The sequence below is a fragment of the Gossypium raimondii genome, chromosome 2 (assembly GCF_025698545.1).
Source record: "Gossypium raimondii isolate GPD5lz chromosome 2, ASM2569854v1, whole genome shotgun sequence".
Taxonomy (NCBI): Eukaryota; Viridiplantae; Streptophyta; class Magnoliopsida; order Malvales; family Malvaceae; genus Gossypium; species Gossypium raimondii.
This window is the reverse complement of record NC_068566.1, coordinates 26,537,041-26,607,239: the sequence shown is the minus strand read 5'-3', so window position 1 is coordinate 26,607,239 and position 70,199 is coordinate 26,537,041. Positions and strand designations below refer to the sequence as shown.

Below are 70,199 nucleotides of genomic sequence, written 5' to 3'. Positions count from 1 at the left end.
CCATATACATACTTATCATACTTCAAATAGCAATTCATATACATTTAAAATGTGTAATATCATCTTGTAGATATCATCCAATACATCATATCTATTTCTATATAATTTCAAACCACATGTAGAGCACACTCTTTTTTTATATATATTTTGGGTAGCAATCTTTAAACATTTATACCTTGTAACATCACCGTATACATACGATACAATAACATAGCAATTTCACATTCAATCAAAATCATGTATCTATACATATTATTCTTTTGTTACATATTTACGATTTAGTCCTTTTGATGCCAAAAGACAATATTTATAAAACAATTCAAACCAAAAAGCAAAATAATATAATACAAACATAGATTGAATTCATAAAATAAGTTTCATATTAACTTACACGACAAAATTAGCAATTAACAAAACGTCGAGGACAAATATACTAATTTACCTTTTCTACGATTATCTACAGTTAGGTCCAAATCCCAATCTATACTAATAATTCATTTCAATTATCAATCCCAAATACTTAATATCGATCTATTATATGCTTATAAAATTTTAATTCAATTTTGAATGTTTCCTAAAGTTTTGTATTTTATTCAATTTAATCCCTAAAACTAAAAAGACTATAACTTTCACAATTGAACTTCATTTTTCAATCGATTTCAATTTTCATCCTTCTACAACACTCTAATATCTATAATTATATAAATTTCATAATAATTTTAAAATATTTACACTTTAGTCCTTATGTTAAAAAACTAGCATTTAAACTTTATAAACTATTCCTTTTTCATTTCTAAGCTCGAAATCTAAGAAATTAACATCAAAAGCTTCAAGAATTCATTGATGGAAGCATTTAAAAACTCTAACAGTTTTGAAAAATAACATACATGTTAGCTAAATCAAGTGACAACAATCTCAAAAATATAAAATTTACTAGAAACGAATTCCCGAAACCTTACCATGCAAGGTTGATTGTTGAAGCTCCAAAAATGGAGTTTTTGTTTCTTTTTCTTGCGATTTTCGCTGGTGGAAGATGATAAAAGATGATGATGTTTTAATTTTATTTGTTTTTATCATTTTAACATATCTTAATAATTACTTAATAAAAATTTTAATAACCATTATTAGCAAAAGACACCATCAACCATCCATCTATCTTTATAATGGCTTATTTATCATTTAAATAATTTGTTTAATGATATTTATCCCTTTTAACAAATAAAATCAATAGTGATTAGCTTTTACAATTTTTACGAATTAGGCTTTTTACCTTATTTAGTCACTAATTTGAAAAATTATCTATCTAAATTTCAATTCACTTATACAGTAACTCTGTAAATATTTTTACAAGCTTGATTTACGAAAACGAAGTCCTAATACATCATTTTTCAATACCGTTGACTTTAGGATCGTTATACTTGTCCCTTAACTAATATCCAATTAACGAGTAAATATTAATTAATAATATTTAAGGAATCATCAGAAAACGAAATTCCAGAATCACCATTTTCGACACCACCGAAAATCGAATTGTTACATCTTATTTCACTTTTTTCACAAACTCAAATACCATAAATCACATTAAAATTTAATATATGTCATTGCAATGTTAAAATTGCATTACCCTCTATCGATAAAAATAAAAAAGTTACAATTTAGTCCCTATATTTTCAATTCTTTTCCAGTTGTTGCCAAAAGTGAGTTTTTTTACACCAAAACATATTCAAATTTATTCTCATACCAAATAATCAATAATAATTCACCTTTCTCATTTAGTCAAATTTGCACTTTTATCCTCTAAATTTTGAGAATTTTCAGTTTAATCTTTTTCCATATTTCCACATCCAAAATTTTTTTATTGGTTTCCATCTTTAATATCGATTTTACTTTCATAGAAATTCTCCAACTATCTCATTTTTTAAATTTTCTCAAAATTTCACTAATTTTAGTCCCATAATAGTGCCAAATGCCTTATCGAAAATTTTGAGGAATTACAGAAGAGGACTCGAAGATATACGATCTAGGTACAAGAATCACCCCAAAAGGTGGTCACAGGGTATTGAAAAGTCTAGTTGAAGTTATCTTTATAAAACCCAATGATTAATCTTAAGCTTTCTTTAGAAAATTGCGGTGCTCTATGAAAATGACTATATCTCTGAATACATACCAAGAACTTAGGTTATTCAAAAATTATTTCAATGATAATTTGAAGCTTTACGATTTAAGCACCATAATCACTCAAAAATTTGGTTAAAGCACTTAGTAGAAGTTATGATTCAGACCACAAAATTAGGTGATTCAAAAACCATTTTAAAGATAACTTGAAGCCTTACTATTAGGAACCATAATCATTTTGTAATTTTTTATAGTTAGATGACCAAAATAAAAACTTATTAATAATTGGGTGACTAACACTATATTTGAGGGATAGTGACTTAACGGTTAACAGAGGTGTAATTTAAGTCATCAATTTCAAATAGTTGAGTGACCAAATTATAACTTTTTATAATTGATTAATTGAATGACCAAATTACAAATCTACGAATAATTAAGTGAACATCAGTGTATTTTACCCAAAAAAATTTTATCTTTTAAGCAAAAATAAAGGGGATATAAAAGGAGTTCTAAAAGGACTTGCACAAAATCTGTCCCCTCATTTCTTAAAAAACCCACAATTCACTGCTGCTCTATGAATGCCAGTAACGCTGAAAGAAACTAACGAAACCCAGCTTAAGAATAAAGATAATCTATTGTTTTCTGGTCCAGTTTGAGAGAAAAGGGTCTTTGTTGTTTTAGGGTTTCTTTTAGATGGACGAGAATTTGCTTGATAATATCATAAGGAGGCTGCTAGGGACGAAGAATGGGAGGAGTACAAAGCAAGTTCAGTTGACGGAGGCTGAGATAAAGCAGCTTTGTGCTGCCTCCAAAGAGTGCTTTCTTAGTCAGCCTAATCTTCTCGAGCTTGAAGCCCCTATCAAGATTTGTGGTAAAAACTAACAATTTAAAGGCCTTATTTTCCTCCTTCTGTCATGTAAACCTGGCTGATGTAAATTTACACAATTGATTGTTGCTTTATTTTGGGGTATTTTGGTTACTTTCTTTTTACGTTCGTTTGGTTTATTTTAGTCATTGAATGTGTCAATCTTGAATATCTATGGATGTAAGAATTTGCTAATTTATACCCAAAATTTGTTGCTCCTGATTGTTATAGAATTATTGAGATGAAATTGTTAATTATAAAAGATGCTTTTTGATTAAAAAGCAAAGAGTTAGGAAGATTGTGAAGAGCAGTCAAAGTGGACTAAAGGGTTTTGGGGTTAGACTGTCAAGTGAATTGTCATTGGCATTTGATAATGCGTTATTGGGGGATAAAGGATCCTAGATGCATGATTGGTTTGTCAGCAGGTAAGTCTTTGCAGTCCTAGAAGATTATGCCAATTCTTTATTTGGTAGCACCGGCTTTTCCAATGTAATTTTGGCTGTTATTTATGTACAGATTTTGAGTAAAATGTAATCTGATATCTTAGTAATACAACTCTAGGTCGTTGTTAGGGAAGCAGTAGTATCATTGATAGGTGAATTTTGTGTAAAGATATATTTACTGCACGCACTACTTGGCTAAACTGTTGTAGCTAGTTGTATGTAACATGCATTATGCATATGCCATAATGAGATGATACTTTAGCCTTTCTAAAGTTTTGGGCGTATTAGTTATTATTTAGTGTGCTTATGATCTTGATTTTTGTTATTGTGCTTTGATAGATGCAGTCCGGTGGACATGGGACAACTTTTCTATGACAAGGGTCTCAATTTGGAAAGTTGTTGGCATTTTGTGCTATTCGGAAGTTAAATAAATTATATTCCCCTACGTGGTGGAAAATAATAAAAGCATTTATCAAGGGAAAGTGAGAACTTTCATACTATGAGAAACATTTTCTAACAAGACTACTGCTATCGTATGAAGGTTCTGCATTTGCTAGCATTATGTTAACCCTTAGATGTGGGGCATGGAGCACAGAATGTTTTCGTGTCTGGCTGAACTTAAAATAAGATTTTAGAGCTGCATTCTGTTTGTATATTTGTTCCTTTCCGTAAAGATGGACTTGGTCCCTTTTTTCCTATTCTTTTTACTTCAACACTTAGTATTTTTTGTTTGTATGTGTTTGGGGGGTGGGATGTGTAATAATTTTGCTTCCATCTGTACATCATATGTCAAAAGGGTTCATCGGAGTTTGTGATGGTTTTAGTGGGCCTTAAAGTGTCATTAGAGTTTTGCAGAAGCTGTTGTGCCTTGAACGATAGCTCTGTGTGTTTTTTTCTCATTTTGGTTTGTATATAGGATCACATGCTCAATAATTTCAAGGTCTTTTATTTCAGTCAGTTAGGTCTGCTTGGTAATTCTAGGGGCTTGGACTTCTCTAATTTGAATTTATCTTTCATTCACTACCGCATTAACTTGATCTTCATCAAACGAGCTTGGTGTGCATTTTTTTTTTCCCATATAAATAATATAATTTTAATTTCTGTAGGTTTTTTAAGTTTTAACAAATTGGGAATGTAATAATTCTGCGTTTACTTTCATACTATTTTGGCAGGAGATGTTCACGGTCAATTTTCTGATCTTCTACGCTTGTTTGAGTACGGAGGATATCCGCCTACAGCAAACTATTTATTCCTAGGTGACTATGTTGATCGTGGCAAGCAGAGCATTGAAACAATTTGCCTTCTCCTAGCATACAAAATCAAATACAAAGAGAATTTTTTTCTCCTTAGAGGCAACCATGAATGTGCATCAATTAACCGTATATATGGTTTCTATGATGAGTGCAAAAGAAGGTTTAATGTTCGTGTCTGGAAGTTGTTTACAGAATGCTTTAATTGCCTCCCTGTTGCTGCTCTAATTGATGAGAAGATCCTTTGCATGCATGGTGGATTATCTCCTGACTTGAAAACATTGGATCAGATCCGTAGCATTTCTCGCCCTGTTGATGTGCCAGATCAGGGCCTTCTCTGTGACCTTCTTTGGGCTGATCCTGATAAAGATCTTGATGGCTGGGGAGAGAATGATAGGGGAGTTTCATATACATTTGGGGCTGACATAGTTTCTGAATTCCTTAAGAAACATGACCTTGATCTCATTTGCCGAGCTCACCAGGTATTGTTATCCGTATTGACCTTAACTTCGTTTTGTTTTGTTTTATTTATTTATTTTGCTAAATTTGCATGACTTGATGGTATATTAGGAACTCGTGGGAAACTTGTGAAAAATGAAGAGTTTAGGGTTCCTGGAACCTTCGTGTTACTGCCAGTATAACAATGTGGGCAGACTGACTAAATTCTAGTAATTAATGTTTGTATTCTTTATTGTCTTTTAAATTTTATGTTTTTATGCTTCGTTTAGGTTGTAGAAGATGGCTATGAGTTCTTTGCAAAGCGACAGTTGGTGACCATATTCTCTGCTCCAAACTACTGCGGGGAATTCGATAATGCAGGTGCTATGATGAGTGTGGATGATAGTTTAACATGTTCGTTTCAGATTCTTAAATCTTTAGAGAAGAAAGGAAAGGGTGGATTTGGCAACAACACATTCAGACCAGGAACCCCACCTCACAAGGTAGGAAACTATTAGTCATCATGAATTGATAAATTGAATCACCAAGGAATATATGTATAAAGGTAAGCAATTCCGTCCTATAATATTTATCGATAATCAGGTATAAAGCTTGAGTCACCAGATAAATGTATAACTGCGTCCTACTGTTTCTGGTCAATGGATCAGTTATTACCAAATGGACATAGGACCCATGTAGAAATATGCCACAGAGAGAGAGAGAGGTTCAACCATTTACTATCAAAATTTCCTTTGACATTGATTCCTGCTTTGTCAACGACTCAGCGCCTTTCTGAACAGCCCCTTCCCTGGTTTCACTTCTTTTTTACTTAGTGATGGAAGTGCAGCTTTAGTTAGATTGTCCATTTTCAGCTGTTTTTATCAGAGTGTTTCGTTTTATTTTTCTGGCACTAAACCAATTTGTGCCCTTTTTTTATCTTCTTTCAGGGTGGGAAGCGCTGAGTAAGACCGTAAAGTTCAATGTTGGATGACCAATAGACCAATAGGGTCGTTCTTGTATCTACTTAATGATGGTGTTTTGTTGAATGAAACTGTGATGGCTGGCTGGACTATTGTTGGATGCAAAAGGAAGGAAATTGGAAGGTAAAGTTGCTGGAATGACATAGGAGAAGAGCTATGGAGCTCGGTTACCAGCCGGAACTTGGTTTTTCTTATCATATGTAAAACCGGATTCTAATTCCAGTATGTTGATTTTTAATTCTTGTAGGTAACGAAATATCATTTCGTATCGTAACTGTTTTCAGCTTCTGTTGTGGTTGGGGTAGTACCCTTCCAAGTCAAATGGAAAGAAAAAAAATTATGAACTTGGTGGCTATGGCTCTCGGCCGTTTTATGCTTTAACATTGAGATTTTGGTAACCTATGAACAAAAGCCTGAAGTAGTTTCAGGCACTTCAGCGGCTTTAAAATCAGAACCATCCATGATACAATGCAATGCGCTTTCACAAAGGCAAAATTTATGAGAGTTTGATAACATCGTAAATCTTAAATACTGATAGCTTGGATAAAATAGGGAACCAAGATTTACAATTGGCTCTTACTTTCGATGTTATGTGGGTTGTATTTGGAACTTTGTTTAAATAAATTATTAAAAATTACATAAAAATAAAAATAATTAAAAAGGTCCTATTCAATTGTTGGTTTATATCGGTTTATTGGTTCAACTTTAATTGGACCGGTCCTGTCCTGGTAAAACTTAAAAAAGAAATCCTGAAAAATATATAATTAGATCAACCTTTTTCTTTTCATTTTGCTAACTAAGTAAGTAGAAGATTCTCAAAACTCTGGCAAAATTATGAAGTACTGATGAATAGAGAGAGAGTGGTAGTGGTACCAGTAAAAAGTTCATTCGAAAAGATTCATGCCCAGAACAAAGAAATAAGCAAAAATGTATATAGTGGTATCTGGGTCCAAAATATAGACACTTGCGCATCGAATTTGTAATAAAAACGCAGCCTTCAACACATTTGAAGGCAGAGCTACTACATAGGCCATGAAGTGCCGATCCGTGGCGTGTATATGGTCAGGCACGCCTCCGGTCCACCGTGTCACAGCCACAGCCGCTCTCAACCACCCTCCGACTCTCTACACCGGCGGATCCGATGGCTCCATCCTCTGGTGGAACCTCTCCAATTCAGATTCCCACTCGGTAACCAACTAACTTTACTCGATTCAATTTAGGAAAACAATATAACTAAAAGATTCGGGTTCTCTTCTTCTTATTAAGAATAATTAGCTTATTATATTTGTGTTATGCAATTGAATGACCAGAGAGCTTCAATTTGATATTATATATGCATTTGCTCGGTAGCAAATCTGGGTTTTGCTAGGGTATAGTTTAGATTGTTGAATTTAGACTGATGGTCGAAATTTGTATCATATTCAGGAAATTCGACCAATTGCTATGTTGTGCGGTCATGCTGCACCAATAGCTGATCTCGCCATTTGCTGTCCCATTGTAGTATCTGGAGAACAAAGCATGGACTATTCAAGTAATGTTGCTTTCAACTCTAGCTTTGATAATGGGGGTGCCTTACTAAGTGCTTGTACTGACAGTATGTTGTGCGTCTGGAGCAGAAGTAGTGGCCACTGCAGGCGTAGAAGAAAACTGCCACCTTGGGTGGGCAGCCCATCGATTATTCGTACATTGCCTTGGAATCCAAGATATGCTTGTGTAGGCTGTTGCTTTATTGATGCTGCACATTTAACTGACCACCAGTTGATGGAATCTGCCGAAGGGGGTGAGATTTCAATGGATAAAGAATCTCAGAACAGGAAGCCTCCTAAGTGTACTGTTGTTATTGTTGATACGTATACTCTTACTATTGTACAAACCGTTTTTCATGGGAATTTGTCCATTGGGCCTTTGAAGTTTATGGATGTTGTTTCTTCAGTTGATGATGGAGAAATACATTGTTCACTCTTGGCTGACTCCTTTGGTAAGCTACAATTGGTTCCTTTGTCAAAGGACTTTCATCAAGGTAGTGAGGGTGAGACTAGGTTGCAGAAATCTTCTAAGCAAGAAATAGAGGCATGGGAAGATGGCCTTGTTGAGGCTGGACAAGTAGTGTCAATTGCAACGTGTAGGACTACTGTTGCTACTGTTTTAAAAGATCGATCTATATTTAGGCTGTTGGACGGTGCCATTACAATAGGAGTGATTCTTTTCATGAACAATGTCCTTTGTGTTGAAGATGATCATGGTCAGTCACATGTTGTAGGGGCTATGTTTCTTGAAAGTAAAAATTATGGGAATGCACAAATTACTGGTGTAACCCATGAATCTGAAATATTTTTAGTGTGGAATAATAGAGGATCTGCAGTTTTGTATGCAATATCATATTTAGATAACACATTCAATTATGAGCCTCTTTGTGAAATCCCTGCCACGTCATTTCCCCTGGGTGCAAGGTTGTCTTTTTCTTTTGTCCACTTGAGCCAAATACTTCTTCGGGTTGAATCAGTTTGCTTCACTATTGAAGACTCATTTCAATGGAAACCACGTGTTACAATCTGGTCACTTCAGCAGAGATGTGATCGTGGCAAACTCTTTGATGAATGCAAAATGCTTGGACAAGGCATTTCGTTTCTTGGCTGGACTCCGACTGCTGGTTTAGATCGTAAAAGCGAATCTTTGGGTGGATTCAATACCAAATTAACATCTATTCAGAGCTCTGTTTCCGTCTCAGAAACTGTCGATAGCATACATGTAGATGATAGTTGTTATTCTGTCCCTAAGGGACAAACTGTATCTTCTTCCATGGTTATTTCTGAAAATCTTTATGCTCCTTCTGCGATTGTATATGGCTTCTCTAGTGGTCAAATCCAAGTTGTGTGGTTCAATTTGTTTAGGGGGCTTGATTCTCCAGCTGGAAGTCCACGCCTTGAGGTAGACTCTCATATATCCAAACAAAACTTTGCTGGGCATACGGGTGCTATACTATGTCTGGCAGCACATCGGATGATGGGTGCTGCAAAAGGATGGAGTTTTAGTCAGGTTTTAGTTTCTGGAAGCATGGATTGCACTATTCGTATATGGGATCTTGATTCTGGTAATCTTGTTACAGTCATGCACCAACATGTTGGTCCTGTGCGCCAAATCATTCTACCCCCTGCTCGAACTGAACGCCCTTGGAGTGATTGCTTTCTCTCTGTCGGAGAGGACTCTTGTGTTGCTCTTACTTCACTTGAGACATTAAGGGTGGAGAGAATGTTTCCTGGACATCCTGACTATCCTGCAAAACTTGTTTGGGATGGTGCAAGAGGTTATATTGCATGTCTCTGCCGGCACCATTCCAGAGTTTCTGATGCCATTGATGTTCTATACATATGGGATGTGAAGACCGGCTCCAGAGAAAGGGTCCTTCGTGGGACTGCTTCACATTCGATGTTTGATCATTTCTGCAAAGAAATTAGCGTGACTTCCATTTCTGGTTCATCACTGAGTGGAAATACCTCAGTTTCATCATTACTTCTTCCAATACATGAGGATGGGAACTTATCTCAGCACAGGTTAAATAGTTCAGAAAGTGGGGTTTCTTTGTCAAAAATGACTGGGTCTAGTACTTTGCTAGCAAATAATAGTAAACTGAATTCTGGAAAGGCACCATTTGATTCTCGAACTAGAAAGCAACCCATTAAATGCTTTTGCCCATATCCTGGAATTGCTACCCTGAGTTTTGATCTTGCAGCATTGATTGATCCTTGTCAGAAGCGCAAGCGTATATCAAAGAATGGTGATGGGCGAGAGAATAGCTATATAAAGGAACATTTGAGTGAGGCATTTAGTCCCCGTCATTTAAATTCGGATGATGGCTTTAATACTGATCAGAGTTCGACAGATGCCATAGAAGAGCATGACTGGATCAAGTCACTTGAAGAATATCTTGTTCGATTTAGTTTGTCCTTTTTGCATTTATGGGATGTGGATTGTGGTCTAGATGACTTATTAATAGCTGACATAAAGCTGAAAAGACCAAATGGTTTTATAGTATCTTCTGGCTTGCAAGGTGATAAAGGGTCTTTGACACTGACATTTCCTGGTTTTACATCAAGTCTTGAGGTATTTTGAAGGAATTGTGTTGAAATTGACACTTCTTATCTATTTGACTTATTTCGACCGCTCCTAAGTTGTTAATCAACATTTCAGCTTTGGAAATCATCGTCAGAGTTTTGTGCTATGAGGTCACTGACAATGGTTTCTCTTGCCCAACACATGATTAGCTTGTCCCATCCAAGTTCATCTGCCAGCAGGTATCATACTTGTTCTTCCAAAAGTAGCACACAGAATGAACCTGCTTTTATTATTTATTGGCATATAGACTAATCTCCATTTACTTTGCCCTGTTAGGTGACCTGTAACAAAAAAGCCTTTTTTATTTCCCTTTTTTCTTTTCCTTTGTTTAATCAATGTAAAGCTGTTAACAGAAATAAAGTAACATATGAAACTCAAGCCTTACCAGATATTTGATGTTATGATTCGGAGTTATTATAGTTGTGGATGGAAATGTGATCTTTTCAACGTTGGTTTCTGTGTTGTCGACTCTGACCATACTTAAGGGCATGTTGCTGGAAATAGATTCTCCCTTTTTTTAGTTCAGGATACATTCTGTTTAAGTGATTACTTATCCTGTGCTTACATCTTCTGTGAAATGATAATCATTTTATGTTCACAAGATCTTCGAAAATTATGTTGAACTGAAGATTGGTTTCACCTCTCTCTTTATTTTGGTCAATCTTGAAGGTGGGACTGCTGACTATAGGGTTAGTCTTCAATGACATGCATGTCTGGCTTCTGGTTATTTGCATGATGTTTTACGTGTCCGTTGCATTAATGCTGATATATTTCATTAGTATTTGCTTTCCTCTAATAGATTAACAGTGAAACAAATTGATTGAGCACTTATTTTTTCCAGCTTGTAAAATATTTTCCCCTATGTATATTATTTGTTATTAACAGCCATTTGCATTTATTGGCAGTACTTGAGTATTTTGCCTTTATTGTGTCTATTCTTTGCAGTGCCTTGGCTGCATTCTATACTAGGAATTTCGCTGACAAATATCCAGACATAAAGCCTCCTTTACTCCAGGTCCCATCTCATGCTGATAATTTGGTGTTTTGATAATGGATTTATATTTGATGCATCATTGCATTTTATACATTATCAGTGAACAATATGTTGCCATGTTGAAAGTGCAAAAATTCAAAAATTTTATTCCTAAAATGTAAAAATATCAATAAATTTTAATTTTTAGAGTAAACAATATGTTCCTTCTCACTAATCACAAATTAACTTTCTCTACCAGTATATTTTATTTCTTCTCCAGAACCAGCCTCACGCCAGTCTTTGTTTCTGGTACAATAACTTATTCTTTCAAGCACACTCAAGCAAGACGCAGCCTAGAAACTAATAATTTATCCATACAAACAAATAACAAATTCTTCAACTCATCCTTTCCCGGGCAAAAAGAAAAAGAAAATCATGAAATCAAAACCAATTGGTTGGGTAGAAGATTTTGGGTTTTTTATTTGATGACTTGGAGAGTGGAAATTTGGGATTGGATTAGAGTGTCATAGTATTTGACAGATATTAGGAAAAAATAAATAAGAAAAAGCTAGAAAGAGAGGGAAAAGATGGTGTGATTACTGAGTAATCTTACAAATTGGTCTACCCGATTAGAGGGGCTTCTAACTTCTAATTTTCTCATTAATGATGTGGCAACCTACTGTTCACTGATGTTGGTGCATCAAGTATAAATCCAATAATAATTGTCAAAACTTTCATTGTTTATCCACCTTTTACTTTTATTTTCTGAGCTTTTAATAATTATGGTGAGTGCCTTTAATTCTTTCCTTGAGAGCAGAAGGTTGTTGGTTATGTTGGTGATATTGTTGATCTGGTTTTTAGTTCATTCATTGGTTTGCTGTCTTAGGCAACACTGTGTTTATTCAGTCTGTTTTAATTTTCTTCACAGCTTTTGGTGAGTTTTTGGCAAGATGAAAGTGAACATGTACGTATGGCAGCACGGTCTTTATTTCATTGTGCTGCATCACGAGCTATTCCAGCCCCACTCTGTAGTCAACAAGCAACTAAGCATGCAAAACTTCTGAGATCTCTGACTGGAATTGAAGAAAGCGAAAATGAAATTTCAAGAAAAGAAGAAACTATAGTTGGGCTGAGTTCTGAATGTTTGTTGGAAACAGAGGGGACTTCTCAGGTTGAGAAAGCTAAACTGCTTGGATGGCTAGAATCTTATGAAATCCAAGACTGGATTTCTTGTGTTGGGGGAACAAGTCAAGATGCTATGACATCTCACATCATTGTTGCTGCAGCATTGGTAATATGGTACCCTAGCCTTGTGAAGCCAAGTCTTGCCACACTGGTTGTTCAACCATTGGTGAAGTTGGTTATGGCAATGAATGAAAAATATAGCTCCACTGCTGCAGAGCTACTTGCAGAAGGAATGGAGAGTACATGGAAGGCATGCATTGGCACTGAGATACCACGTTTGATTAGTGACATATTCTTTCAAATTGAGTGTGTAAGTGGTCCTTCAGCCAACTCAGCTGGTGAAAATCCAGCTGTACCAGTATCGATCCGTGAGACATTAGTTGGGACCCTTCTTCCAAGTCTAGCAGTGGCTGATATTCTTGGGTTTTTAACTGTAATAGAAAGCCAAATTTGGTCTACTGCATCTGATTCACCTGTCCACCTAGTATCTCTCGCAACTCTCATTAGGGTTGTGCGTAGTTCCCCAAGAAGTTTGGTTCAGTACCTTGATAAGGTTAGCATAACCTGCTCCAAGTGAGCAACAGTCCATATTCTAGTAACTTCGCTTTAATTTGAGTAAAATAGATCAAGTCATAGATACAGGAAAAAAAATTTAATAATCAGTTTTGTGATATTTATTCTAGGTTGACATATTATCTTAAATTTGAATGATAATGTACTTTTTAATTCTTTACTGCACAAGGTATTTCGATGGAAATTTGGTTATTTCTTCCATTTGCTTTTATCTCTTTGTTTGCACATGTTGCTTTTTTCGGATATGTTTAATTTTCTTCATGGGCTGTCAACATACATTTCCTTCTCACGGAAATCTGAATCACTTCAGGTTTTCCTTATTACATTTATGCAAATAAAAAATTCACCATACTCAGGTCTTAAGAATCATAGTTACTTTCTTAGGTAGTAAATTAGACTTTGCAGAACTATTATTCTGTTTCAAATGTTATCATGAATTATTCTGATATTGGACAGATTCACAGGTGATTAACTTCATCCTACAAACTATGGACCCTGGCAACTCTGTCATGCGCAAAACTTGCCATCCACGTTCAATGACAACATTAAGGGAAGTTATACGTGTGTTTCCAATGGTAGCCATGAATGAAAGCTCCACTAAGTTGGCTTTTGGTGATGCTATTGGGGAGATTAACGGGGCTAGCATTCGGGTGTATGACATGCAAAGGTAACAAGATCAAAAATAGATTTTGAATTAAGAAGGCTGTAATTAAGGTAAAAAATTATTATATGGTAACTTTCATCCATTTGACATGAAATATGAATAAATCCTCTACAACAGGGTTTCATTCTACCTAGTTTATTGTGACTTGTAAGAAGAAACTTGCATTGGAGTGAAGCTTAATGTGAAAATGGGATGGTCATTTATTTCTATAATAATTAGCTGAATATTAAGGTTGTTGCTGGATATCTCTATCTAGATTGTTGCTAGCAGTAACAGAGCACTGATGACTGGATATCCCTTATCTAAATATGTATCCATGATGATTGGTAGTGTGAATGTCGGTTTTGCATTACTCATATCATGAAATCTTATTGCTTTTCTCAATAGTCAATACAGTCTGATTTTCTTTCTGTTAGCTTGTCCAGTTAAGTTTCAGGTATCTTCTAATTTAAAACTGAATTAATCCAAAACCCGTGCCCTGAATTTCCCTCTGGTAAAACAAAGAGTAATGATTTTTGAGTTACCCTGATTTATTCATTGGGAAATTCCTGTTAGTTCACATCGAATAACAAAGTTTAATACATAAACATCTCCCCCACTTTTTCTCATGTATCAGAATCTAATGGTGCTTTTGGGGGATTTTATCTTTCATTATAGGCAAGAAGGGGATCCAAAAACATCTGTTTATTTCTCCTTCTAAATGGAAAATTATTAGTGAGGAATTCTATCTGTAGCATCCCAGAGGTTACGTGGCAATGATATCTTGTTATTCGTGATTCTTTTCAGGAGATTATGTGACAATAATATTCTGTACTTCATTTTTCGTTTTGTTGGTTAACTGTTATTGTATTGCTATCTTTCCAGTTTCTTCACTGCTACATGTTTTTGAAGCCCCGGTAGTTTTCATATTTGTTCTACTAGAAATGAAGTAGGTTTTGTTTCTCTATGTAGTGCGACAAAAATCAAAGTTTTGGATGCAAGTGGACCTCCTGGACTTCCAAGTTTGCTTTTACGAGCACCCGAAATGTCAGTGACTACAGTAATATCAGCTCTGAGCTTTTCACCAGATGGAGAGGTATATCTAATGAGTCTATTTGCCCTAATGCCAGAAATTACAGTTCTTGTACTAGTTACTAATGCTGTTGTTGTATCTTGGTATTTTCTTAAAAGTTAAAATATTGCTGAAATGATATTTCGTAGTCAGACAGCTTCTTTTTCTCAATTGTTATCATTTTACAGTGGGTTTGAACTCTAGTATGATGATGTGTTTCCGTTTACAATCATTTACATATCCCTACCATTTGCAGGGGTTGGTAGCTTTCTCTGAACATGGGCTGATGATCCGATGGTGGTCCTTGGGATCCGTGTGGTGGGAGAAACTGAGCCGGAACCTTAATCCTGTCCAGTGTACCAAAGTTATATTTGTTCCTCCGGGAGAGGGATTCTCACCTAAAACTTCGAGATCTAGCATAATGGGAAGCGTATTGGGACATGATACCGAAGCCCATTCACAGGTAATCATCTCTTCCTATGAGTAAAAGAATGGATCATTACTGGTTTCACCTCCGTGTCTGTACTTTTGTGAAAGGTGAAACTGATAACTGATCACGTTATAGGCTACAACACCATTGCATGTATTGTTTACAGTTAATACTCTAGTGATTGCTTTGCTCCTTCCATAATTGAACACCATTTGCTGTTTCTTTTTCTGCAGGAAGCTGCTGCTTGCTATTCAGATAAATTAAAACTCTTGATTCATAACCTTGATCTTTCTTACCGTCTCCAATGGGTCGGCGAACGTAAAGTACTGCTGACTAGGCATGGCCTTGAGATAGGCAGCTTTCCATTATAATAATGCCGGCAACTGCACGAACTAGTTTCCTTTTAAAAGTCGAACTTGGACTAAAACATTGACATCGGATGCAATCTATTTATTTGTGTCTAGCAGGATCGATATATCTTCGGATTGATTAGGTCCATGCGCATTCTTCTTCGGGGAGCCGTTGAATGCATTACTGGTTAGTACAATCAATTTTGGTTAGAAAAGGATGCATGATTTATCGATTACACAGGCTGCTGAATTGCTGAGAATTTATTTACGTGATGGTTTCGAGGATTTTGCTATTTAAATTAGACGTGGATTTAGATAATAATATTGAAATAGTAAACATATAATAAATAATTGGGTTCTAGATTATCATATTTTTATTCAAAACATTCTTGTAAATATCTCATATCCTCTATTTAGGATCGTAATGCTTGATTTTCATGTTTGAATTTTAAGTTTAATTATTTGTGTTTGATATTTACCAATATTAATTAAAAATTTTGATTAAGCTCACAGCTATTCAAACATTAGAATACTAAATTTTGGTTTGCGTGATAGGTTAAGCTGTGCGGCCTTAATTTATTAATGATTGAATTTGAGTTTTTACGAATCATTTTGAGCAAAAATGTCTTGATTAAACTTATATCGACTGTAATCACTACACTTCCCTCTGCTTTTTTGTTTGTTTTTTTAAATGGTTTCTTATTTACTTTTATGCAATTCAGCTGAGGGAAAAACAAAACAATTTTTTTCCATTTTTGAAGTACAAAAAATATCTTTTTTCTATATGTTGAGGGGAAAAGGAGGGAAGTAGAGGTTGTGATTCATATGGTGACATGCGGAGAGTCGTAAGCAAGGGATGGCGGCAAACTAAGTCCGGTTCTTGTGTAAGATATGGAGAAGGGAGTTGTAGTCAAGAAGAATATCCTCTAGCTAGGCTAGAATGTGATATTTATAGGTGTGGGTGGTCTCTCTTAACTTGGGAGTCTTGACACGTGCACGGTGTGAATCCATCATGATCGGCCATTGGGGAGCCATTTTAGCTTTTAGATGTGCGTTGATGAGATAGAAATAGACCAGGCGAGGTTCATGTGTGACCCATGCAAAGGAGGGCTCAACACTTGTCCTTGGCAAGGTGGTTTTAGAAGATCTAGGCGTCCTGTATATGCGTTATTAGATTCCTAACTTTGGCGAGATACCACCTTTGGTGAATTGAGATAACAAGGTGAGGTTATGGTGTCGAACTTCTTTAGCTCAAAGGATGGGTCACACGTGTTGTAGACTGTGATGGAGAGTGTTATGTACAAATGTAGATCTCGTGTGAATTTAATTTGAATTAAAAAAGAGGTGTCTCTAATTAATTAGAAAACCACATTTAATGGTGATTAGGTGTTGGAACAACACTTCACTATTGTTGTCCAAGTGACAAGCATTGATTAGCTTGAAACTTCCTTGGCATGTTTTTCTTAGCCTCGCCATTCTAACTACACCTTCCCGCCTTGCTCTTGCCAAAGGCGGTACCTCTCCGTAGTCAAGAATTCAAGAGTGTATATGTAAGACACCTGGAAACTTTTAAGGCTACCTTATCAAGAACAAGTGTTAAGCCCTCCTTTACACAGGTCACACATGAACCTCGTTTAGTCTATTTTTATCTCATCATCACCCACTTAGAAGCTATAGCGTCTCCCGAGTGGCCGACCGTAATAGAACTTGTGTTATACACATGTCAAGGCCGCAAGTTAAGGTTACACCTATAAATATCACACTCCAACTTGGAGTGAGGATCTTCTTATTCTCCCTACAAATCCCTTACTCAAGAATCAGACCTAGCTTACCACCATTCCTTGGTTACAATGCTTTGCAACCACCATGTGCACCGCCACCTCAACTTCCTTCATTTTCCCCTCAACACTTTATATTAAAGAAAAAACTCTCAAAATTTTGAAATCGCAAAGCAATTAGTTAAGGTGGACCATAATGGCAACCTATGTTTTCATGATTCAAATTGTAATACAAGTTTAGGGTGGGTTTGGATGGGCGATTAGGTGCGGTGCGGTGCGTTTAGCTTACTTTTTGTCTCAAGCTACAGTATCGCTACAGTATCTTATCTCACCGCCACCGCTGTTTTTACACTAACCGCAGGTAAACGCACCGCCCATCCAAACTCACCCTTAGTCTAATTATGTCTATTCTTTGCACATTTAAAATTTAATTTCTCTATTTTTTGAATAAAATATTTAATATTATTATTAATTGCTCAAAGCATCAATTGCTACAACATCAATAAATATATAAACAAGAAAAAAAGTTGCACAAAATTACAACTAGCAAAAATATCCAAACACAAAAATAGGTATTATTAATTGGGTTTAATTTAGAGACTATGAGCATAATTAGACTATAAGCTTATATATTAAATTAACATCCAATTAAGTCTCTAGTTAAAATAATCAATTAAGCCCTTTCATAAATGGTATCATCGATTGCGTTAATGGAGGGTTTAATTGATTATTATGATTAACGGTAGAGGCTTAATTGAATACTGAATTTAATATTAAAGCTTAATTGAATTTTATTTTTTGCATTTTCTTAAAAAAATTGATATGGAAAGGAAAACAAATATGAAATACCATTTGAATTACCAATCAGATTACTCTTCTTCCCAACAAGCAACGTACGTTAATGCAGGTTTGTTGGATGATTAATTTTCCTTTTATTATATTATATATGTTGAAACCCTTTAAATTCCCAGTCATGGGGATTTAATTAGTTTTTATTTAAGCTTACGGGGAACAAAATCCACACGAAACGTGGTTGAAAAATATTATATATCTTTATTTGACCACTTCAACCCTAATCTTAAGCAACAAGTCAAAGCCAGCTGGATTTATTATCAATACCCAAAGCCTAATTAAAATTAAGATTATATAACTAACCAACTTTTATAATAAAGATAATCATAATTGCATATTTGTGCTATTTATCTTTGGGACCATATTGAATTGTATGGCAATCATTTTCCTTATTGTAGTGATAGAAAAGAAATTTAATAAAAATATACAAGTAAATAATAAACATTAATCTTATTACCTTATGTCTTTTAATCTTTAATTTATAATTAAATAAACTCTTAATATAAACCAAAGTTTCATTTAAAATAAGAGCTTACTTAAATATAAATAAAACACATGAAAGCTTAGCCAATTCCATTAGATTAGATTTTTATGTAATGGTCATTAAGAAATATCTTCTTCAATTATAGCACTTTTTTTTATATTAATTAATTTTTGGCTGACGTTTCTCGTTACAGTTAGCTAGGTGGCATTGAAGTGAAAGAAGAAGAAAAATTTCCAAGTAATACAAGTTGGCTTCAGATTAATATGATATATTCATAATAAAATTACAGTAACATAATTTAATTATTTTATTTATTGTCATCAATAATATATTTTTTTGTACTAATAATTGTTGAGTATTTTCAAAGGAGAACCTACGAGATAGGGGCAAAGCCAGAAAATTCTTTTGGGCCCGGAATAAATTATATATTTTTGCGTTAAAATGTCATTTTTTTTAATAGCCTATATGTTTATAATCAATTAACTGATTAAATCAAAATTGTCATTTGGGGAGAAAGTACAATTTTATCTTATACTAATTTAAAATTTTATAAATTGTAAAGGGTCAAAAATCAAATTTTCTCATTTTAAGGAGTGCTGGGCCCCTCTCACACCCCCTAGTGTCGCTCCTACTTGTAGATAACATAGTTGAAAAGGACAATTATGAAACCCAAACATAAATTGTAAAATGAATACAAAGATTAAAAATAATAATAATAAATATTTGTATAAATCACATTGATTTAGTGCAACGTTAAAACCAAAAAAGATTTTTTTTTTATTTTTTATAAATCTATCTGTATATTTAATTTAATTTCAGTATGATATTTGCAAACTTCTTGGAAGAAGATGGATTACATAAAACTGAAAATGCAAAACGAAAGGCTATAAAAGCTAAAACGACATTGCCTCTTATAGAACTACAAGTTGATGCATTATTACATGGCTGAGACTATGATACTCATCAACCAATTAAGGTTGTCGGATGGGGTCGTTTTCAGGATATTTGGTGTTCGGATCATTCAAGTTAAATTGTTTGGAGTTTGAGGTTGGGATTAAGATTCATGGCTCTATACGGATTACATTTCACGAGAGAAATGGGGAAATTGATCTACAAAGAAACCTTCATCAAAATCCTCTAACCTTCGAATTAATTCATCATTACTCAACAATAAGTCCGGGCTCAGAATTTTACCCCCTTCTTGTTCACCATGTAATTCAACCTCCATTTTCATCCTCTCTTGTTTCACAGTCTCACCTTCTGCATGAGCTTCAATACTTTTAGCTGCCGTTAACGGTTTGCTTCTAGTACTTCCGGTGAGCGAACTTCGCCGAGTCGGATGGCCATGACAGTGCTCAGCGGTGTAGGTAATAATAAAAACACGAGGATCCGAACAGCTACGCTCCACTTGTTTCCTTGCCAAACACCCTTTTGAGCTACTACACCTATAATAGCTCCTGTTTTTAAAAACCAAAACAAGCTTGTTACGATTTGGAGTCTCATCAACAATCTTATTTAGTTGGAGTTTTTACCTTGGAAATGGTGAACCTTTGATGGGTTTTTGCCCATATTTTCTCCAAGCCCATACATCCGACGGAAGATCATCTGCAGTTACATGCTCTACCACTCTATTCTGCTGATTCTTCCTGCTGAAAACATATATATGATTAATTGTTTTAATTCAATATATACATATACATATGAAATAAACTTAGGGTTTCTATAAGTATAAATTTAGGAACCTGAATCTTCTAGGGTTGGGTGAAGCAGAAATATCAGATTGAGAAACAGTAAAAGATGGCTTCTTTTTTCGTTTCTCTGCTGGTTCATCAACATGTAAAGGGACTGGTATTGAACTTGTAATGATTGTTTGAGTGGAAAATGGATTCAGATCAGGGTAAAAAGGCTTGTAAAGTTGCTCCAACTCATCTAAAACTTTAGGGTTTGTTTCAAAAATTTCAGGGAAACTCATAAAATCTTCATCTTGTTGAAAACTCCAAGGACCAAAACTGAATTCTGGGTTTGCAATGAGATGATCATTGCTGCTGTTTCCTCCAACAACTGCTTGCAAATCCCAGTTCTCCATTTACAATATTAACTCATCAATATATGAAGAAAAGCAAGGATATGAGAGGAAATTTTAAAACGGGCCATTTGCCTATATATCGGTAACAAGGATGGAGATTTTTTATTCTTATTATTATTAAAATATTTTATTTTGCTTGAAATTAAGCGCCAATATATGTAAATATGGTTTTGCATTTCCACTGAGTTGACTTTTTTGAAAAGTCAAACTGGTTGCTGTTATTGGCCTTTTCGGTGGCTTCTTTCAATGGTTATACTATAATCAAACGATGTCGGTGATTAAACTGTAAATAATTTTAATTATGGTTTTATTTTTTTAATCTAGTTATTTCGTCAACTTTGATCCAATGTATGTGATTAATTTGTCTAATTTTTAGTAGATAGAATAATATGTAATTTGATTCCTAATATAAAACCTATTTAATATTTTATAGTTCTAATTTGATAATTTACTTTAAACATTTCACCAATATCTAAATTTATTATTGCTTTTCTTATAATCATTTTAACAAAAGCTTATAAAAGTAAAATAATAGAATAGAGGAAAAAAGCATAATCAGAGAAAAACCATTTTAATCCAATTTCTTAATAAAATACTAAATTGCATCTTGCTAAACGATTTATTGGTGAGAAATAATGGTTTAGAAATTATTTACTATCAATTGGGGATGTAGGTTAATAATCATTTACTCACTTTCCTCTTTCATCAACCTTTGGAAATTAAAATTTTAGATCAAATCTTTTATATTTGGCTTAAAACTAGAAAAAAAATTAAAGTAGTCAAGTAATTCAATTTTAATAAAATAATACTCACGAGTCTTTAAATAATGGTTGATGATGCCATAGCTAAGATGGTGGATAAGGGAAATTTTAAAATATATATATCTTAAAAGGATTCTAAAAATTGTTTTAAAAATATAAATATTTTAAAATTATAAAATTATAAATAAATAAATAATTAATTACTAGTCCTTTTTATTTTCACTCATATATTATTCTACATCATATATCAATCTATCTATATCAATTTTTCTTGTATTACCCCTCAACCAAAAATATTACTCATCACTCACCTACAAAACACTAATCTCATCGTCACTTAATCCCCTCACTCAGCACCCCACACACCACTATAACGGTTTAAGCTCTCCATTTTCTTATTGCTAAAACCAAGCACTATAGACTAGACCTGTCCATGGGCCGGGCCGGGCCGGGTCCAAAAAATTTTTTGGCCCGCCTCTTAGGCCCAGGCCCGGCCCGGCCCGAAATATGGGCCTAAAATTTTGTCCAGGCCCGGCCCAGGAAAAATATCATAAGCCCAAACCCGGCCCGGCCCATTTTTAAAATAAACATTAAAAGATTATTTTAAAAATAAAAAAATAAAAAATTTTATTTTAAAAGTATTTTAAAATTAAAAAATAAAAATAAAAAATATATATTTATTATATTCGAGCCGGGCCGGGCCAGGTTGGACCCGGGCCAAAAAAGTGGTGCCCGAGGCCCGGCTCGTTTTTTAAACGAGCCTCTTTATTTGCCCAAGCCTATATTTCGGGCCTATATTTTTACCCGAACCCTCCCATATTTCGGGCGGACCGTCGGGCCAGGCCGGGCCACCCGGCCCATGGACAGGTCTACTATAGACGTACAAAATCTCAAAAATTCTCTATAGTTTTTATATTTTAGAAATTATAACCTTTTAATAACTTTTAGTTTTTTATAAGTTTTAATCATTTTAGTATAACTTTTTATAACTTTTCTTAGTTTCTATAATTTTTAATTAATTTTTTAAAGTTTTTATAATATTTATAATATATTAATCTTTTTATAATTTTCTCTAATATTTATATATCTCTTCTAATTTATTTATAATTTTAAACAATCCATTTATTTTTCTATAATCTTTATCATTTTTAATTTTGATAATATTTAATAATGTTTAGGCTTAAATACGAAAACTCTACTTAAAATAATTAAAAATTAATTAAGTCTTTATAAAATACTTAAAAGATAAATTTAAATTATCATGTAAGCTGCCACTCCAATTTTTCATGTCAACTACAACTGTAGTTGTCATGTCAATATATTTTTTATGAAATGATATATTTCAAGAGTTTAATTGAGTACAATTTATAATTTGAAAAGTTCAACTTATCATTGTTTTTATTAAGAATTTAAATGATTTTAATTATTTTATGATAGTGTTTTTCCTTTTTGGCATTTAAGTCAATATAATTTACCTAAATTATATGCAGGGTCAATTCTACCGTTTGATTTTAAATTGGTCTCTAAATTTTAAATTATTATGATTAAATCGTCTAAGTATAAGTATCGTATCAATTAAATCATTCCATTATTCTTATTATTACTTCTAGCTTTAAAGTTTAAAAAGCGTATATCAAATTGTAAACATGTATATACTTATCATATGAATAGCTTGGGTCTAATGTTTTAAGAAAAGAGATAATCCTCCTAAAACAACATTTTCTATCCCAAACTGTTGGTAAGTACACATGTTCTAAAATACTCCACATAAGATACAAATAGGTATTTGAAGTTTAAAATGACTATTAGATTAATATAATAATATGATATTTTGAAAATTCAAATAAATTAAAATATTTTGAAGTTTAAAAATGATATGAAAATGTTAGAGTTAATATTAATATCTAAAATGGAGTATGGCTATGTCATAACCCCCATATGTTTCCACTTGCCACTATGTATATAGGGGACATTGCCATGTTTGGTCCCTATTCTCATATAGACTCATTGAAACCATAGGCTTCCGTTTTTCAACATTCTCTCTTTCCATTTAGGTCCAGTTTTACACAATCCATGAATCATGATCCAATCCTGTCTTGATCAGATCAAAAACAATTGCTAGCAGATGATCACAACTACGGTCAAGATTTAAAAAAAAAAGAGTCAAAGTCAAAGAAAGAAGCTATATGTGGAATGTATATGAGGAGTAGCTATCTGCATGCAACTTGCAAATGGCAAACAAACACTGACTGTGTCAACACTCTCCATTTGCAGCACTGCAAAAGATAATGCATGCATTATAGCTATATATAGGCTTTGAGCTTTTTAGTAGTGTGAGAGGGGAATTGCTTATGGGTCTTTGGCTATCAACATTTTGTAGAAACCAAAAATATATTGCTTGAACTGCAGGGAAACTCCCTCCATAGAATGGAAGCTTTTTTGGTTTTTGGACCACAAAAAAAGGCCACCACTTAACCTATGGGGTTTTTTTTCCCCTTTTTATATTTATTTAGAATTTAGCCCTTGAATTATATTATTTTTCATTTTGGTACCTAATTGTTTTTGTCCAACTTTATTCTTAAAACTATCATTATCGTCTCAATTTACCTACAAAATATAGATGGCACCACCTACCATATGTCGCGTTCTTAACTGGCATTGAGCTTCTTGAGTAAACTGGAACAAAACAATAGTTTAAATCATGGTTGCTGGAAGTGGATCAAATCGATAATTGATCGATATATTGGTCCAAACAATGAGTTGAACTGACTTTTGAGCGAACCACTCAGAATCGGTTGAACCAGGTTAAAAAATCAATTGAACCAATTTTTTCTATTTTTAATAATTTATTTAATTAAAATCAGATGAACCAATTGAATCAATAATTTGATTGATTCAGTGATTTAACCAATGGTTCGATTTTTAAAAACCTTATTTAAATACCAAATGGATCAAAATAAAGTTGAAGTATGGTAAAAGCACCATAGAGGCCCATGTGCTAGGAGTTATATTATATTTTGCCCCCTTTACTCAAAAATGGATAAATTAGTTAATATATGTTAGATCAATAAGCAAACTGATCATTTCATTAAAAATTATCAATTTCTATTGTTAAAAATTAGTGTAGATAACAAAATAACTACATAGTTACGCGTAACATGCCACATGTACTTCATGTTGACGTACATGGATTAGTTTTTAACAAGAAAAATAGATGAATTTTTAATAGTAATACCAGTTTACTTTTTGATCTAATATATAATGACTAATTTGCTCACATTAGTAGAAAAGAAAAATGCAATCGACTCCTAGTACAATGACCTTCATGATACTTTTACGGTTTAAGTACTAAAATAAAAAATTAGATTTAATTCATAGACTAAATCGTGAATTAAACCATTTCTTTTCCTTGTCACTTTTGTCGTCATATTCAGCATCCTGCTGCAATTTGGTTTCTAAATAATTTTCCTAGTAACCAAACAGTAAGCTAAATCCCCCCTTTTATTTCTTGCAAATTGGCCCTGTTTAAGCGAAAAACTGATGGGGGTTAGTCCTCTTTGTATAGTATATAGAAAGGAAAAAAGATGCAGCAGCAGGAAATGTTGAACGAAACCTAATTGCAAGAATTTTCCTCATATTTTCCGCGTGGTACAGTCCCAATCACCAAAATAAACAGCTTTCATTTCATTATTCAAAGATTTTGCAACCGACGTTTGAAGTTAATTCATGTTATAATAATGTTTTATAATATATTATATAATGGTACTTGTTATATCCATCCATGTTAAGACACGTAGCAAGTTAAGAAGACGCTTGAATAGTGAGCCTGCAACCTTTAAATCGGGAGGTCATTTTTGAGCTCACCCTCCTAGGATGACTGCCCAGGCAATAAATGACTTAACCTCTATTGAGAACATGAATTTGTTTGGTCACCAAGCATAATGTGAGCTCAACTGCTTTATCCCATTAGAATTAAAATGAATGACATGATATGTCTTGTCATAGACATCCCTATCCTATCGAAAACATCCCTCCCACGTACTTCATAATAATGGTTAGATGGCAAGTCCAACATGTTAACACCATATTACACGGGATTCTTGTTTATAAATACCCCTAAAACAATGAAGGAAGGATCGATCCTTCAAGAATACCAAGTCCGCACCTTGCCAACACTTCCATCCCTTAACCTTCAAGCTATCTTCACTATCATTTTTCTTAACCTCCAACTCTCCGTCCCAATTGAATGAACCGGTTTCCACAACCACCATCTCTCTCCCTCAGTACTCCTTATTGTGTCACTACATAATACAAATATTAATTGTAAACATTTGGGCATCTTTTTGGCATTTAGGAGGAATTAACTAAAATAGCTGCAAATATCTAGAACTTTTAGGTCCATTTGCATAGAAGATAAAATTGAAAAATAAAAATATCTATAGCATTGAAATTACCATAAAGGTAAGGGTAAAGTGGATTACAATAAAGAAAAACATTAAATTAAAATAAAAATTATTTGAAATTTATAAAGTAAATAATGTTATTAAATGGTTTATTTCAGTGATGGAAAATGAGTCACATTTACTTTCTTCTAAGTTTCAGGTTTTATTAACAATTTAACTTCTTTATAGTTGAAAATATTTTTTTGTGTGTAAAATGATATCTAAATTGTCGACAAAAGGATTGTGATTAATACCATATACTTACCTTTTGAAGTAAAATGAAATTAAATAATGTGCGCACATTTATTGCTAGAAATGATTAAAACTCTATGATATACTTAAAAGTTAAAACATTTGATTTCAACCTATTACATCTTCTACCCCAATTTGTAAACTTATAATGTTACCAAAATTAGAAAATAATAACTTTTTTATAATAATCCGACCAATTGATTTAACTAGTTTAACCAATTCAATTGAATAAATTATTTAAAAATATAAAAAAGTTGGTAAATAAAAACCATTCAGCTGGTCCAATCACCTGATTCAACTAATTCACAAATCGAACTGATCCAACCACATATTCAAGACAATACCCAAGCCGGTTCCCTGTCCAGCCCAGTTCTGGAAACTGTGAGATGAAATCCAAAGGTACCTTAAGGGCAGATTGGCCACACTCGACTTGATCTATAGATTAAACCCAAGCCGATTATTACCAATCGAATGCCGATATATTTCTCCTTCTAGATTTTGCCACTTCTAGCACTGGGTCTATCACTGCTATTGATCTCTTTGCAACTAATAATACAACTTAAAAACAGTTTACCAGTTTCAGGCTTTAGGCAGAACTTAATTTTGTTTGACATGACTGTTTTACACAAACCTACCTACAAAATTGACATTAACACAATATTATAATATAAATGCACTAATTTAGTCTTCACAGCGTATAGTGGCTGTTGAAATTTTATCAAAATCGTATCATAAGTTGATTACCCGCTTCTAGATGTAAGACTCACTCGCTTTCCCTCAACAGAAAACTTGCTACTACCTTCAAGCTGCGGAAAAAACCAAAAGATATCAAATTTCCAAACCCGAAAGCGATGAAAAAAGTTTATGAAATGTTAATAAAATTGCAAAGTAACGCTTTTAAGAGATGAGCGAACCTTTCGCTTTAAGTAGGCAATAGCATCTTTCTTTGAAGAAAAGCTGGAAAAAACCAAAGTTGACTGTTCATCAATAAGAACTTTCAGCTGCTTCAACTTTAATGAATCTCCAGGTACCTGAAGTAGGAAGATGGCTTTTAATTAATGAAAGACTTATGACAACGATTTTGAACAGCTTGCATTTTAGATCAAGTACCTGACGAAGAAGCCGTTTACACAGCTTTTTCAACCTTAGTTTTGGCTCATCAGCTTTCTCCGTTTCTAATGCATTTTCACGCATTCGTTTTGCTGGAGGACCAACATCATCAGAATCCTCGCCATCACTATCGCTGAATGATGTCTTTTTCCCCTGAAAGTGAACTCCAGCTACTTTCTTTGGTCGGTCTTTAATGCCCAGACCTTGCTTTCCAGTTGTGGCTTTATCCTGAAATTTTGGAACAAAAGATATTTTTTTATTTCTTTAATCTCCTAGTCTCCAGCATGATACTAGACTCACATAACAAAAACGCATGTAGAATGATCAATTGGAACACTGTTCACAAGACCATGACAGTTTCATCTTCGGATGAAGGTTAAAAAAGACATGGAATTATAGTTTTTCTTTTCATCATACAAATAAATTTAGCACAGTTTTCATACCCCAAAAAAAGTCAATTCACAAAGACTTACTTGCACAAGTTTGTAGAGATTCTCTTGGTCATCTTCATAAAATACAGTTCTCTCAGTAGAATTTTTAGACTCTCCAGTTTTTATTGATTTCCTTCGGGTAGTTTCTCCCAGAAAACCTCCAGAAACAAATCCATATTTAAAGCCCCACCATTCTGGAGAAACACTTTCAACTTTATTTCCTACAACAAAGAGCCAAGTTATTTCATAAACGATCAACAGCAGACAGCTGCAGCCAGCAAAAAGAAATGAGTTACAGAAAAGAGGCCAAGAATATCCTTTGCCAGCAAAGGGCTGAGTCCTTCAGGTACAAGATAATATACTCCAAGGAAAAGTATTTTAAATAAAAAGTCCAGCCTGGCTTTCAACCTTTAATATTACTGCATAAACCATAAAGACTAGCAATTTCTGAACTATGTAACACAAAGGAAAATACACCTTACTGCAAGAATTCACCCAAGTTTTTCAATATGAGCTTGAGTTTATTTGAAGCATTTACCTTCAGTGGAAAAATCATTTGTTTCAGTTGTCTCTATGATCTCCATTTCACCAACCACATCAGGATTTACCTGTAGTGACTCCTCAACCTTTTTGGCCTATTGCAAAACATCTATGGGTAAATACAGTGATTGTTTAAACCAAAAAAAATAGTAAATGTTAGTTAGGCATCAAATCAAATGCTAATTCCAAGGGGAAAATATCTATCTACAAATAGGAATTGATAATTCTATCAAATAAGACATAAAAAGTGCTTTAAAAACCATTTTGATTTCCATATAAAGTTGTGTTTATTACTGAACCACTATGTTTTAACAGTGCTTTGTGTTTCTACCTTTTCTAACTCATGACATCTAGAGTTTGTTCAAAAAGTCGAGTGACTCCAAGGTGAAGGTAACATGGTATCTGCCTCTCGTGCTAATATGAAACGAAGACCAAATCAATCAAGTATTAAACTATTATCTTGACAAATCACAGCCAGAATGACAACTATTCTAGATTTAACTTATCCTTGAGCTCATTTATATTTCTAACCACGAAAATCTTGTTAAGATTACGGTGGATGGTATTAACAAATCAAATTTTAAAAATCAGTGACAAATGAATAAATTTCAAACCAAATACTTGACGCGATACATTTTGATCTCGTGTAATCATAGAATAATTTTGCATCTTGAAAGGAACATTAGACAAGAATGTACAAAAAGAACATAATTGCCACAGCTGCAAGCAAGTAAAAACCTTAACAATTTAAATAACACTGAAGAAAACAGAGTAGATAAGACAATGAAGGTTTAGAACTTACAAGAATTCCTTCAAGATCCCTCGAAGAATATGCATGTACAAGCTTCCCTCTTTCTCTTTTCTTATATCTAAGATCCGAAAAAAGTAAAATAAAAACAAATAACATCAAACATTAATTAAATAATTGGCAATAATCTCCTACCAAACCATAAAGAAACATAGAACTAATGTACCAACCTTCCCTGTGGCCGGGTAGCCTTAACAACTTGTTCTTCAGTGTCATTAGGCTCATCACTCTTTGTTTCCACTTGATTTTCATTCTTTTCAGCTGTTCAGAAAAGTTAAATTACTCAGCAATCAATAACAACCTACTAAGTATAAATATGAGAGGAATTTTCTCTGGGTATCAATCATACCTTCATCGTTGGTTTGCACTGCCTGCTTCTAAAAAATTAAAAAGAAAAAGAAAAATGAGCTTTGCATCAAATTGAACACAGTACTAGACAATCAAAGTCAGAATGAAATACGCACCACTTTCAATCCTTTGAGAATACTATCAAACTGAGCTGTATCAAAAGCCCACGGATTTGGCTTATCTAATCCAATACCTGCTCCATATTTTTCAAAAATAAATAAAATTCCAATATTAAAAGTATTTTTCACATCTCCTCCTATTCTAATTCTCCGGAAAATTAATTCAATATCTATAATTCAATAAACAAATCAACTAGCTTATAACCAATGCTACCTCAAATTCGGATCAGTCCGGTATAAGGATACAAGAACAAAAACTAGAACACAATTTGCTATTTCTATAAAACGTAATTCGATAGGGATAATCTTCTCAAATTTGTTTAGTAGAGACATGAAACAATTTATGAGAATATTATATACAGAGAGAGAGAGAGAGAGAGAGAGAGAGAGAGAGAGAGAGAGAGAGAGAGTTTGTGCTTAATAAATACATACTTCTAAATATATACATTCCGAAATTTGTGAATTGTTTTATAATAAACTCTATACGATTGTGATAGTTAAAACAAACTTGGATCGCATTTCCGGTAACAGAGCTTTAAAAAAAAGATTGAGAGACAAAAAAATAAATATGAAAAAAAGAAAACAATTAAAAACGAACCGGTAGTATCCTGCTTGTTTTTAACTCTAACGTGACCTTTGATCCCTTGTTTATCTTTCCCGAGACCTTCTCCTTCTTCCCACCCCTAACCGGGTCATTCAAACAACAAAACAAAACAAATCACAAAACACGCCCGCATACGAGCAAAATATACGTACAGGGATACGTACCATTTGCTTCATGAGGCGAAAAGCAGCAGATTGGCGAGCGACGCCGACATAGCAGAGAGGAGCTTCGGGTGCAGCCATTTTCGCTTTTTTTTTTCCTTTTTAATTCCTCTCTGCTACGCCGACGACTATACTGAAGCGTTGTTTTTAGAATGTTAAAGAAGGGAAAAGGGAAGAAAGGTGCTTTTGTGGGAGGTCTCAGAACAAAAAACCCTAGGTGGAAGTGAGGGAATATTTGGTGCTTCGAGCATTTATGGATTTTGATGGACCTGTGGTGATCTAGCAGTGGATATTTGATTAAGATGGGAATACGGAATTATGGGGTGTAGGGTTGGACTGTGGGTCCCTTTTTGATCAAGTTTACGGTGATGCGTGGATGATCTGATGGTTGTAAAGCGCTTATTCTGTTTAAGCTTTGGCATTTCACCTACCATGTAAACGGTGCCGTTTCAATGATTCTTCAATTATTTTGTTTAATTTTTGTTTAGGTTAAATATGTCATAAAGTCCAATAATTATCAATTTAGTCTCTATATTTTGTTTTAGGAATTTATCTATTTAATTTTCAAATCTTAAAATTTAGATTAAATTGTTAATATTAGTAAATATTTTTATTAAATTAGTTGGTTTAATATTTTAAAATAAAAAATCTCACTTGATAATTATACAAATTAACTTGAATTTAATCAAAATAATAATATTAACAGTTAAATTTTCGCTTAAAATTTGTATATCACTAACTAAGAAAAAATTAAAATATAAAATTATTTAATTATTATTTTATATTAATTTCAAGAGTATATTTAAAGGCCCGATTCACATTCCTCTATTTTTATTTATGTTTAATGATGAATTTAGTTAACAATTTTATTATAAATTTTAATTAATTTTTAATATAATTTTAAAATTACTCATAACTCATCTCTAATTCAATTACAAATAATATCTTTATCAATTAAATTACGACTCTTCAATATTAACCGATGTAATATTCATATCTAACTTGCTCAAGTTTTTTAATAATATATTTAAAAATTTAAGTGTACTTGACTATTAACAAATGTCATGGTAAATTTAATTTCAAGACTTCGGAAAAGAAATTATAAATAATTATTTTAATACAACTGTTTATTATTAATTAAATAAATTATAGAAGAATTTTGAAGTCCCCAGCATTAGCGGGGATCCATGCTAGTTATATAAGCATCAATTTACCCATTAATGATCCAGCTTCAGCACAAAGAAGGCTGATTCTAGAACCGAGTCAGCCATTGTCCTTTTTTTCTCTCTCTTGGCCGGGTTCTCTTTGTAATCTCCGGTGATTTTTTGGGTGCAAGCCACAAAACCAGCAATTTTTTCTTCTTTTCCGATGATGGGGTCTATGCTCGGTGACCTGCCGTCATTTGACCCCCACAACTTCAGCCAACTTCGTCCCTCCGATCCTTCTAATCCTTCTGTAAGTAACCTCATAATCCCTTTTAACCTAACCCCATTTTCCATAACATGTGAATTTTGTTTCTGGGTTTGAATTGCAATGAATTAATCCCCACATGCAGTTTAGATAAATAGTGAAAAACCTTTTAAATTTTTATGTTTATGTTTCTCGGTTTACCCTGATATGATGTTATTGTTATCTGTTTTTTTTTTTTGTGAAAAGTATTTATTATTCATGAATTTCGGACCTTAATTGTCAGAATCTTTTTGGATAAAGTTGTTTGTGGTTACAAATGACTAGGGGTTTAACTTTAAATGTTTCATAGAATTCCAACTCTGTTATTCCTACACTTTGTTTTTTTAATGGTTTGCATTGCAAGATATATTATTTATTATTTAGATGTTGATTAATCTAATTGATTGTTGTGTAATGCTTCTATATGAAGCATGTAAATAATGCTAATACTTGTTATTATTTGTTTGCTAAAGTTATAGTTATATGTTCACACAAGGATCATGCTTCTTCTTTTTTTTTTGCATGGGATGATGATGGATTTTCCTTTAAAACTTCAAGTTCATGCTTTCGAAGCTTTCTTATCTTGCTGTGTATGTGGTAGTTTTTGTTCTTAGAGCTGGTTCTTAACAATGGTAACAAAGACAAGTTCTATGATTAAGACACAAATGAGAATTTGTTTCTATGTGGGTATACATATGCATAGACAATTAGATATTTAGACATATTGGTATTTATGTATTGGTTTTTTTGTTCCAGTGGTTTACAGTGGTTCCTTGCCTATCTGTTTAACCATTTTTGAGTAAGCTTAGACTGGTTGAAAGGTCGAAATGGTTTAAAAAAAAAAAAAAAACAATTTTCACCTTCCCTTCTATCTTTTTGAGCTATTTCAGCATGTGAGATGCTATAATGTTCATGGAGTTCATATTGAGCTCCTCTATGTTTTAATCTGAACAGTTATATTATGATAAATGAGTCTTTTTGCTCTCATTGGTTAGCCTTTAACTAAAATTACAGACTTCCCTTGTATGGATTTTATTTTGCTTGAACATTTTCGGGGCATAATTTGCTTGAATTTTTTTTTGCTAGAAAGTGGTACCTACCACCTACCGCCCCACACATAGCCGGACTTCTCCACCTCCTGATCAAGGTATCGAACAAATATTCTCTTTCTCCTTTTTTTCACTACGAAAACAATATTCTATTCTGAGTTAAAGTAAGATACTATTGGCGCTTTAAACTGTTTGTGGTGATAATATGGTAACTTTGGTTGGTTAAATTACTTTCAGGCTTTATCCACAAAGCATGCCATTGCCATATTACATGATAATTATTAGTCTGGGTTTCCTTCTAGGATGTTGAATGTTGACTTATGTTTGAGACCATCCAGTGCTGGAAAATTACATTGATATGTCTGAATTGGAACTTGATATGAAATAATTTTTCTGAAAACCTTGTGTTGTGTTCTCCCTTTGCATCCTTTTTTTCTTTCTCTCAGATTTCTTGATTGGTAGTGATTTGGTTCATCTGTCTAACTTTGGTTGACACTGAGCAGCAAAGTGTTTTGGATATTTCAGGTTCAAATCACAACAAATTGGTATTGAAGTAAATTATTAGAAATCAATTGGTGTTGTCTTTCGTAATAGCTTTTGGTAATGCTAGCATTAGCAAGAGCTTTGGTGTGAGAATGTCATTGAAGATGGATGAAAAATTCAGTGTTAGAAAAGTAGTCTTATTACGGTTCGTTTCTTTTTTCAAGTTTTTTTTATTGGTAAAACTCAGTTTATCAGTCTAATTTCTAAGTGGATTACTTTTAGCAGCTTCTGCTTCAATGTGTTTTGGATATTTTTGGTCTGAATCCCAGAAAACTGGGGTCGAGCAAATTCTTGGAAATTGATTGGCTTTCAATCTAGCACTAGGGAAGAGTTTGATGCGGGATGATGTCGAATATGGATGTCAACTAATTTGATGGTAGAAAAGATTTTAGCCTTTGTCATGTAAAAGTAGAGTTGTTCTTATCTCCTTCTCAATAGCCATTGTTGTGTAAGATCAACTCTTACACGCCAAACGTTACAATATTTTTTACTATCAAATTTGTTAACATCCATCTTTGATGTCATCCTTTTACCCAAACACTTGCTAATCTTAAGATTATCGAAAGCCATGACGAAATGATTGTTATTGCACCCGAACTCTTGCTAGTCTTAAGATTATGGATAAGCTCACACCACAAAATGCCTCAACCGGATTCCCAAGTGTTTCTCATTAGCTAATGATAGTACACAACTAAAACCTGACCCAAGAGACAATTTACGAAACTTAAAATCTTATCTTTTCATTCTTTTCATTTTCACTCTCTCATCCCTTTGCCAAAACCAAGCATCAGTGCACCCCTGCCATCTTTAATTGTCAACACCCAACCTCATGTCCCAATTGCCAACTTGTCTTACACTTTGCAAACTTCTTTAGTTGAAAATTTCGGCTAGTTTCAATAAATATAAAGGTACTAGTGATTGAAATTGCATTATGATGCAAAATGGCACAGCTCATTCTCTAAATCCTCGAGTTTTTAAGTTGAATACGATTTTTAGTTCACCTTTGAACAGCTTTTTTATTGGAGACTGACTTCTGAAGCACTTTTTTACAGTTATAACTACCGAAGCCAAGAATATACTTATTAGAAATTTTTACCAGCGTGCAGAGGAGAAGGTCAGTAATTCATTTATGATTTTCCATAGTCATAGTTTGAAACTCATAGACACATGCATAAACTTTGAGAGTGAGCGTGTTGATACTTCATTTTGATTCTTACTGCCGTTATCATTGCAGTTGAGACCGAAGAGAGCTGCTACTGAACACCCAACACCGGAACATGGATGCAAGCAACCTAGGGCATCCACCACATGGTCATAATGAGATTTTCTTTTGGTTTTTCAATGCTCATCTAAATGTATCTTCTCATACCAAATGTGTGTTGTAGAATCTGTGAGGAAAGTTGCTTTGCACATTGTTGTTAATCAGGATGCCATGCTTGTGCATTGTATGTGTACAAATTAAACTCATAGGTTAATCAATAACAAGAAGTGTTGTTATGTTTCTGCATTCTCTTCTGGGTATTATTGATTCTTGTCGGCATGGCATGGATTGTTGAAATGCTAAATCATGTATGCTCCTTTAAGAACACAAGATCTCATCTTAAAATGACAAGTAAAAATGCATCTCTAGGTAACCCCCAGGTTTGAAAATATGAATTGGGCCTTTGGAGCTCCATGTTTTTACCATCCATGAAAACAATGGAAATGGGATGGTCCAACAGTTGGAAATGAAAATGAATGAACTTTGATTGGTTGCCGCATGTGTGTATTAAAAAAATATGTAGAGAAAAGGGAGCACTAACTTATGGCCACAAATACCCAAAAGGGTTGATGTCACAGTTAGCCCCTAAACTTTCATTCAATATGCAATGTGGTACCTATGCAAAGAAAATGTCCAATTTGATACTTGCCTCAAAACGTTTAATTTGCACACCGAGTTGGCAGCAACAAATAAATGAATGCTACGTGTCGTTACAAAATAATACGGGTATTAAATTGGGCAATTCCTTTTTATAGGTATCACATTGCATATTGAAAGAAAGTTCAGGGGCCAACTGTGACATTAACCCTACTCAAAAAGAAACAAAAACGAAACCCAAAAAAGCAGAGTCAACAAAGATAGTCGAAGCAAGTTCACAAAAACGAAACCCAAAAAAACAGAGTCAACAAAGATATTCGAACCAAGTTCACGAAAAACAGAGCCCCTTCTCTGCATAGACGCGATGGCCACTCGCTTTTACAGTTGTTCTCTGATTCCAGCAAGACCCACCTCCGGATCAGTCTTAAACAAGTACAGTTTGTTGCCAAATCCTCGTATCTCAATCACCCGACGTCATACTACCCTTGTTTCTTCTTCTTCTTCTTCTTCATCTTTCACACTTCGAGCTTCAGTTTCATCAGCTGCTACTTCAACTGCAGTCGATGGAACCATCTCCTCCACCAAACCTTCCAAGTCTTTGCCTTTCAGAGTGGGTCATGGATTCGACCTTCATCGTTTGGAGCCTGGCTACCCTTTGATCATTGGTGGGATTGATATTCCTCATGATAGAGGCTGTGAAGCTCATTCTGATGGTATTTTTTTAATTCCCTACACTTTTGGGTGGTTTAAATTTATAAACATCTTCCCCATTTTTATCTCGAATTTGTATTTCTATTTAAAATTCCCACAATTTTGCATTTGGGATTAATATGTTGTAGGAGATGTACTGCTTCATTGTGTTGTGGATGCAATATTGGGAGCTTTAGGGCTACCTGATATAGGGCAAATATTTCCAGACTCTGATCCCAAGTGGAAAGGAGCTCCATCTTCAGTTTTCATTAAAGAAGCTGTGAGTATTTCTTTGATGTAGATCCTATTTATTTAATTTCCTGGGGTGTTTATTTTCCAATGGATGCTTTGAGCCTTTGATATGTAAAGTCTTTGATAAGCGATGAATGTTCCTTCAGAATATAGCTTAATTTATTTATTATTGAATGGGATTAAGCTTTTAGAATTATGATAAACTGATATGCATCTAGCCTGCAAAGTGATTCTCTATACAGATGCTCCTTATAAACATGATTTTTGACTTTAAAGTTAGGCTAAATGCTCGGTTTGTGACTAAACCTTGGAGGCACTGAGTGAATAAGGGTGAAATGTTCGAAGCTGGTCTTTTGAGAGGATTAAATCTGAGAGCTTCCCAAAAAACCCAAATCAACAATAGCTTCCCAAACCTCCATAAAGAACATGACTGTGGAATTGATATAATACTTGATGTTATAACAATCCTGTCTTGGTTAACATAGTTGAAGTTGAATAATCTGTTTGTCTTGGAATGGATGGTGGTAGTACTAGTGTCACGGGGTTAGACCTTTCGTCTCGCAAACCGTGCGGCCTTAGGCGATCCGTTCGTCCAAACTCGCCTAAGTCAACCTTAACTCGAATGAGGATTCCTTAAGAACTCCTCCAAGGCACCAGTTGAAGAGCGGAAGCGATTTATGCCAAAAGAAGCTAAGCCAAAGAACAAAAGAAAGCCACAGAAAAGAATGCATACAAGGTGTTTGAGTAAATGCTCTCAGAACTCTATTACTCTTAAGAATTCAGAATACAATGGAATAAGTACAAATGAGGGGAGGCTCTCTATTTATAGTTGAGCTCCCCTAAAACCGACGGTCAAGATACAATTACATCGACGGATGAGATTTAACCATATCCCTTAATTTTAGGGGTTTACAAGATAAGCCTTATCAAATCTAATCTAATCTTTACAAGATATGATTCCCTCTATCTTCTAAGATTAGTTACCATATTAGCCTAAGTTGCCATGTCTTCATCATTGGGCCAACTAGGCTTCAATCTGATAGGCTTCTCCAATATTTCTCTGAATCGGACCAGCTCTTGTGGGCTAAATGTTCCCCATCTTATCGATAGACCTCCATGGGGCGCATCTTGTGCCATGGTCACGGGCTTTGCACTTTGGCCCGTGACACTAGTACGTCCTTGCCCAAGCAATTCAAGTATCCTTTTCTAGCTGAAATCATGAGTGATTCCGTTGTCTTGGGTTCAGACTATGTTAGACTTTAAAACTTGAATCCTTTTACTTCGTTTTTATAAATTGGTTTTCTTTAAGTATAAACTGGTTGGATTTTAGTTGGTTTGTTGCATATTAAGGTTTCTTGTTTATCAGTAATTCATTCCTTAATGATTTTTAATTCTCTTTTATCATTCTATTGTTTTGCTGAATGGGATATAAGATATGAAAGATTCAGCATTCAAAAGTATCATTGCTATATAATTATTTCAAGTTCAGCTTTAAAGTTACCGAGAATTTTCTAATTAAGTTTTGTTTACAATAAAGGATCTACATTTTTTTTATTTTAACCATGCCATGCCTTTTTTGTCTATGTAGATGCTTGTTCTTTTATTACTAACACTTCTATCAATAGTAGTTGCAGGAAATATCATTCACCCCTTGGGAACAACTTTCCACACTAAAAAAGCTGCGGAAGTAATCTTAGGAACAACTAACCTTGGGAACGATATTATGTTAGGAACAACTAACTTTTGGAACAGCATTATGGTGGGAACACTTTGGAGCTAACCTTGGAAGGTTGGCAGGATTCTTGGGTTGCTCCACCATTGGGATGTCTTGGAGGCTCAAAATACGAGCATTGTTAAGAAATACACTTCTTAACCTTTCTCTGAAATATGAGTGCTTCCTTTCCTGGTTAAACGGAATGTACACTTGACCCTGAACATACAAGTAATACTCTGTTTACCAGAAATAATACGTGAGTATAACTACCACCTAATTTTGTAATTGCCTTATTTCTTAGAAGCACATTTTCTAATTTCTCTCAATTCCACTACCCATTACTTTAACACGTTCACTCCAACTTCTCTCTACAACCGCTCCTTAATAACTTCCTTCTAAGGCCTATAAATAGAGTCTCGAACATTTCATTTAGGAGCTTTTGATCTTTTGGCAAACTTGAGTATTCTCTCTATTATTGTTACAACCACACAACCTTCACTGTCCTGGACTGTTTATCACTTCCATCATCATGAGCTGCCGCCACACTTGTTTTCCAAAGTTTGCTCCGGTCTTCATCTCCACCATCTTTTCACGGCATCTTGTTTTCCTAGCTTGTAATGTCTCCTCACCTTAACAAAAGAGTCCTCTACAGTCTGTATATGTTCTTTTCTTTCTCTTATTTGAACTTGGTGGTTTCAAACAAATCTCAAAACATGTTTGCAAACCTGATAGTTTGAAACTCCAAGATTTTCACATATTAAGTTAGCTTTAGGATTGATGCACCTCGTTACAGAGAAAACAAAAAAGATCGAAAGAAGAAAAGAAAAGAGAGAAAACAAAGAAGAGAGAAGAGGAAAATTTCATTCAACCAATTCCATAACTACCTAATTCCCTTCCCAGCTGCTGAAACGGAAAGAATTGGCCATTACCAAAATCAGTTCGGAAAGTTGTTACACAACAGCTATAGCTTTTCCAAGCTAAAACTCAACGTTTCATTAAAATTTAAACGCACAGTGGTTACCAAAAAGTAGCGTTCTGCTACTAGTTAACTGACTATTTTTTTCCTTGTTTTTAGTTTCCTACCGTAACAAATACTCTCTCCCTCAAAAGATCCTTGTCCTCAAAGATTAAAGGTAGGAGATTTTCTCTGCAGCTGTTGTAGGGACTCTCAGGTAGCATTTCTGGAAACGTGTTGGTCCATTCCACCAGCACTTCAGTGACTGTCTGGTTGCCCCTCTTGACCATACGTCTTTCTAGAACGCGAGCAGGCTACTTAAGCATAGCCCCATTAGCACCTACCACTGGTAAAGTAGATTGGAGTCTTTCCAATATGCTTCTTAAGTTGAGAAACATGGAAGGTAGGGTGAATACAAGAAACCAGTAGAAGCTTGGATTGGACTGGCAATAGGAACTGGTGTAACCAGTGAAGAAGATCTAGGTGGTACACTAAGGGGTCGAGATGAATTACCAAAACTCATAAAAAGACTCTTCTTATGGGAATTGAGGAGAATGTCCTCTACTTGTCTAGCAATTAGGAAGCCCTCTACCAATGACTTTGGCTTAAACAACTGTAGATATTGGCCAATCTCTAACTTCAAATTACTGGTAGAAATACTTAAAGCATATGATTCAGACAATTGGAGCTGGTTCAAAAGACTTACAAATGCATCATGGAACTGCTTAAATGATCCATGTTGCTTCAAGGAGACCAGGTCAGTCATGGGATCTCGAAACGAACTGGATCCAAATCATTCTTTCAAGCTATGTGCATAGCAGGTCCGATTCAATAGATGTAGTCCTCCCTGTTTTTGGGTGTAAAAATGGTGTCAACCGAGTGCTCTCCCTTTTAGATGAAGCATCACAGTCCTAACCTTGGAAGTATCTGTCACACCTTCTGCCTCAAACTACTACTCTAACTTGGACCACCATCCTCTAAAATCAAAGCCATCAAACTTGGGGCATTCAAGCTTGTGAGACCGAGAATTCCAATCTAAAAGACTTGAACGCGAAGGAGTTCCTGAACTTCCCAGTTCCAGCATAGGATGAGCATCCAAAGGGTCCCTGGAAGGAAAACTAGGTGGAGCATCTGCCAAAATACTTTTCCCTTTATCTTGAGCAGCCACATTGCTCACAGCAGGAGTTGGATTGCCCAAGTATTGCTCAAACAGATTTTGTAACTTAGACTGTAGGTCCCCTCTGAAATCGTCCTTAAGTTCCTTCAACCGGTGTCCAGCTTGGCATCCCACTGCAACAACTCGCCTTGAAGCTTGGCAACCTCCTATTGAAGATGACCGTCATCCTTTTGTAAGTGATTAGTGACCCCATCACCAGCCATGGAGGATCGGCAGGCTCTGATACCCTTGATGCACCTTATTACAGAGAAAACGGAAAAAATTGGAAGAAGAAAAGAAAATAGAGAAAATAGAGAAGAAGAGAGAAGAGGAAAATTTCATTCAACCAATTCCATAACTGCCTCATTCCCTTCCTTACCGCTAAAAAGGAAAGAATTGGCCGTTACCAAAATCAGTTGGGAAAGCTGTTACATGACAGCTGTAGCTTTTCCCAAGCTAAAACTCAACGTTTCATTTAAACTTAAAGGCACCGTTTTCATTAACAGTGGTTACCAAAATTCAGCGTTCTACTACTAGTTAAATGACTCTATTTTTTTCCTTGTTTTTAGTTTCCTACTGTAACAGTTTCAAAAGGAAATTAATCTGTTTTTCTTTGTCAGATTTAATGTTTCCCAATTTTTTGGGAACTTTGAGGATTTTAGGTTGAATAAGACTGAATAAATTGGTTTTCTTTTGCTTTAATCTATTTTCATTCAATTCCAACTTGGTATTGTTATATTTAAAAGAAATTACATGTCAATTTAAATAAAGTCATGTTTGCTTAAATTTGTTATACCAGTACAAGGGTGGTGTGTGTACCACAATTGCTTGCAAAACTCCTTATTGAGTAGTTTCGAAAAGGTTTGACCCTTGTTCACTCAATGTCTCAGAGATTTAACCCCAAATTAAGCGCCTTAAAAGTTTAGGCAAAATATAAATTTCTAAAATTTGATGCTTCTAAGAGAATATACCGAGTATGATATTGCTTTACTGCAGAGTCATGTGAAATCTATGACACTTTGTTTGATGTTGGCTTCACCAACCATGATGCAAAGAACCTTTCATCAAAACAGCCTAATTCTTTTGTGGTTGCAAATGGAAGCAATTTTATATCGATCAAAGAATGGCATGCATACACATTTGTATATACCTATCATGCATGGTATATTTAAATGCTGATGTCAATCTTGACTGTAAAGTGAAATGCTAATACATCTTATGCATGTGGTTTTATATAAAGCATAGCATAGAGGAGGAACTGTTTTTGAATCTGAATCTACATGTATACTGCATTGTTCAGTGAAGAAACAAACTTGTCGAAGTGTTCCTCCAATGCCACTGCTCCCCAACTCTTAGTTCTACTTTCTTCTCACTGATTTGGCATTCTAAAAGTTCAACTAATGTTTGATTGCCCTTATATTGGTAGGATAGTCCTCTCTTTAAGTTGACCGGCATAAGCAAGAAGGATTAACAAATTAGCAAGGTTAAACAAATTATAAAGCGGGCGTGTACTGATAACCATGATAGTGTTGAAATATAGATGTAGATGATCCATTAACTGATTTGATTCAATAAATAGACATTTGTTCCCCTTCTGCTGATTTAGATTTTAGATCGTAGTAGTAAATAGTTAAGAGCAAGGATCCACTTACACTAGCATGAAACTAAAATAGTTTCACCCTTCTGTAGCAATTTGTGTGATTAATATTTTTATAATCCAATTGTCATATTTTATATTCTATTCATGTAGATCATGCATTTAAGTTTTAGTAAATTGAAAATGTTTAAATATTTCTTTGATGTAAAAACTTTCGACTGCTAAATACTGAATTGATAAAAATGGTATTCTTGACCGATATGATAGAGGTATTGGATTGATTCAAAACTTTATGTGCATAAAAGTATGATTATATTTATAAATTCAGTAGTTGGATTGTTAAATATTAGTCGCATAGAAAGATATGAAAGCCTGTAACACTAGTTTTGTTTTATATTGATGTAAATAAATCTCCCAATAACTAGAAGAATGATCCACTCCACTTAAACTAATATAAAACTATTTTAGTTTTACAGATTTCCACTATTAGTATTTTAGCAATGTATATCTTTTGAAGGACTCCCTGCTTAAGTTCTTACATATCATTATGCTAGCTAAAATCTGAAAGAAACCCTTACTATCTGCAAACTAAAATGAATTGAAGAGCTTCTCTGTTTTTCCTTTTTTCTTTCACTGCCTAAGTTGGTCATGCTAGGCAGGCCATCATTGTTTATATCATCTATTTTAGGAATATATACTCAATTTTAGCATTTCAGACTCTTTATATTAACCATGCTTATCTTCCGTGACATTGTTCTTTTCAGGTGAGACTCATGCATGAGGCAGGTTACGAGATTGGAAACCTAGATGCCACCTTAATTCTTCAAAGACCGAAACTGAGTCCACACAAGGGAGTTATCAAAGCCAATTTGTCTGAGCTTCTAGGTGCCGACCCATCTGTCGTCAATCTTAAAGCCAAGACTCACGAGAAGGTTGACAGCCTTGGTGAGAATCGAAGTATTGCAGCACACACTGTGGTCTTACTCATGAGGAAGTAAATACTGGTATCGTATAGCATTGTTGTTTACTGTCATAGACAACCCCCTGTATTCAGTTGGATCCGAACTTGAGCAATAATTATATGTTTCGACCGGCCACAGTTTCCAAATCGGTCATTGGTCTATGAAAGTTTGTCAACGACTCAACATTACAAATATAAATTTATTTTAAAATTCCATGTGTTCAATTCCTACTTTTACTGCCTTTCACGTGTTCAACTTCCACCTGTTCCTTCATTTGAATTTTGAATCATTCTCAAGTCTACATTAAATCATCAAATACATGAACACCATGAATTTCACATGATTATTTCATCAATGTTTTCTTCTTCTTCTTTTTTTAAGTTCACTGTTTTTCAAATATTATTTGCTGCATGTAAAAACTTATCTCTTTTGGGTTCACATCATGTTACCATACATCAATCATCAATTTTAGAACTCTTTCTACCCATTTTTTTTAATCGAAATAACGTAATTCATTTATCACTATAGAATTATTTTTGTATTATTGAGTGGTATCCACAGCAATAAATTGCCTAGACCATTTCAAAGTCATGGCTTTTAAGAGATTTTTCAAATGTCCAATGTGTAGTTGTGGCAGAAGAGGCTTTTGAACTCAACTCATTAAGGAGGAATCAAAGGTTTTGACTTTAAAGAACCAAGTGGGGGTGGAAAATGGGACACCATTGAAGGCTTCAAAGTTTTAAACTCATCACTTCTCTGACCATTATCTCCACTCCCTCCACCTTAAGCCTCCTCTAAGGCTGACAATGTGTGTGAAATTGAGACCTAGTTAGAACCCCCGGCCACCTAGCATATCTATGTCTTGTTTTTATTTCGATTTCATCACATGTTTTTCCTTGTAGAACAGACATATCCCACTAACTTGGAAAAAAAAAACTCAAAATATTTGCAAACTAAATCAACAATTAGACTATGTAAAACAGTCGGTCAAGCATCAATTTAATTAATAAAAATTATGGAAAAATTCAAAAAAAAAAAAGGTTCATGAATTATAAATATATCTATCAGGTTTTTACTATTATATAATTAAATTAAAATTAATTTTAAAAATTATGTATGTTATTTTGGTGATATGATCATTTGTAGCCAAGCTCATTCATCAAATAAATATTTTATTATTTGAGCTTTAAAGACAATATTATTAGAAAAGATAGCTTTAAACCTCGAAAGATATCTATAAACTATAAAATGAGATATGAAGAATATCTTGATTCAAAAAAAAATTGAAAACTAATGGTTCTTGCTCATGTATATTGATTATGAATAGTGCAATCAAAGTTAAACATTTGAATTATTCGAAAAGATTTTAATTGAGAGGTTCATAAATGATGATAGAGGTGTTATAGTTGTTGGTATTGTATTTTTCGTTATGAATAGTAACAAAGATTATTTATAAGCTTAAATTAATTGAAATGCAATCTAATTTTAATTATTCAAACAATAAATTTAAAATAATTTATTTTCCAAACATATAATTTTAAATTCACTAGAAATCATATATTCCAAATCTACAATTTTAAAAATCTAAATTGAAAGGTAATGTGTAAAATTTGAGCATCCGAAGACCAAAACATCAACATTTAAGAAACGTAATGTTGTTTTCAATTTTTTATATTTAGAGAATTCAATGGCAGCAGTTGGAGAAAATTGAAAGTAAAAGAATAAGTACTCAAATATTTGTTTTAGCTAAAGAGACCTTGAAGACTACTCCATTCAACTCCTTTGAAATTTCAACCACAGGGTTGGGTTAGGTTAGAAAATTTTAGGAAATGGGTCTTAAATGCATGAAGAAATTATTTTATAAAAGGTAAACTATAAAAATAGTCACTTTTTTTTTTCAGATTACATTTTAGTCATTTATGTTTGAAATGTTACATTTTGGTCACTTACGTTATCGTTTTGCTATGAATTGGTTACTCTACCATTAAGCTCCGTTACCTCCCTAACGGCAGTCCTATGTGGCAGTCCAAATGAGTTTTAAATGTGAACTTAGATGTCCAGTTGTTGGGATGAAAATAGTTATTTCATTAAATAAATTTAATTTGGATTGCCACGTAGGACATCCAAGTTGACATTTAAAATCCATTTGGACTACCACGTAGATCACCGTTAAGAAGGTAACGGAGCTTAACGGCAAAGTGACCACTTCATAACAAAACAATAACGTAAGTGACTAAAATGTAACATTTCAAACATAAGTGACTAAAATCTAATCTGAGACAAACAAAGGTGACTATTTTTGTAGTTTACCCTTTTATAAATGGTTTATATAACTTTTACCCTCTAAACTTAGCAATTATATCTATTTTAGTATATATATATAAATATATATATTTGTCATTTTGGTACTTGAATTTGACAACAAAATTCTTTTAAAATGATAATATGATACAATCTCGGTGTGTCACGTCATCAAACTAAGTTTAGTGATCAAAATAGAAAAAAAATAAGTGGATAAATTGCTATATTATTAACCTTTTTACAAAAAAAATGTGTAAAAATTATTTTATAAAAGTGATAGTAATATACTTTGGGTTCAAAATGAATGAGCTATTAATCAATCAACCTAGCAGACAGAATTATGTTCATTAGCTGGTTGTAATACCAAAAACTCTTGAATAAAATAAAAGTTTTTTTGAAACAAAATAAAATAAAAGATTTATGTATCAAACAAAAGGGATGTATAGCTATAAAAATAACATTATTGCATAGTTGCTTTCCGAAAAGGAAAAAACACATTATTGTGTAGTTGTGTGTATTCCAACTGTACTAAAAATGACAATCAAGAAATAAAATCATTAAAAAAACGAAAATAAAAGTCAAATTGATTCCACGGTTTGCATGCTTGCTTTGCTTCTCGTAGGATAACATAAAAAAACATTTTAAATTTTGAGATAACGATTTTAAAGTGTTATATCATGAAAGACAAATAAAATTCATGTAATAACGGTTATATTTTGTAAGAAATCAAATTTTGTTTTTAATCTTAATACATAAATTTAGTTATTATACTTTTATTAAGTGAATTTTGGTGTTTATATTTTTAAATTTTAAATTTTCAATTTAATCCAAATAGTAATATGCTAATTTAAATTCTTTATTTTCAAAATATTATACCAAAATTATCTTATCACATGTTTAATTTTATGCCCGCTAGCTATTGCTACATAATACTTACAACAAAAAAAAAATCAAAGTTATACTAGGTAACGAATTTAATAGCTACAATTTTATTTTAGGATTAAAATTTTAAATATTAAAAATATAGATACTAAAAATGATTAAATTAGAGAATAAATATAACTAAATACATAACTAATCCATAATAGGAAACCAATAACAAAATTTGACTTTACAAATTTAATTGGTACTGTTTGAGTGATGTTTGAAATTTCAAAATTTGAAACTAAATCAAAGTAGAATAAACTAAAACTTGCAATTTATATACGATATTATACATGTACTAATAATAAAATTAGACCAAACAGAGTTGAATTATTCTGTAGAAGAAGGGGCCATAAAATTATTACAAGTAGCAGATAAGCAAGATTGTGACATTGTACTGAATCTGATTCAGCTTCTGCCACTTTTGACATAAAGGGTATTTTTTTTTTTTTGGATGTTTCCAGTCCTCCTAAATTGTCCAAATCATGTCGGTCACTCATTTACTAATTAATTTAATTGTCGGCGATCATATATTTAGCTTACGGACACAGTGGATCATCTGTTGCCTTATGTCGGTATTTGCTAATTGCAGGTGTCCACTCCACTAAACCCACTAATTTTCTTTTTAGTCCCTTGAATCCATGCTTATCATATATGCACATGGAATAGCTAAAAGGGGATGGCCGGAAGGGTAAGAGTAAAAATATGAAAGGTTTTTAACTATACCATCACATGGGATGGTTGAAAATTTGAAGTTATTTATATCGCGTATGATTTAAATTAATGAAAGTTATCATATAAAATGATTTGGAATTATTGGTAATTTAATATTGATTAAGTGAGGTATGTAAAGTGTACCTACACATGGTAACGTGTGTGTGCGTACCTGGTTTTGAAGATTTTGGAATCCACAATGAATAAAGTAAATTGTGGAAGTGGAAAATGTTGGTTGAGCTGTGTGCATATAAAGTCAAAAATAACATGAGAAAACCCAATAAATGTTTGTAGTAAATTGAATTTAATGGATAGGCAATACTGTTGTCTTTCTTTCTATAACTAAAAATATGATTGGAAATTATGTAATTAGAATATATATATAAGTTTACAAATAAAATATAATAAATAATAGAACGTATGAATTGAAAATAATAATAAGTATGCAATTAAAATAAAAAGATGGTTTAAATTGTGAGTAAAAAGAAATTAAATAGATAAATACATTAGATTAAAAATAATAAATGTACTTGATTTTTATCATGTTATTGTCATTTTTTAGCACGTTAAAAAGTTATCATGTTAGTGAAAAAAAGTTCTATATTAAAAACTAATTATTGAATTGACTTGTGACATCAACTCAATTAATAGCATCATCTATATTAAATTATGGCACACTCACAATGCAGGTGAAAATTAAACTTATGTAACAATTATATTTACAATAATATATATATAAATAATAAATGAGACTTTGGTTTAATGCTAAAATTTAACTATCATATATTAAAGAGGCACAAATTTATATCTTGTTATATGTGTATTTTTCTATATAAAATGATAAAAATATCCTTAAAATAATATAATTTTTTCGAGAATATTTTCGTCTTTTTCAACTAAATTGGTATTTGATTAACTCATAATACTAACTCAATCAAATTAGACTTATAAATAAATAACACTTAATTTTGCTTTCATCTTACAATCATAATCAAATTTAAATGTGATTAAATTTGAATTTAAATCTTAAAAATGTTGTACATGTACTTGAATAATACCACAAAGTGCATTTTGATTTACCTTTAAAATGAGTGAAAATTTTACTGTATACGTTTAAAATTATATAGTTTAAAAATAATCAAATGATGTGTGATTAATTTTAAAATTCGAACAATTTTATTTAATTCAATTTGCATACATCATTTAATTAAATTTTAAAATATTAATAATATTTTACTGGTTTGGTTGTTTTTGTCAAAGGTACAAACATCTCCATACTCATTTTAAGAATATAGGGACTTGTACAATACTTTTACTATAGTTAAGCCTAAGAATTTCTCAACCTCATTTATTTATTCAACTAAATCATGATTGAATCTTCACATCTGTCATCCATTATGTTGCGATGATGTTAATTTCTTTGGTCGTAATTCCTAATAGGAGTAGAATAGAATAGAAGAGGCTTCCACCTTCAATTCTTTTTTTCTAAATTTCAATATCAAATTTAATGGTCACCAAATTCCTAAAAGAGAAACCTGTCAAACATATATAGGATAAATTCTACTACTTGTCCCTATACTTTATGAAAGTTGTGAATTTAGTTTCTATACTTTAATTTGATCAATTTTAATCACTGTACTTTTGAATTTGTCCATTTCAGTCCTTTACATTTTGAATTTTGAAATTTTAATTCGATCCAAACAATAACAGATTAAATCGGTTTGGTTAAATTGAATTATTAGTCCTATACTATGCATACAATTATAGATTTATCCATATTCTCTAATTGGATCATTCTAAGTCTCTACACTCTTTAGTCTTGAAGCTAAGGATAGTCGTTAGTCACATTAATTGGATTTTTAGTGAGTATTATGTGAAAATAACAAGCTGATATAACATTACACATATGATAATATATTTGCCACATCAGATTTCGAAAATAACATAACTTAATGAATTTAACAATTATCATTTGGTGAGGATTGAAATTTTAATATTTGAAAATTTTAATAACAAAATTAACCTATATATATGTCCTTCATCTTCTTCCTTCTAGAGGTGTGCATGGGCCGAGCCAGGGTCAACTAAAAATTTAGGCCCGGGCCCGGGCCTAGCCCGAAAAATAGACCTAAAATTTTACCCAAACCGACCCAGATAAAAATGTTAAAATCCGGGCTGACCCGGCCCGCCCATATTAATTTTTATATAATTTTAAAATATATAATACATCAAAAATACTAAAAACATCAAAATAAATATTTCCCAACAAATTGAAAATAAATTTTAAAAAATATTTATACTTAAATAACACTAAGATAGATGCAACTTAACAAGCAAATGCCTCTAAAATAATAACAAAATTAACAAATGTCTTTAAAATAATAACAAAATTAATAATAAAATAAATTTTATACAATATACAAACAATAACAACAAAATAGTAGTAACATAATAATAAAATGGTAGCAAAATAGAGAGAAAACAATAAGAAAATAATATTAAAAAACAAAAAAAAATTATCCTTTAGTGAATTTAGGCTGGGTCAGGCCCGGGCAAAAATATCTTACCTGAGGCTTGACCCGTTTTCTAAACGGACCTTATTTTTTATCCAAACTTATTTTTCGAACATATATTTTTACCAAAACCCTTTTATATTTCGGGCCACCCTTCGTACAGACCGAGTGACTCCAGGTATACTTCTTTTCTCTTTCATGGAACTTTCAAACTTTTTGTAGACCCCACTCACCATAGACATTAATACTCTATGAAATAACGCTCTATAAATAGGCGGACAAATAACCTACAAGCTCATCACCCAATTCAACTAATACAATCAAAATTCTTTCTCATTCAAAAAAAGCTAATTTTTCTGTAGTTACTTGTTTCATTTTTTGTTTTAGTTGATTCTTTGTAGTTCACAAAAAATGGTTTCCATGTCAAAGATTGCTACTGGTAATGGTCACGGTGAAAACTCACCTTATTTTGATGGATGGAAAGCATATGAAACCAATCCTTTTCACCCTATTGATAGACCTGATGGTGTTATTCAAATGGGTCTAGCTGAAAATCAGGTACGTATTTCATTTCCCAGTATTTTTTTTATTTAGAAAAACTGAGAATTTTAATTGATTTTAATGGCGTTAATGTTTACCAGCTTTGTTTTGAATTCATCAAAAAGTGGCTAATGGAACACCCAGAGGCTTCCCTTTGTACTGCAGAAGGTGTAAACAGGTTCAAAGAGACTGCACTTTTCCAGGATTATCATGGGATGCCTGAGTTCAGACAAGTATGGCAACGCAAAATAACACAGTTTCTCTTTTGTTTCTTTAATTACATGGTAATTAATCAATACTTTGTGTATGTTATTACAACAGGCTGTTGCCAAATTTATGGGGAAAGTGAGGGGAGATAGAGTGAAATTTGACCCAGACCGTATTGTTATGAGTGGTGGAGCAACTGGTGCTCATGAAATGGTGGCTTTTTGCTTGGCTGATCCTGGTGAAGCATTATTGGTTCCTACTCCATATTATCCAGGGTAAATTCATCAAATTCTTTTTTGGGTTTTTCTTTTAACATATATATGGGAGGTTAAGTTGATACATTCAATAACATACAGTTCCTGTAATACCGGGTAGAGAATGGAAATTAGGTGTATAGAAAGAGCTCAAATTGGAATTTTCAATGACCAACATTGACCTTTTGTCCCCAAACCAACCTACATATGTGAAGTCAAGAGAAAAGAAGGAAGGAATCTGTTAATTAAGTGTTAAATTATGACTTAAGATTAGTTTAATGAAAACTTAGTCAACTTAGCACTAAAGTCAATTGTGGCAACATCGCCGCCTAGGATTTGTTCATAGGGAGGGATGGAAATTGAAATCTGGGTAAAATTCACCATGCCCACACGTCCCTTACTTTGAAAGCAGCCTTGTACCCTTTCTTTTGATGTTAAAACCCTTTAAAGTTCATGGCCCATCTTTCTATTATTGATGGAACTTGGTAGGTAAAAAGTGAAAATTGAAAAGAAATAAGAAGATTTATCATAAATATGAGGGTTCATCATCCTTAGTGGAACACTAACGGAAAGTTGAGTAGTCATCATCATCTTCATTTCTTCTTTATACCTAACTCTCCATCATAACAGCTGTATGTATAGGACAAGTAGGGTCGGTTTTAGGTTGATTCAATTTAAGTTTTTTCGGGTTTATTAATTTTGCAGATTTGATCGTGACTTAAGGTGGAGAACAGGAGTTGAACTTGTACCAGTGATTTGTGAAAGTTCACATAATTTCCAAATCACTAGAACCGCCATGGAAGCTGCATATGAAAAAGCTCAAGAAGCTAACCTTAAAGTCAAGGGTTTACTCATAACAAATCCATCAAATCCATTAGGAACTATAATGGATCGAGAGACATTAAAGAGCATCGTGAAGTTTATAAACGAAAAGAACATTCACCTAATAGGTGACGAAATTTATGCCGCCACGGTTTTCAAAGACCCTGAATTCGTCAGTATTTCAGAGGTCATACAAGAAGTTGAATGCAACCATGATTTAATCCACATTGTTTACAGTCTTTCTAAAGACATGGGGTTCCCTGGTTTTAGAGTTGGCATTGTATATTCATACAATGATGCAGTGGTGAATTGTGCTCGTAAAATGTCAAGTTATGGCTTGGTTTCATCACAAACACAGCATTTAATTGCTACCATGTTGAACGATGATGATTTCCTTCATAATTTCATCATGGAAAGCAAAGAACAGTTGTTCAAAAGGCACAAGTATTTCACATGGAGTCTTTCACAAGTTGGTATTGGTTCATTGAAGAGTAATGGTGGGTTGTTTATATGGATGGACCTTCGTAAACTTCTTAAAGAGAAGACGTTCGATGCTGAAATGGATTTGTGGCGAGTGATAATCAATGAAGTTAAGCTTAATGTTTCACCAGGGTCGTCCTTTCATTGTCATGAACCTGGTTGGTTTAGGGTTTGTTTTGCTAATATGGAGGATAACACCATGGAAGTTGCTTTATCGAGGATTAGAAGCTTTATCCTTAAGAACAATGAGTCCATAGTTCCTCGCAAGTTATGCAGCCGAAGCAGCCTTAAACTCAGCTTATCACGTAGCTTATCACGAAGAATGGATGATTTCATGTCACCTGCTGGCATTATGTCACCACATTCTCCGTTACCTCAATCACCCCTCGTTCGAGCCAGGACTTGAAAATCGGTTTTCGACATTAACGGAGAAAAGGATAGTTTATTTTATTCGTGTTTTTTAATTAATTTGTAAAAAAAAAAAATAGAGAATATGATGCATTCTTTTTCATGGAGTTACCTCATACACTATCATCCTTTTGGTGGAAGCTCTCCATCGCATGGGGGACTCCATGGATTCATGCATCAACTATTGTATTTCCTTACATTCATAAAGTGTAATGTGAGGGAAGTTAAATGTTGGTAGAGCACTGCTCTCGTACACAAGTATGCCATTGTTGGTTGTTTGTATTGTTTATTAGGGCTTTGTAACAAAAAAAAATATTAGTTCCGAATTTTTAACCCTAAACCCCATTCAGTGATTGAAATAAAGGATTATCTCTTGTATTCAATTTTTCTACTAAGTTGATAGTAACATTCAATAAATTAAGTAACTATTACCATTGCCATTAAAGGCTGACGTTTAATAAATCTAGTAAGTAATTGTTAGACATTTTATATGTATGGTGAGGTATGTATACTAATTCACATGAGATTCATTGTGCCATATTAGAAACAATTATATGTGTATTTACATAAAATGTATGAACATGACCTCTTAATTTATGAAATTACTAATGTTTAAGATGTTTAAGAATATGAAATGCCCTTGAAACTTAGTGGAATAGCTAGGACACATATGTCATGCCATTTAATTCTGCTTTTCTTCAGCGGAGATTTATCATTGAATAGAAATATGATACGTTGCCTTATGACATAGTACTACGGTATGTTTTTAGCCTTATATGTTGGTGTTTGGGTTGAAGCACTTTTAGTGCAATATATGTTGGAGTTAGCAGGATGGACTTTTGAGTGTCCAAACCATAGTTTGCTAGGGTTATAAAAAAGCATACAAATATGAAATGGATAATTCTAAAAAATGATTATATGTATGTGATTTAAACAATTGAAATGGTATTTTTGAGTGAATTCTCTACTGGATATGTAACAACAAAAAAGAAACTTTTCTATTCTATATCAAGTTTATCAAATAATATAGCCAATATAATCATTACAATTCTTATGGTTAAATTTTGATTAAGGGTGAGTAGATTTTATTTCATGAAACTTACTAAGCTCGTGCTTATTGCAGTGTTTGCTTTGTATATAAGTTTGAGTTGATTTTGAAGCTTCGCTCACCTTGTAGATCACCACCTCACACCATTGCTCAGTTACAAAAGTATGAAACTTTTGTGTAGTTGGCTCATAGTGACATGTACTAGTGAGTCCAATTAGTATGCATATATATTAGTTTCATGTTTCTTGAGTTCGATGAATGGATGTTGCATTGATCTTATTTTGAGACATTAATTTGGTGACCTTGAACCTTAAATGATGTTGTAAGTAATATTGGCATGTATGTTATTCTCCCCTTGCTGTTGAGATTTTATCTTGAAATTATGTTGATGTGTTGATGAAACTAGGAAGAAATGCACGATTTGAGTTGAGTTCTTGATCCTATATTGAGCCCATATTTATCTTATGTGATAGTATGATTTTGAGGTGTTTGGCGTCCTTCAAAAAACCTTTTCAACGAGAATTTTGGTCCCCCTACATCAATGGTACAAACCATTGGTTATAAGTATCAAAGCTTTGCAAGTCAGTAACCAAAATTTGGTCCTAGGAGCTCAGGTTCCAAAACTTATATTAAAAGTACCTGAACCTTTAAAGTCAATAGCTAAAAAAACTATAAAGCAGGAGGATAAGTCAATGTTGGAACCTTTGAAGTTAGTAGGCCAAAAAGCATCAGTGTTTTGAGCTCCCATGGTCCTTAAAACCTCCGAACACCTATGAATTGTTTCTAAACGATTTCAAAATCTCTAAATTGATTTTTCCACATTTTTATAATTTTATTAATTTGTTTCAAAGTTTAAAATGTTAAATATTTGTAACATCTCATTTTTAGTAGTGTCGCAAATAGTGGTTTTGGGACCACAATTTCGACGAGTGAATTATTATTTTAATTTTTATTTAATGTCTACAGGATTGTATTAAGGTCTTATTAAAATTTTGTTAAGAAATTTTGAGGTTTAATTGGTTAATTAGGTGAAAATGACTAAATCGTAAAAGGTGTAAAAGTTGAGTTCTATTAGTTAAAGGGGTCAAATGGTTATGGAAAGGAAATCTAAAGGAATTAGTTAGTAATTATACCATCCTTAATTTTAGTGGACAAATATGGACATGTTTTGGTTGATTTTAAAGTTAATAACTAAGGTTAAAATGGTAATTTAATAAATTAACTTAAACTAAAATAAGGCAAAATTTGGTATCATCTTCCCTAATGGTTTTCTCCACTGAAATTAAAGGAAGAAATAGCCATTTTTGAGCTTTGAAGATTCGGCTAGTTCAAGTGCTTGCATGGTATGTGATTTCGGTCTCGTTTTTAATGATTTTTATGTTTTTGTGATCATTTTAGCTGAACCTAGCTAGCCCGGGGGTTAATTTAAAAAAATTTCAAAGATTCAGGGACTTTCCATGGATTTTTTTGAATGAGTTTTGATGTTAGTTGATAGATTATGAATCCTTGTTGTAAAATAAACATGTTTTGTTAAGTGATTTTTGTTGAATTTTGTAATTAGGGATTAAATTGTTAAAACTATAAATCTAAGGGTTCTATTTTGAATTGTAGATAATAATGGTTTGTTTCAAGGTCTCTTGTGACATTGTTTAAGTTGGATTTAAGTTAAAATGGTTAGATTTTAAGTTATGAGCTTAAGGACTAAATTGTGAAAAGTTAAAATGTTAGGGGCAAATTCATAATTTTGCATAAATATGAATTATGGATTAAATTGAATTCTAGAAGTAATTAATTGAATTAAATTATTTATTTAGGTCAAGATAAATCACAATCGGACCTAAATCGAGGAAAAGCTAAAGCTTTAGTCTAGTTCAACTTTACTTCTACGCCCTGGTTATCGAGGTAAGTTCGTATGAACTGCGATCATTTTAATGTTCGCTAAATTGAATGTTATCATGTTGATTTAATATAAATGAACTTAAATTTATCATGCTATGATGAACTGACAGATATCAAGTCCCGATTGAACCTTAAGAATTCTTAGGATACAAATGACACGTCATTAGGGATTTTATGTTTCGGGTGCTGGTCTTGAATGTCCTACCAACGGCTGAGGTCCTGCATTTTTTCAGATTCTCCACAGCTTGTGTGAGCAGCATATGTAGCTTACATTCCGACCCACAGCTCATGTGAGCATTAATGTAAAGGAAAGACTATGATTATATGTAAAGGCACACTATGTGTGATTTTTCCCGAGTATCCGATGTAATTCTAGATGGTTTAACGGGTAAGAAAAAGAAATGAAATGGTAAGTATGTAAATGGATTGAATCATGAAACTAAATGATGGTTCAATTTCATTCGAGTTAGTACAAATTTTATGATCTAGTCCCTGAACATGAAATTAAACAATTAACACTTCAATTAATCAACCACAAAAAATTAGCTCATATCCATTATCAATTTAAACAGCTCAATCAATTTAATGTTAAGATCAAGCAAGAAAATAACAAATTAAATTGGGTTTAGAAATACTCAAAATAGTTGTTGAAATCCTTAAATCAATGAAGATTCAATGCATTGAATCCACAAATATTCAAGGAGCAATCGTTAAAACACAGAATTAGATGAAGAAAACACCTAAAACCTATTAAAATATTAAAGAAATGGAAAAAGGTCTAAAGAGGTCCTTATACCTTTTGCTAAGAAAAGTGTAGAAAATTCTAAAGAATAAACTAAGAATCTAACCTAAAAGTATATTTACTAAAATCTATATGGAAAGTGACTTAAAAAGCATCATTTATACTCTGACAAAGTCTAACCTATGAAAGGACAATTTTGTCCTCACATAAATTTGACTTAAGTTTTGTTGAACTGAAAAATGCCCTTCATAAATTTTCCTCATCAAGGGCAAGTTTCACGACACCATTCTCCTCAAGAAAACCTTAACTTTTTCATTTCCAGGTTGCAACCACAAAGGCTGGTGTCGTGACATCACCACATTGATGTCGCGACTTTGGAGGCAATTAACTCAAATGTGCATTTTGTTGAAGTCCAAGTCCTTAGTTGATGGCAAAGGCATTGGTGTCGCGACCTTTGCTCCAGTTTAGGCTTTTCTCCTCATTTTTGCGTCAACCAAGTGTCTGAAACAACCTTAGCTCAAATGTTAAGTTCCTAATGGGATAAATTTTCCATTTTATTCCATAAAGCATAAAAATGCGATAAAAACTAAGACTAAGCGTGAAATCTAACAATTGCGGAAATGTAATTAAAAGCATTATAAAATACTCAAGAATAAGCTCTTTAAGTGTTTAAAAAGCTTAATTTGTCATATATAAATACGACACATCAAACTCACCCACACTTAAGTATTTTCTTGTTCTTAGGCAAACACACAAAATAAATAAAACATGCAAAATGATGACATATAAGACATGGTAAACAAGTATGTGCAATGTATGGAATTCTTCTAGCGTACAACTTAAAGGGTGAAGCATGGATAATTCACAACTCCTAAGGTAGACTTAATTCGTTCACAAAGTTACAAAAACAAATAGATATAAAGGCAATTATGCAAAAACACCATCATTCATGTTATTCCATCAAAATAACTTACGTAGGTACAAAGTTTATACAAAAGAAAGAATTCAAGTCATTCACTTTTCATAGATAAATGCAAATCAAGAATTTATGTACAAAAAGGTCTAAGTCACATAGGACTTTTAGGCTCGTAACTTGCTGAGGCTATAGAACTATTTGATTTCAAAGAATAATTAGCTTCAAAATGGCTCAAGCACTAAGAATGGCGTAATACATGGCATTTTCCTTAATTACCCCCAATAATTAGGCCAGTGTCATGACATCAACTCCTTGGTGTCACGACTTCTTTGGCAGACTCCTCAATTGATGTTTTTGGTCTTTATTTACCCGAAAATAACCCTATGGTGTTGCGATATTCTCTTTAGGCAAGCCTTAACTTCTTCGTTTCCAAGGTTGTGGTCAGTGTTGCAACACTGCTAGCTTAGTGTTGCAACCACAAAGGCTGGTGTCACGACATCACCACCTTAATGTTGCGACTTCGAAGGCAGTCCACTCAAATGTGCATTTTGTTAAAGTCCAACTCCTTAGTTGATGGCAAAGGCATTGGTGTCGCAACCTTGGCTCTAGTTTAGGCTTTTCTCCTCACTTTTGCATTAACCAAGTACCTAAACAAGCTCATCTCGAATGTCAAGTTCTTAATGGCATAAATTTGTCATTTTATTCCAAAAAGCATAAAAATGCAACAAAAACTAAGACTAAACATGAAATCTAACAATTGCGAAAATGCAATAAAAATGCTATAAAATACTTGAGAATAAGCTTTTAAGTGTTTAAAGAGTTTAATTTGTCATATGTAAATACGGAACATCAGGTACCTCAACTTTTATAATGTCATTGTTAATCTAAATACGCCATTCTAGTTTGGACACAACCTTTTACTTAATTTTTGAGATTATACAATAATGGTCAAATTCAATTTTGGTCCCTATATTATGCTTAAATTTGAAATTTAATCTCTATACTTTAATTTTGACATAATTCGCACCTTAACTTTTATAATGTCACTGTTAGTATAAATACATTATTGTAATTAAAATGTTGACGTACACATTCCAAATACACAACCTTTTTCTTTTCTTTCGAACTATATAACAATGGTTAAATTTCAATTTTGGTCCCTATGTTATGCTTAATTTTGAAATTAAATCTCTATGTTTTAGTTTTTTTACATAATTTAATACCTCAACATTTTTAATGTCATTAGTTAATCGAAATATTTTATTTTAATTAAAGTATTGACGTTAATTTTAAATTTATGCATATTTTAACTTTAAAATTTTAACTTCATAATTCCATCAAAAATTAATTGATCTAACGCGAAATCTGGAGGGTTATACTAGTTTGTAATAAAGAAATATTCTTTATGGTAATTACGAGGATGGTGGTAGGATTGATGAGAAAACAAGACAAAAAAATGGATATTGCAGAAAACAATAATGCAATGGCTTATTACATTAATCTAAATGAGAGACTGTTGTATTTAAGATATTCGAGCTTGATTTCAATTTTTAAATTTGGTTTGATAATAATCAAGTCAAGTTTAAATTATTGATTGAGTTGAATTCGAGCACTGTAATACTCTATTCAAATGGCTTGCGAGCAATTAAATTTTTCGTTTTTAATATATTTTATATTATGAAATTATATACTTACTCTTATTATGTTGAAAGAGCTTTAGTATGAACGATCTCGAGCTTGAATATAACGTGTTTAATTGCGAAATTTGATAAGCGAACTTAATTGAACTTGATTTTGAATAGCTCATTAATTATGTCTCAAGTTGAGCTCAAACTTACAAATTGATGTTTCGTCAAGCTCAAGCCGAATATAGAACCCTAAATTTTAAGTTGGGTTCGAGCTTACCACTATTTAGATTTGACTCAGGTCTATTACACCCATAATATTACATATCATTAATTTAAATAAAAAGGAGAATGTATAATATAATTATCTAAATAATATGAATATATTTATTTCTCTAATGTGATTTTACGTGTTTAATTTTTTAATATTATATATTTAATTATTATAAAATAATATTTTTATTTAAATTAAATTATTTTCACCATATTCAATATACAATATAGTTTTATTTCATGTAATTAAATGCAAAAGAACATTATTAAAATAATAACTAATAAATATAATTAAATTATATAAATTATCTTGATAATTTAAATATAGTGGTAGTAAAAATTCCAAATTATTATTAAAGCTTGTAATGACTACAAAAGTTGATACGGTAAATTAAAGTTTTCACTATTCAATTTCATTTTTATTTTCTTAATAGTCAATAAATCGATCGTAATAATTTGTAGATAATAGATTATTGATATAAATATAATGTATTAAAATATATTATAAAATGTATATCAAATATAAATTTAATTATTATATAATAAAATTACTATAAAAAGCTAATATAAAATTTTTTATTTTACTTTTTGATTCATGGCTACACAATAGTGTAAATGTAAAAGTTGATTTTTTTTCTACTATTATATAAAAAGATTTTAAAATATATTTTAATAGAATCAAAATTTGTATTTATAAGCATGATAATTTTTTATCAAATTATATCTTTAACCAATTATTTTAGTGAAATTAAAACTCTTAGGGTTGAGTTTCATTTTTTTTTTTGAATTTATGTAACTATACTTTTTTTGGCTCAATGAATTTATTTATTAACATTTTAATTAATTAATATTGATAATATTTAAAATTTAATAATAAAATAGAATACTTTAATGACATTAAAAATTAAAACAAAATAACAATACTCTAAATATCGGAAAATCAAATGGACAAAAATGAAATCGGAATAATGAATCCTACCACCATTTGTGGGTTGGTTTATAGAGCTCAATTACTACGTTGTGGAATTTAGTTAATTTAAAATTATCGTCTTGATGGTAGCTGGTATAGTTTCAAATGCACTCAAACTCTAATTTAAATGGATAGTAATATATAAATTTTAACATAATTATTATATCGTAGCAAATAAATTATTGATTTTATAAAATTTAACTAATTTAAGATTGTATATCTTAACAGCAACAGCGAAACTCCTATAAAAATATACAGTGAAACTCTAATTCAAATGGATACTAAATTTATACAAGTTGTAATATTAAAAGATTAACTTCTAAAATTCAAAATTGTATGTTTAGCTAATAAAAATATAAAGTTAATTACGATTTCAGTGTATTAAAATGATCAAATTTATGTAGTTTCATAATTCATTTTTAGTATTATATCATTTTTCTACTTTTTCATTAAGTTATTAAATTATTTGTTATTGTGAATTTTCATTTACTTATGTGTAATCACATTTGTAATTTCTACCAAACGCTTTCAAATACCCATTTAAATAAATTGACACGAATGACTCGTCAACATATTTGCAAGCTTTCCATTGCTAATCTTAAATAAATTTAAATAATCGTAAAATTATAATTACCATCAGTAATTAAAATTATAAAAAAAATAGATAATGTAATTTCAAATTGAAAATCTAAATATATAAAGTAAAATGATTAATTACCTATATCGATTATCTTTCTATTTCCTTTCCCAACTTATCAATGTTATCATTCTTAATAACTTCTGAATGCTAAAATTCGATTTTTGAATTAAATCAATTGTACTTATTTAATAAGTGCTAATCTTATCTTCATCTCATTCTATATCCAAACTCTTTATGTAATTCAAAATGTCCAATTCAATATTGATTACAAGTATAAATATAGATTACAGATTACTTATAAAAATTAATTTATATTTATTTGGATTTTTATGATCTTCAATTTATCGAATTATGCTCTATAATTTTATTGATTAATAATATATTAAGTTACTTTTTAAGTAAAACTTTTATCAAATTAATTAATTTCATGATATTAAGTAATATACCTTTTATTACTATCATCACATAAAAATATTAATAAATTATTAAAATCAATTTGATGATACAATTAACAATATCAGTTCAAAAACCTGCTACACCACATATAAGACCAACATAAGCATCAAAGGATAAACTTGGAGTTCACAACAGATTATACAAAAAATAATGAAAACTAGTTTGTAACTGAAGCCCATCCAATCATTCAAAACTCAAATATCTAATACCCAATGTTAATCTCATGGGGTTCATTTATGGATGTAATCTACTTCAACTCGGTCAAATATCTAAAAAGTAGATTACAAGAAAAAGAGCAACGTTAAATATCTTAATATTCCACTCAACCTAGTGTCTGTTCCAACACGATATTGTTTAACCAAAATAATTAGAGAAATGTAAATCACAAGCCAACTAACAAAATTTCCATTTAAATCCGACTGCCACACAGCAAACATAAATAAAATAGCCATAATCCAACCAAAACCCAGACAAAATCTTCTCTCCCCAACACCCTGCAAAACAAAATCAAACAAACCATCTTTAGCTGGTAAGCAGATAGAAAACAAATTCATGCATCAAGTCCTAACCATATCTCATATTCATCCACATTCAAACTATCATTACAACAACTCTTCATATAATAACCACAGGATAGAGTTATACATGTTTATGTCTCCGGGTTGAAATAATAATAGAAAGACTATGCACAGAGAAGGCATGGTTGATGGCGCATCATTCAATGAAGAGCAACAGAACTAAGAATAACTTACAATTCTTATCGCCTTTGAGTTTTTCCAATGGAACGTTTTCCAGAGAACAGATGCTTTGGTTTCAATGTGGGAATAACTCTATCAGCCTCCCCACGCCGAGCATTCTTGTTCCTCTTTAACACAGATTTCTTGGCCAATTTAATAGCCTTTATCTTCTGAGCAGAATCCTTCAGGCCCTCTCCCGGTATAACTTCACCAGGAGGTCGTGATTGTGACCTTGACCGAGATGTAGACCTTAGACGGAGCTTTTTGCTTGCTTGGTTGTCATCTATATCCATAGCATCTCCACCATCACCCTCTCTCTTATCAACTGATCGCTCCCTTTTCCGGCCTCTTGACTTGCTACGAGCACGATTAATTGCAAGAGAGGGATCCAGCCCCAAAGAAGATAGCTGCCGGCCCATCCTCCCTGTTGTGAACTTTCTATCTGTGTCGAACTTTCTTGGTACAACAGGTCGACTTTCTGCAGTGCTTTTCTTCATCCTATGCTGTTGAATAAGCAAGCTCTTCTTTTTCCTAATCTCAGCCAGTGCTTCTTGCTCTTCCAGGGATAATTCTTGGCCATCCATCTCAAAGTCATCACCTTCCTCCTCCTCTTGTCGAAGACCCTCTTCACGCTCCAACTCTTCAAGCCTTAACAAGATATCAGGGTCGATAAAATCGTACACATTGTGACCATCAAGAATTTCAGGCATTGTGTCCTCTTTCCATTCATCATTTGCCAATATATAGTTCTTCCTCAAACTAGCAGAATACACACCAGCACCACCATACTCATCCTCCAATTCCTTTTCAGTTTTCCTCTTTTCTTTCTCTGCTGCTTGCTTGGCTTTAGCTTCCAAAACTGCCTGGGGTATGCAAGCTGGCCGTTCCTTCTGATCACGTGGTTTTGGTAATGCAACATGAAACCTATTAAGGCAGTCATTTATTTTTTTTGATTTCATCTTCAACTCAACCCTCTGATTCAGTAACCTTTCACAAGCTGCATTCTTCACAGCAATCACTCCATCCTCAGTCAAAGTGCTCATAGTCAATAGCACCCCTTCTTCATTTGTAGGCTCACCTCCTTGACCAATCACAGTCTTCATGGCTTCAGCTTTCATCTCCATGACCAATTTCCTGTCTTCCTCAGATATGCCATCCAATGGCTGCAAATCAGTCTTATTGCAAACAATGATCAAGGGTTTGTTCATAAAGAGAGATTTAATGCTGTGAAAAAGAGCTGCCTGCTGGGCAATGCTGTACCCACATGACCCAGATATATCCAAAAAGAACAACACTGCAGCTCGTAGGTGAGCCAATGCTGTAATGCTGCACATCTCAATAATATTTCGATCTTCAAATGGCCTGTCCAAAATTCCAGGTGTATCAATTACTTGATATCTAAGGTACTTGTAATCTGTATGACCCACAAAGAGTGACTTGGTAGTGAAAGCATAAGGTTGGACATCCACATCAGCCCTCGTGATTTTGTTCATAAATGAACTCTTACCAACATTAGGGTACCCACAAATCAACATGGTTCGAGTATTTGGATCAATAGATGGCAACCTTGCCATATGTTGCCTAATCTGCTCAAGGTATGCTAGACTAGGGCCAATCCTCTTTATGACAGTACACATACGACCAAGTGCAGCAACCTTTAGCGACTTGCACCGATATAGCGAGTCACCATACTTTAATAGCTTGACATAATCTTTAGCAACCTTGCTAATGAGATTCCTAGCAGTATTTATCTGGCCAAGAGCAAGCTTGTAGTGATCCTTGTTATAGAGAACATGAAGAAGATCACCATAAAATGGATGGATATCATCAAGGCGAGGGAACTCATCAATTATTGTCGAAAGTTTCTCATGAAAATTCTGCTGGGTATATTTAACTTTACGCATATAGAACTGGCGGAGACGGGAAATCGCATACCTTTTGTGGACAACAGTTGGAGTTTGCCGTTGGGTACGTGAGAGAATAATATCTATGAAGTCCTTCCCATTCGGTACAACAGTGATTTTCTTGAAATTATATTGAACCATTTTTACTATTGACCTGCAGCAAAACAAAGACGAGTTAGCGTAATAAACATTTGATTAAGAGTTAGCCTTCGGCCAAATAAATCAAACACAGATATGCTTATGAGATTATTTTCCTTAGATTCAAGAAAAAAAACCCTAAACAAATTCTAAAAAAAGTTCCAAACAGATTCAATTTTCTAGGAAAATAATATAAAAACCCTCAACAAAAACCCACACAGAATAATAGGTATACAAATCAAATAAAATTATCAAGATAACTTAGATATGATCTTCAATAAAAACAAGACAACTTGTAGTAGAGGCTTAGAAATTGACAATAAAATACAGTAATCAGAACTGAAAACAGGAAGAACGCTCAAAGGTTTCAGTTTAGTACCTTTTTTTCCTTCAAACCAAACAGAAATCGAGTTCACAAGCTTCTCGGTTAGTCGGCTCAGCCCAAGAGAGGATTAAGAGGGAGGAACACTAGGGTTTTAGTTTTTATAGCCGACTAAAGCTCGTGCAATGCACGGGAGTATATTTATATCATATTAAATTTATGGCTTAATGTACACTTGGGTCCCTAATGTATACCTTTTTTCACTTTGATCCTTAAAGATTCTTTTGGCACACTTTAGCCCCTAACATTATCAAACCTTCTAAGCTCAGTCTCTAACATTATTAGGTGTTTCCAGTTCAATCCTTTGGGCATTAAAAAGAAATAGTTGAGATCTCAAGGTAATTATAAGTTGACACGTGTCATACATGGACGTCACAATAATGTCAAATCGTCTAGAAAAATTTTAATCTTTTAAATATAAAAATTACAAAAAAATATAAATAAAATTTAAAAATTTAAAAATATGTTAAAACTTTTAAAATTATAAAAAACTATAAAATTATTTGAAGTTGAAAAATATTGTAAAAATTATTAGAAATAGTAGAGTAAAATTTTTATATATTAAAATAAAGTATACTTTCACTAATCACATTTAAAATATTAAAAAATTGATATAAAAATTTTACTTAGTTGAAAACACAATCATTTTATAGAAATTGTATTTTAAAATATTTAAGAAAAATTGAATCAATTTTTAATATTTTAAAATACAACTTTTAGGACTTTTCTAGTGTTATTGAAAATATATGTTTATTTGCCTCGGACCCTATGTAATGTCTAAAGTAAGCTTTATTTATTTATTATCGTGCACGTGCTCTTCTGTAATAAGTTCAGTGATCATTTTGTAACTTTTTTAAGTTGATTCACCAAAACATAAACTTACTAATAGTCTAGTGACCTTAGGTGTAGTTTATCCAAAACTTTAAAAATATTAATGTTTCTTATTTTTTTAAAAATTAGTAATTTTGTTATATTTATATAATTTTTGTAATCTTTTATAATTTTGTAATATTTTTAGTTTATACTTTTTATTTTTTAGGTTTTTCAATTGATGACATCACTATGACATAGTCAAATTACATGTGGTAACATATGATTATTTTGATATCCTTGGTAGTTTTTTAACCTCGAAAGGATTGAATTGATGATGCTTGGTAAAATTAGGGACTGCAATGGTTTAAAAAACTTGAAGGACCAAAGTGAGAAAAATTGTATACTTTAGGGAGTTAAGTGTGTATTAATCCTAAATTTATTTATAAAAGATTAAAATATGCTCTAAGTCCTTATCATATTTTTGGAATTTAGTCCCTTTGCTTTTATTTCTAGGAATTTATCCGCCCTTTTTTCATATTTCAAAATTCAAGCACAATTATTAACTCTATTAAAATTCTTAAATTTGGTCGTCTAACATTTTAAAATAAAAGAATACTCACTTGGTAATCATCTAATTAAAAATGGTGTTGTAATGAATTTGAATTTAATAGAAAAATTTTAACAATGTTAACAATTGAACTTGCAATTTTAAATTCAAAAGTAGAGGGATTAAATTTCTTGAAATAAAAGTAGTGGTTTAATTCCAAATATACAAAGTGCACGAGGACTTGAATCATATTTTAACCTTATAATAAAAATTTAAATTTGTGAAGATAATATATTTAATTTTTATTATTCAAATATTGTATATTTGATTTCTAACTTAATTTTAATTATCAATAATTTTAGAAATTGCACAATTATATTTAGGAATAATATTTGGTACAATCGTCAATTGGAGTTTTTAGACTCCACAACCAAAATTAAGGGTTAACAAGTATCCTATAAGAGTATAGTAAAATATTAAAAATAAATATTTTAAAAAGGAGACACATAAAATTTTTTAATTTTTACATGTCAATGTATCAAATACTAACTCATAATTTTAATTTTTAATATTTTTTTCAGGCTTGATGGTATTATAAGCCATCAAACATTTATAAAAAAAAAATCAATTTAGCCCCTTTAAACTTTTTACACCAAATTGAGCTCTGAACTAACAAAATTAGCCAAATAGATCTTTTGACTGACGTTGACTATTAATATTTAATGGCAACGTTGACATGGTCGTTAACAGATGCCACGCTAATGTCGATTAACAGATGCCACGCTAATGTTGATTACTAACATATGATAATGCCCAGTTATCAAAACATAAAAAATTTCAAAAAATTTTTTTAAATAAGTAAACAATTAGAGGTACTCATGGGCTGGGTCGAGCCCAACATAAAATTTAGGCCCATTTGTTAGGCCTGATCTTGACCCGAAAAATGGGTTTAAAATTTTGTTCAAGCCCGGCCCAGATAAAAATGTTAAAATCTGGGCCCGACTCGGTCCGCCTGTATTAATTTTTTATATTATTTTTTTATATAATACATCAAAAATATTAAAAACATTAAAATAAAATACTTCCCAACAAATTGAAAATGAATTTTAAAAAATATGTATACTTAAATAACTCTAAGATAGATGTAACTTAACAAGCAAATGCCTCTAAAACAAATAAAATAAAATAAAACAAGTGTTATACAATATCCAAACAATAACAACAAAATAGTACTAACATAATAGTGAAATGATAGCAAAATTGGGAGAAAACAACATTAAAACAACAACAAAATAGCAATTTTTTTGTCCTTTTCTGAGTTCAAGCTAGGCTGGAGTCAGGCCAAAAATGCTTTATCCAAGGCCTAACCTGTTTTTTAATATTCCTCCTAATAAACCGACCATTTTACTAAAAACAAGCTCATTTCCTACTTTATTTACGGAAATGGGCCAATATTACAAAAACGCTTCCACGTAAGCACATTTTAAGGGGAAATTTTAGAAAAGCACGTCCTTGAGGAAGCTCTTTTGCCATGTCAGCAAAAAACGTGCTGATGTGGATGCGCTTTGCTGACATGGCAAAAATGGTCCCTCAAGGATGTGCTTTAGCTCGTGTTTTTTGCCCCTAACGGTCATTTAAAAATTTGACTGTTGGGGGCCCAACGGTCATAAAAAAAACTATAAAAAGCCCTCTACCTATTTTTTCACACAATTTCCTTTAACATTTCTTCCAAAATTCTCAAAAGAGCTCTCAAATTTCTCTTTAAATTTTTTAAAGCTCTCTTTAAATAACTATTTCCTTTAATTTTTTTTTCTAAATTAGTATTTTTTTTATAATTTGTAAGATATTTAATCGTGTTAGCAATGGCTAGGGAATTAATTTGTCTCGATCATAAACATATCTCCGTTAAACAAATAAAAAATGGTAAGGGTTAATTTCAATTTTTGAATATTATTTAAATTTGTTTTTCATTTATGTAATTTTAATTAATTTTTATTTTATAATTTTTTTATAACAGTTGGTAGATCGGGTGTTAAAATGTTATATTCATAATATATTTGGTCCTCCATCACCATTGATAGAAAATTACTTAAGGGAAGTCGGTTTTTGGCATGTGGCCAATATAGGTTGGGGGTGCAAGTTGGACCCGAAACTCATCAGCGTATTCATAAAGAGGTGGAGACTCGAGGCGCACACATTTCATCTTCCATGCTAGGAGTGTACCATCACTGTGGAGGACATGCAGTTACAATTGGGATTGCTGGTGAATGGGTTTGTACTCACCGGGTTTGCTCAATCTGTTGATTGGGGAGCCGTATGCTACGATTTTTTGGGTGTGATTCCGAATAATATTTATATGGAGGTCGGATCGAGAAAGGCTAGTTACGAGACACATTCATGGAACTGGGGGATGATTCGACTGAAGTAGAAAGAATACGATACGCTCGGGCATACATCCTTGAGATGATTGGAGGTTATCTGATGCCGGACTTGTCACAAAACCTCGTACATCTGAAATGGCTGCTGAAACTTGTCGATTTTAGATCAGCTGGCGAACTCAGTTGGGGATCTGTCATGTTGTCGATATTGTACCGGGAAATGTGTCGGGCGACGAAACCAAATAAAGCCAAAATTGGAGGTTGCCTATCACTACTACAATCATGGGCTCAGTTTTACTTTCCATTTTTACGTCCTCGAGTGAACCACCCATATACATTCCCACTCTTAACGAGATAAAAATTATATTAGATTTTACAATTATTACATAGATTTAAAATATAATTTTATGCTAAAAATTTATTTAATTAGGTGGAACCATTCGGCTAGTTATGTTGGAATACCTACCGCTCTTGAAGATATACGACTTCTATTAAACCAAAGGTCGGAAGCGCATGTAAGTATTAAATGAAATATATATACATAACATAGTTGTTTCGGATTTAGTATTTAGTATTTAGTATTATGTATATAACTAATATTTTTATCACGTTCATATAATTTCAATGGACACCATACGAGGATTCGACAATTCAGGCAGTAATTCTAGATGAATTCCTACAGAATTCAAAAATCTGGCATGTTAGGGTCCTATTGGTTAACTATGCTATCATCAAGATGCACCAGACGGATAGAATGTTACGACAATTTGGATTCCGAAAACCAATTCCCGTGGCACCTGAGGTGCTTGATGAAAAGTACAAAATCAACTTATGGTGACTGAATACGCATTGGCCGGTCTTCTTCTCGGATCAGATCAAAATGTGAGAAAATTAATATGATCATATACCTACTCGCGAACTGATCATCATTCCAGAGTTAGCGTGCGAATCGGATTACATGCCATGGTTTAGGATGCATGGCAAGCCATATTTACTTTTCGAATAGTAGAGGCATCGGTCGTGTCGAAAAAGAATAATGGGGCCCTTTAAATCTAAGGAGAAGGGCTGACGGGGCGAGCCCATCAACAGCGCCTACGCAATCACTGGGACCAACGCCTCAAGTGACGATGCCCACACCACAGCCCCTTCAGATTATGCCAAGTGCATATCCTAACCCTTATATATATCCTAACCCTTATATGTTTCCTTTTCTCAGTCCTATACCAGGTTGGAATGCATGGCTTGGTGCATCTCCTTTCCCCATGACTCCGACTCAACCGATGATATATAGGCCATTGTCGTAGGAGGAATCGCACGAGGCACCATCGGGGGGCTCATCTCATTTTCAATCTCCATCGCCTTATGGAATTTAAACACTTCTGCCGTGGGTGATGCAAACACCTTCGCATTCTTTATTCTATCAAGGTGGGTCATCCTCCCGACATCCACAACCAGAACAACCACAACTCTCGCTAGAACAACCACAACCCCCGTCGAAAGCTGAACTAAGAAAAAATCCAGTGCATAACTGTCAACCACCCGCATGTGGCACTGATTCCGACTAACACATGCATTATTTTTTAATATATTTGTACAAACTATTTTTATATTGTTTCATTTAATAAAATAGAAGTTGTTTTAAATATTTTAATAGTAAATTATTTTTATATTTTATCCTATTTAATAAAATAGAAGCTCTTTTGAATAAGGCAATAGAAATGATGCAACATAGTTTCATTTAATCCGTTATGAACTATTTCGATTCGGACAAGTTTAAATTGTATGACCTAGGTTCTTACATCTTCCGCACAACTTCTGTTGGTTCGTTCTTTCCTAGATATCCATATTATCACATATTCTACTCGAGTAAGGTCGACCTTTAGGTTTGCAATGCAATTCTCTATCCGGTAACAGTTTAAACGGAGTAAGCGATACAGGCGGCCATTTACGTTCATCTGGGACCAGTGAGAATACGTGTCTCCACACATTGTACATGTATTCTAATTTGTACACTTCGTCGACATAACTCATCTGTAATTACATGAGTGCATGGATAACGAAGTGCGTTAAACCTCCCACAGTCGCAAGTCATATTTCTAAGGTGTACACGATATTGCCCGTTGGTAATACCTTGGTTCGGTCTATCGAACTCCTTCACATGAAACCATATGTTGTCGCGATCGTGACACACTATGTACATAGTATTGGCCCACAACTTCGCCTTGTTAATTTCTTGCAATACCTTCCGACACCATATATGACCTCTCTGCATTTGGCCTTTGTAACTCACTACTCGCTTTGGAAGCAATGTTGCCAAATGGAAATATGTCTTCCAGACAACCAAGGTTATCGGCAAATGACACGTTCCTTTTAGAACATAATTTATGCATTCAACTAGGTTTGAGTCCATATGACCATATCGTATGCTGCCGTCGTATGCTTGTGTACACTAATCGAAAGGTATGTTACAGAGGTAGTCTGCGCATTGATCATTAATTGACCGCAAAATCACCAACATCTCATGAAAACGATCTTTATTGATCTCGTACCCTGTCAATATAAGTTGATAACGAAAATTATATACCACTTTTCCATTCAGAATAAATTGAATATTACAAAAAAAATTATATTAGTGGAGATTAAATACCCGTGTTGGTCACTTGTCGTTCAGTAGTAGACCGATATTACCCGTAGTAGTTAGACGCAACGTGCCTTAGACAATACTGATGGTGTGTGCGATCCCATAGGCTTTCCTGTTGCTCAATTACGGTTAGTATTCCAGCACATCGATCCAATATAACGCAGATATTAGGTTGGGGGCAGACATGCCTCAACCTAGAAGGAAAGAAATCCCAGCCGTCAACTGACTTCCCTGGTATTATTGTAAACGCAATTGGAAGGATTCTCCCATAGCCATCCTGTGCCACAATTAGCAATAACCGATGGGTATATCTACCATACATAAATGTACCGTCAATTTGTACCAATGACTTGCAGTATACAAATGCGTCTCGATATTGCTTAAAGTTCTAGAATAGACACTTGAACACTTGGCATCCACGGAACAAGCGGTTGTTGTAGTACACAGGGTCCGTTTCAAGGTCTGTTACGCAACCTAGAACGTACCTCTCCAGCAC

General features: G+C 33.0%; 8 protein-coding genes across 12 annotated transcripts; 5 read left to right on the top strand and 3 right to left on the bottom strand.

Annotated features, from left to right (window-relative positions):
• The first annotated feature begins 2,632 nt into the window (after positions 1-2,632).
• On the top strand, positions 2,633-6,435 carry LOC105788276 (serine/threonine-protein phosphatase PP1). 2 transcript variants are annotated; one of them, XR_008192892.1, is made up of 4 exons: positions 2,633-2,986; positions 4,596-5,155; positions 5,244-5,318; positions 5,402-5,459. XR_008192892.1 is itself a non-coding variant. In XM_012615082.2 (4 exons), exons 1-4 carry the CDS (start codon positions 2,809-2,811, stop codon positions 6,071-6,073), a joined length of 966 nt encoding a protein of 321 aa, XP_012470536.1. In that variant the 5' UTR covers positions 2,637-2,808; the 3' UTR covers positions 6,074-6,435. The 2 variants fall into 2 exon arrangements, 1 of the variants encoding a protein (XP_012470536.1); XM_012615082.2 differs by lacking the exon at positions 5,244-5,318 and adding an exon at positions 6,059-6,435 and having other exon boundaries at positions 2,637-2,986; positions 5,402-5,614.
• Positions 6,436-6,872: 437 nt separating this feature from the next.
• Positions 6,873-15,888, top strand: LOC105788275 (uncharacterized). 3 transcript variants are annotated; one of them, XM_012615078.2, is made up of 10 exons: positions 7,254-7,279; positions 7,517-7,622; positions 7,708-10,192; positions 10,280-10,383; positions 11,150-11,219; positions 12,106-12,915; positions 13,400-13,602; positions 14,551-14,674; positions 14,907-15,113; positions 15,314-15,888. In XM_012615078.2, exons 3-10 carry the CDS (start codon positions 7,853-7,855, stop codon positions 15,449-15,451), a joined length of 3,996 nt encoding a protein of 1,331 aa, XP_012470532.1. In that variant the 5' UTR covers positions 7,254-7,279; positions 7,517-7,622; positions 7,708-7,852; the 3' UTR covers positions 15,452-15,888. The 3 variants fall into 3 exon arrangements, with proteins under 3 accessions (XP_012470535.1, XP_012470531.1, XP_012470532.1); XM_012615077.2 differs by having other exon boundaries at positions 6,877-7,279; positions 7,517-10,192; XM_012615081.2 differs by lacking the exons at positions 14,551-14,674; positions 14,907-15,113; positions 15,314-15,888 and having other exon boundaries at positions 6,873-7,279; positions 7,517-10,192; positions 13,392-13,540.
• Positions 15,889-19,285: 3,397 nt separating this feature from the next.
• LOC105788277 (probable WRKY transcription factor 29) lies at positions 19,286-20,672 on the bottom strand. Of its 2 annotated transcripts, none has more exons than XM_012615084.2 (3): positions 20,287-20,672; positions 20,077-20,193; positions 19,286-20,001 (listed from the first exon to the last, which is right to left on the bottom strand). In XM_012615084.2, exons 1-3 carry the CDS (start codon positions 20,628-20,630, stop codon positions 19,623-19,625), a joined length of 840 nt encoding a protein of 279 aa, XP_012470538.1. In that variant the 5' UTR covers positions 20,631-20,672; the 3' UTR covers positions 19,286-19,622. The 2 variants fall into 2 exon arrangements, with proteins under 2 accessions (XP_012470538.1, XP_012470540.1); XM_012615086.2 differs by having other exon boundaries at positions 20,077-20,190.
• A 5,610-nt stretch (positions 20,673-26,282) lies between these two features.
• LOC105788278 (G-patch domain-containing protein 1) lies at positions 26,283-30,449 on the bottom strand. Its single transcript, XM_012615088.2, has 12 exons — positions 30,210-30,449; positions 30,040-30,124; positions 29,439-29,515; positions 29,324-29,351; positions 29,145-29,235; positions 28,969-29,035; positions 28,165-28,261; positions 27,669-27,847; positions 27,196-27,423; positions 27,000-27,116; positions 26,830-26,891; positions 26,283-26,720 (listed from the first exon to the last, which is right to left on the bottom strand). Exons 1-12 carry the CDS (start codon positions 30,285-30,287, stop codon positions 26,717-26,719), a joined length of 1,113 nt encoding a protein of 370 aa, XP_012470542.1. The 5' UTR covers positions 30,288-30,449; the 3' UTR covers positions 26,283-26,716.
• Positions 30,450-31,361: 912 nt separating this feature from the next.
• LOC105788280 (DET1- and DDB1-associated protein 1) lies at positions 31,362-34,754 on the top strand. Its single transcript, XM_012615090.2, has 4 exons — positions 31,362-31,661; positions 32,742-32,802; positions 34,300-34,361; positions 34,482-34,754. Exons 1-4 carry the CDS (start codon positions 31,575-31,577, stop codon positions 34,563-34,565), a joined length of 294 nt encoding a protein of 97 aa, XP_012470544.1. The 5' UTR covers positions 31,362-31,574; the 3' UTR covers positions 34,566-34,754.
• A 602-nt stretch (positions 34,755-35,356) lies between these two features.
• On the top strand, positions 35,357-42,641 carry LOC105788279 (2-C-methyl-D-erythritol 2,4-cyclodiphosphate synthase, chloroplastic). Its single transcript, XM_012615089.2, has 3 exons — positions 35,357-35,818; positions 35,945-36,075; positions 42,234-42,641. The coding sequence occupies exons 1-3, from the start codon at positions 35,470-35,472 to the stop codon at positions 42,465-42,467; spliced, it is 714 nt and encodes a 237-aa protein (XP_012470543.1). The 5' UTR covers positions 35,357-35,469; the 3' UTR covers positions 42,468-42,641.
• Positions 42,642-49,185: 6,544 nt separating this feature from the next.
• Positions 49,186-51,977, top strand: LOC105788281 (1-aminocyclopropane-1-carboxylate synthase). The gene is made up of 4 exons (XM_012615092.2): positions 49,186-49,441; positions 49,525-49,656; positions 49,745-49,905; positions 50,590-51,977. Exons 1-4 carry the CDS (start codon positions 49,295-49,297, stop codon positions 51,590-51,592), a joined length of 1,443 nt encoding a protein of 480 aa, XP_012470546.1. The 5' UTR covers positions 49,186-49,294; the 3' UTR covers positions 51,593-51,977.
• Positions 51,978-60,324: 8,347 nt separating this feature from the next.
• LOC105788282 (nucleolar GTP-binding protein 1) lies at positions 60,325-63,464 on the bottom strand. The gene is made up of 3 exons (XM_012615093.2): positions 63,322-63,464; positions 60,916-62,958; positions 60,325-60,657 (listed from the first exon to the last, which is right to left on the bottom strand). Exon 2 carries the CDS (start codon positions 62,943-62,945, stop codon positions 60,921-60,923), a length of 2,025 nt encoding a protein of 674 aa, XP_012470547.1. The 5' UTR covers positions 62,946-62,958; positions 63,322-63,464; the 3' UTR covers positions 60,325-60,657; positions 60,916-60,920.
• Positions 63,465-70,199: the final 6,735 nt, after the last annotated feature.

Excerpts from the sequence above, each read along its gene's own strand:
- LOC105788279 (XM_012615089.2), top strand. The coding sequence starts at position 35,470 with ATGGCCACTCGCTTTTACAGTTGTTCTCTGATTCCAGCAAGACCCACC. Across the intron at positions 35,819-35,944 it reads CTGTGAAGCTCATTCTGATG|GAGATGTACTGCTTCATTGT; the intron begins GTATTTTTTTAA and ends AATATGTTGTAG. Across the intron at positions 36,076-42,233 it reads CAGTTTTCATTAAAGAAGCT|GTGAGACTCATGCATGAGGC; the intron begins GTGAGTATTTCT and ends TGTTCTTTTCAG.
- LOC105788278 (XM_012615088.2), bottom strand. The coding sequence starts at position 30,287 with ATGGCTGCACCCGAAGCTCCTCTCTGCTATGTCGGCGTCGCTCGCCAA. Across the intron at positions 29,236-29,323 it reads AGTGCAAACCAACGATGAAG|CTGAAAAGAATGAAAATCAA; the intron begins GTATGATTGATA and ends TTTTCTGAACAG. Across the intron at positions 27,424-27,668 it reads ATCTCTACAAACTTGTGCAA|GATAAAGCCACAACTGGAAA; the intron begins GTAAGTCTTTGT and ends CCAAAATTTCAG.
- LOC105788275 (XM_012615077.2), top strand. The coding sequence starts at position 7,124 with ATGAAGTGCCGATCCGTGGCGTGTATATGGTCAGGCACGCCTCCGGTC. Across the intron at positions 10,193-10,279 it reads GTTTTACATCAAGTCTTGAG|CTTTGGAAATCATCGTCAGA; the intron begins GTATTTTGAAGG and ends TCAACATTTCAG. Across the intron at positions 15,114-15,313 it reads ATACCGAAGCCCATTCACAG|GAAGCTGCTGCTTGCTATTC; the intron begins GTAATCATCTCT and ends CTTTTTCTGCAG.
- LOC105788280 (XM_012615090.2), top strand. The coding sequence starts at position 31,575 with ATGATGGGGTCTATGCTCGGTGACCTGCCGTCATTTGACCCCCACAAC. Across the intron at positions 32,803-34,299 it reads TTCTCCACCTCCTGATCAAG|TTATAACTACCGAAGCCAAG; the intron begins GTATCGAACAAA and ends ACTTTTTTACAG. Across the intron at positions 34,362-34,481 it reads ACCAGCGTGCAGAGGAGAAG|TTGAGACCGAAGAGAGCTGC; the intron begins GTCAGTAATTCA and ends TTATCATTGCAG.
- LOC105788277 (XM_012615084.2), bottom strand. The coding sequence starts at position 20,630 with ATGGAGAACTGGGATTTGCAAGCAGTTGTTGGAGGAAACAGCAGCAAT. Across the intron at positions 20,194-20,286 it reads CCCAACCCTAGAAGATTCAG|CAGGAAGAATCAGCAGAATA; the intron begins GTTCCTAAATTT and ends ATATGTTTTCAG. Across the intron at positions 20,002-20,076 it reads AAAGGTTCACCATTTCCAAG|GAGCTATTATAGGTGTAGTA; the intron begins GTAAAAACTCCA and ends TTTTAAAAACAG.
- LOC105788281 (XM_012615092.2), top strand. The coding sequence starts at position 49,295 with ATGGTTTCCATGTCAAAGATTGCTACTGGTAATGGTCACGGTGAAAAC. Across the intron at positions 49,442-49,524 it reads TGGGTCTAGCTGAAAATCAG|CTTTGTTTTGAATTCATCAA; the intron begins GTACGTATTTCA and ends AATGTTTACCAG. Across the intron at positions 49,906-50,589 it reads CCTACTCCATATTATCCAGG|ATTTGATCGTGACTTAAGGT; the intron begins GTAAATTCATCA and ends TTAATTTTGCAG.
- LOC105788282 (XM_012615093.2), bottom strand. The coding sequence starts at position 62,945 with ATGGTTCAATATAATTTCAAGAAAATCACTGTTGTACCGAATGGGAAG.
- LOC105788276 (XM_012615082.2), top strand. The coding sequence starts at position 2,809 with ATGGACGAGAATTTGCTTGATAATATCATAAGGAGGCTGCTAGGGACG. Across the intron at positions 2,987-4,595 it reads AGCCCCTATCAAGATTTGTG|GAGATGTTCACGGTCAATTT; the intron begins GTAAAAACTAAC and ends CTATTTTGGCAG. Across the intron at positions 5,156-5,401 it reads TCATTTGCCGAGCTCACCAG|GTTGTAGAAGATGGCTATGA; the intron begins GTATTGTTATCC and ends TGCTTCGTTTAG.